The sequence below is a fragment of the Paramisgurnus dabryanus genome, chromosome 1, assembly GCF_030506205.2.
Source record: "Paramisgurnus dabryanus chromosome 1, PD_genome_1.1, whole genome shotgun sequence".
NCBI lineage: Eukaryota > Metazoa > Chordata > Actinopteri > Cypriniformes > Cobitidae > Paramisgurnus > Paramisgurnus dabryanus.
In genome coordinates, this window is record NC_133337.1 from 44,932,537 (window position 1) to 44,990,234 (window position 57,698).

The 57,698-nt window shown below is 38.4% G+C and overlaps 3 protein-coding genes across 3 annotated transcripts in view; 2 read left to right on the top strand and 1 right to left on the bottom strand.

Moving 5' to 3' along the window:
* The first annotated feature begins 1,175 nt into the window (after window positions 1-1,175).
* tekt3 (tektin 3) lies at window positions 1,176-11,061 on the top strand. Its single transcript, XM_065262772.2, has 7 exons — window positions 1,176-2,008; window positions 3,577-3,660; window positions 4,042-4,112; window positions 5,277-5,420; window positions 5,832-6,054; window positions 9,741-9,895; window positions 9,978-11,061. The coding sequence occupies exons 1-7, from the start codon at window positions 1,436-1,438 to the stop codon at window positions 10,192-10,194; spliced, it is 1,467 nt and encodes a 488-aa protein (XP_065118844.1). The 5' UTR covers window positions 1,176-1,435; the 3' UTR covers window positions 10,195-11,061.
* A 13,518-nt stretch (window positions 11,062-24,579) lies between these two features.
* On the top strand, window positions 24,580-37,474 carry pmp22b (peripheral myelin protein 22b). The gene is made up of 5 exons (XM_065262407.2): window positions 24,580-24,739; window positions 25,230-25,324; window positions 25,503-25,596; window positions 28,819-28,959; window positions 35,370-37,474. Exons 2-5 carry the CDS (start codon window positions 25,247-25,249, stop codon window positions 35,528-35,530), a joined length of 474 nt encoding a protein of 157 aa, XP_065118479.2. The 5' UTR covers window positions 24,580-24,739; window positions 25,230-25,246; the 3' UTR covers window positions 35,531-37,474.
* A 12,644-nt stretch (window positions 37,475-50,118) lies between these two features.
* LOC135745233 (PWWP domain-containing DNA repair factor 3A-like) overlaps window positions 50,119-57,698 on the bottom strand; it is a 13,880-nt gene continuing 6,300 nt past the window's right edge. Inside the window, exons 9-13 of the mRNA XM_073816224.1 lie at window positions 56,962-57,166; window positions 56,672-56,860; window positions 56,419-56,507; window positions 56,249-56,314; window positions 50,119-50,132 (exon numbers count right to left, since the gene is read on the bottom strand). Coding sequence (XP_073672325.1) covers window position 50,132; window positions 56,249-56,314; window positions 56,419-56,507; window positions 56,672-56,860; window positions 56,962-57,166 — 550 coding nt within the window. The 3' untranslated portion in view covers window positions 50,119-50,131. The remainder of the gene's footprint in view (window positions 50,133-56,248; window positions 56,315-56,418; window positions 56,508-56,671; window positions 56,861-56,961; window positions 57,167-57,698) is intronic.

Sequence of the window (57,698 nt, forward strand, 5' to 3'; positions counted from 1 at the left end):
AAACACACAGCCAGTCAAAAATTTGCGTCACTGGACTGAAGTGTTCTTCATGATCGTTAATAATTTCTTTACTATTAACCAAACCGGCCAAACTGATTTTTTTTAGTTTTAAAATGCATGATGTGAAAAATGAAAAAGCCCAGGATATTTAGAAACTCTTTAAATAATGATAAAAAACATCTCAAGGTAAGACCTCAAGTAGATAAGTAATTAAATGACAACCCTGAAAATCCAGCTAACACCAGCATAAGCTGGTAAGCTAGTTTAAGATGGTCTTCCAGCTTGGTTTTAGCTGCATTGCTGGTGTAGCAAGCTGGTCTAGCTGTGTTTGGAAGACCAGCGGACCCACCAGCTTGACCAGCTTTGCCAGGCTGGTAGGACCAGCTTAAACCAGCTGCATGCCACCTTAAACCAGCAAAAAACAGCTAGCAGTTAAGCTGGTCTTAGCTGGATTTTTCAGTAGGAAAATATCATTGTGCATTCCTTAAACCCGGGTTAACACTTACTTTTGCATATTTGCTATGTCAACAGTCATGATTGGATAAAAAGCAATGTCAAACTGACTGAATTAAAATAGCGCACTGTCACTTTAAATGACTGCTTGTCTCGCACTTACATGTCAGTGACAGAACAGGTTGGAACGTAAATCTCTCTTGAATATTGTAAGTCTCCTGGGATGTCATTTTTACCCCATTTCGGGTGTTTTCTGTACACAGATGGTGATATGAGGTACGTGTACTTCAGTGTCTGATTGGCTGTCTGTTGCTAAGCATCAAATCACAACATTTTAACCCTAAATTACATGTGTGAAACGCTCCTTAACCCAGGGTTTAAAGCAGGGTTTAGAACGAAGATAACCCAGGGTTAAGCACAGTGTAAAAAGCCCTTTTGTTTATTTGATAAGCATTAACCTTCAATTTGTTATTTTATAGTTTGGATTTAGCTACAGGGCCGTTTCTAGGCATAGGCAAAATAGGCGGTCGCCTAGGGCACCACCTGCTGCAGGGGGTGCCAAAGAGCGCATATACATTTTGACTGCTGCTTCACTTACTTGAATGCATGAAAAAATAGCACTACAGCAAAATTAAAGATAAACCCACATATTGATGCAAAACATACACACTGTTAGTTGCTATGGATAAAAGCGTAATACATTAAACATGCTGACAATTATATAATGTCACAATGAATAAACGGATTATACAGTGTTAATGTATGCTACATATTATAATAACTTGCTCTATTTTTATATGGCATCTGTTCAACATTCCCTCAGCTATATATTTAGATATTAAGGCCAGATTTTTTCCTGTCTGAGGAAGCCACACACATGCAGTCCAGATATGTACTTATGAACTACAGATGATAGCCATAGTACGCATTCCAAAGAAAACTCTTATTTTCTCTTCAAAGAGGTGGCCAATTTGATTGACACATGGAGCTAATTGGATCCACCCAGACGGCCACTTACGCTCGGCCCAAAACCAGCCACTTCCTGCCCGCCATTTCCACTACAGCATCCAGTTATAGAAGCCACCAACCAGCCCTGACCTTCAACCAGAACTCAAACATGCCCTGGAAGACTAATTCATACTTTAGGACCGGCAGTGCCATTCCCACTGTATCAGCCCTCCAAAGAGAAAACCTAGACCTGGTGCGGGCCAAAACCATGTTTTACCCGTCCAACAGGACGGCTCTCAGCGCACGGTACATGCCTGATGATTGGTACAAATCCAACCAGAGTAACTACAGGGAGTCAGAATCATCCCGGAACAGCGCGGAAAGGCTGCGGAGGGACACTGTACGCTTGATCCAGGATAAAGACCAGCAGACCCGCAGAAGTCAGGAGACCACCAGCAAAAATATTGGAGAAAGACTTAATGACATCAGCTTCTGGAGGTCCGAGCTCAACCATGAGATCGACAATATGGTGACAGAGATAACAGCGCTGACCGATGTTAAAAGGAGATTGGAACGAGCTCTCGCCGAGACAGAGAGCCCCCTGCAGGTGTGTATGTGAAGAAGTCTGGGTGATTCTCACGAAATCTATATTTAGAAGGTGTCCAGCATCAGAATTTTTAAAAAGCCCTTGAAGACAAATTTTTTTTGCACATATAAGATTAAGGGTCTGAACTTACTAACCATTATTTTTAGAGGATTTCCTATAGAATTATTTACATTTTTTAGATTATCATTATCAAAAATGATCATTACCGCAACATGAAATTACATTAAATATATGCATTTACAAACTCATGTTTCGGTAATGAGAACTAAAAAGTTGTCTAGGTACTATGAAAAACAAAATTTCTACTTTTATCTGGAGAGAAAAAATAAGAACTGGGTAGCCATCTTGAGTGTCACAGTCAATGATGTCCCTTCCAAATTTTTTTTTTTTTTTTGTAAATGTTAGTTCTTTGAGGGCTTAAACAATGATTGAAAATTGTTGGAGGATGAGAAAATTGGTCTTGGACACATTTATAATCCTTATTTTTGTTTCTACATTTACCAATGATCACCAAATATCACATTTTTCTTTACTGTAAATGTTTATAGTATAACATGCACTGAAGCTTTTCATTTTTTAGATTTTTTTATTATAAATATTTCCATGTCAAAGGACCCAAATCCAGTCATGAACACATTGCGGTAATGAAATCATACAAAATTGTTTTGTATGTTGTCATTTGAAATCATGGCAAAATAGTACATGAAGAGATATTTGTAATTGTATTCTTCTTATTTTGAAAGCATTAACTTTTTTTTCAAAATGTTTCATGACACCTCATAAGTCTAATTTCACGAGAATCACCCGTCTGTGTTTTTGTAAAGTCATGAGTTCGATCCCACACACATACTGATAAAAATATATACCTTAATGCACTGTAAGTTGTTTTTCTATAAAAGCGTCTGCCAAATGCATTTTTTTTTTTTTTTTTGGTAAGGTGACCTATTTGGGTCAAAGTGATCTAGCTAATAGACTAGTAACTAGAAAACCACATAGCAGAGTGTCAAGTGACCCATTGTTAGAAACCATTTGGTAATAGACTCTGGTGGGATGTAACAAATAGACTCACAGTCACACTGACCACAAAGCACACTAGATACTACCTGGTGACCTCAATGTTTCATCTTTGTCTTTATAAAGTTACACAACTGACTCACAGTAAGCCATTGTTTCCATAGAGAACACTGCAAAACATGGAGACTTGTAATATCTTGGATGAGATTAACACTAACCATAACCTTTCAGGAATGAATACAGGATATTTCCATAGTGATATGTCTGCTGCAGTACTGTTGTCGCATTGTTACAGTTCCTCATAAAAAGTCGCAATGATGTCATACACCATCCAGAGGTTGCCATAGACAATACAAGCTTTTATGGTTTTATGTTCCATTACATCTAAATTTATCATCATTAACATTTTTGTTGCTTTGCAGACAGTTTTACATTGTAAAATAAAACACATTATAAAAGGTTGTAAAGGTACACAAGTTTACTTTTTGTACCTATAGAAATGTATTCTCTATATATTGGTCCATTATTCGTTTCTATTTCTCTTCCCGTTTCAGGTGGCTCAGGAATGTTTGTTTCACAGGGAGAAACGGATGTCCATTGACCTGGTTCATGATGGTGTGGAAATAGATTTAATTAAAGTGAGATTATTTTTAATCTAAACACACAACACAGAAAAATTAAACTGCATGATTTACTCACCCTTATGTCATCCAGACCTGCATGACTAACTTTCCTATGTGAACTAGTTCTTTAAATGTATATGCATAAAGCCACAGAATAAACATGACTAAGTGAGTTTTGTCTACAGTGGACACTTGATAACAATGAGAAATCCAACTGCATATTTCTATAATGACTCTGATTTAACTGTTCCCATATTTACATAGCCGTGATAGTTTTATATCCATCCTATTACTCTCTGATAACGTTCTGTTAGTCACAAAGTAAGCAAGATAATGTACAGTCAGCTAGTCATTGGCAGAAGATCAAACATTTTTTTCTTTTGCTTTTTTGTGCAGGAGGTGGAGGTTATTAAGTCATGTCAGGAGAGAATGAGACGACATTTAGAGAGAGCCATTGCACAGTTAGCGTGAGTTTCGGAAAAGTATTTTGCAGAAAAACCTAAAATAACGTAAACTGTAAAAAATTAAAAGTTTGATCAACTTTGACATTTCTTCAATTGGTAACACCTAAAAAAAAGATTTTGTCAACTTAAAATTTTCACCTAAACATATTTTTAAATGTTACAAATTGAAGTAATTTTTTTAAGTTGATCCAACTTCTACTTGTACTTAAATACTCATACTTAAAGGCGGGGTGCATGATCTCTGAAAGCCAATGTTGATATTTGAAATCACCTAAACAAACACACCCCTACCCCAGTAGAATCCAGACCTTGTTTTAATAGACCCGCCCCACACATACGCAACCCTGGCAACAGTGTCAGTTAGTAGACACGCCCCTTAGTGCTGATTGGCTACAAGTGTGTTTTGGTAATCGTCAAAAATCATGCACCCCTCCTTTAACCTGATGTCACTGGATTTCGTACGCGTTTTACACGTTGGCTAATTCGTATAAATTCGTACAAAGTGAATTGTATGAAAACATATGATTATCCAGCTCATGACTGCTCATCCAAGGGGCGCTAATTCAAAATAAGTGTTCGGAGTGTCATGTGTGTGGTTCCTTTTTCCAAAATATGTGTTCTGCGCGTTGAGAGATCCTGTGTGCATCACGTGTTTTTTCAAAATAAGTGCTTACTGCACACACGTCAAAACGGTTTATGATAAAAGAGACGCTCGCGTTTGCCTTTAAACACGTCTGCAGCAGGCACTTATTTTGACAAGACACGTGATGCACACAGGATCTCTCAAAGCGCAGAACACATATTTTTTTTAAAAAAAGGAACCACACACACAACGGGCTACATACATTGTGATGAACTTCGCATTCAGCATCCTCGAAACAAGAAGTCACTGGCCGCCACTGTGATTATCCTAAAAAAAAAACAGCATCACAGGGGAAAAAGTAAATCATACAAAAATGTACGAATGTGGTTGCATGAATTAAACAAATTAGCCACCTTGTAAAATACATACGAATTGCCATGAGATCGCGTTTTCATACTGTATGGTTTACTTTGTGTTAATCTGGTTTATTTGAAAAGTCAGAGTAGGATGGCTTGCTTGCTACTGTATATTGATTCTGCTAATCAAGGTTTCTGTCCTGCCGTGTGTTATTCATACATTTACAGATCAAACCGTGCAGCCCAACATGAGCTGGAGAGAGATTTGAGTGATAAAGTCACGGCACAGAGAATTGATGACAGGTGTCATTATCTCAGAAACACTTCTGATGGAATCAGTTACTACAGAGGAATCGATCGCCTGGACCCATCGTGAGTTAAATACACTGTTGTTGTGTTTCCAAGACTTAATATACATGAAGGGTGTGGCTCTTCCTACCCAAACATGATAGTAGTTGTCTTTGGTTAACTGAGTCCACATGTAGGTCGGACAGTTCATTACTTGTTTTTTGTAGATCATTTAAAAGTTAAAATCTTTGGATTTGTGATGGAATGCTACATCACTGTACAGTGTAAATTGCAAATAATATTTTGCATATATCAGTCAATGGGAGGTGCAAAATTTACATAAAGCAGAAAAACCTAGCATGTCTAAAGCGGAGATTACTTACAAAACCAAGTTTGTTTAGTGCTTTAAAAAATGTCATGCCCAAATATCGTCATTTTAAGATCTATAAATGTTATAATTTAATCAAAACACTATTGTATTTCTTTCACTTACAGTGTAAGTCTTCCAGACACCTGGTCAAAGTTCACTGATGACAACGTCCTTCATTCTCAGAGTGAACGAGCAGCATCGCACAAACTTCGTGATGAGATTGAGATTCTGCTTAACACCACATCAAACGAAATGTGGAACCAGTTTAACACAGTAAATGTGTCCTTTACCAACCGCATCTCTGAGACAGCAGACGCCAAGAACAATTTGCAGACACACCTGGCCAGGGTAAATACAGGATCCTAAACACATTATCTCCCGGTTTCACAGACTAGTCGTAGACTAAAACACACGTATGGGGTGTCCAACTAAAAATAACTTGCACCTAACATATCTTAAAATAAGCCAGTGCCATTCATTTGTCTTAAGATACTTACCAGTAACATATTTTTCTAAGGCATGTCCTGGCTTTAGCTAAGCCTTTTCTGTGACACCAGGCCAAAATGTATTTACTTAAAATTCTTCATTCAGTCACATTTTAATCCCTGGAATGCCAAAACCAGTCAAAGAGTCAACTTACATAAACAATGTCGTGTCTATTATCTTATCGTAACCATAATGCACTATGCTAAATGTTAGTAGGATTTTGGACTTTTCAGTTTATCTGAAATTTCTGACCCTAGACCACAAAATGTCAATTTTTGGAAATTGAGATTTATACATCATCTGAAAGATAAATGAATACACTTTTTATTGTTGTATAGTTTGTTAGGATAAAACAATATTTGGCTGAGATACAATTTTTTTAAATCTGGAATTTAAGGGTGCAAAAAGTCCTTAAGAACTGCATTTACTCACAAAAAAATAGTTTTTGTATATTTATGGTAGGAAATTTACGAATTATCTTCATGGAACATGATCTTAACATAAAATCATATTATGTTAAAATTATAATTTTGATCTATACAATGTATTTTTGGCTTTTGCTACAAATATACCAGTGCTACTTATTAGTAGTTTTGGTCACAGATGAATCGACACTTTGCCAGTTTCATAATAAATCTGCATTTAAATGTGTCACAGAACTGACAAACTAAAATTATTGTTAAAACAGAGGAGGAATTTTGAGTTCTGTAAAATACAGTATCAGTGGCGGCTGAAAAAAACTAAATATGTGTGCGGGGTGTCATGTTTGTGGCTCATGTCAAAATATTGGTTTGGTGCACCATGGGAACCTATGTGCATCGTGTGTCAGGTAACATGCACTTAGGTTCATATGACGCACGGAACACATATTTTGACATGATGATCCACACATGACAACGTTTTGATGAGTTTCACATTCATGCCTCCTTGGAAAAGAAGTCACGTGATTCCACTGTACAGTATTTTGATTTTACACTACAAGTTGCTGGTTAGGTAACATATGGGCAAACCCAAATTTTGGTTTATATTAACATAGAATTTTTTTTAATATTTGACCTAGCATCAACCCATTATTTTTTAAGTGTGAACTTTTTTTAGGAAACTAAACCTTCTTCTGCTTTTAATTTATAAAATGAGACATTTTCTGACCTCTTAAACTCAAGTTCCATCTACTTTTCTTCATTCTCTTATATCATGACAGAGCTTAGATCAGGGGTTTTCAAACTTGTTGTGGGTGTGGACCACTATTTGTAATCAAGAATTTTCGTGGACCACCTCATGTCAAGAGATCAAGAAACTAACTGGAAATTAAAATATGTTTGTTTATATGAAATTTGATTCATATAAATTGACTATAAAGGCTATGAATGAATAAATTTATGAATTCTTTATTTCGAACAATTGAAAAATTACAATTTAATTAAAAAATTATATCAATATTCTTTATATAGATATTCTTAAAAATATATATTATTTTAAATTTCTTTTGCCTTTACACGGACCACCTGCAATACCCTCACAGACCACTAGTGGTCCGCGGACCACAGTTTGGGAATGGCCGGCTTAGATCATTCTAACTACTCCATTTAAACCCTTAGGCGTCACCCCACCCTATTGGGTTAAATCTACATTCTTGGAGCTTTTAAACGATATACACTTCGTCATGATTAGATAAGAATTCACGTGCAAAACACTGAAGTAAACGTAAGTGTCCTGCTGGCGAGACAGTGACATTTAGCAGTATATCAATTACTCAATCAATTACTCTCCCTACATAATTTATTTTATAAAAAAACTGTTGAAATTTATATTCTAGAGGCTTAGACCTTTCAAACGATATATAGTTTGTAGTGATAGATAAAAATGTACATCAACAATATTGATGTAAACTTAGGTGTCCCATATGCGGCACGCCGACGCCTAAAAACAAACGGTGCTATATAGCACCAAAAGTGGTTCTTTGCTCGTAATCATAGAAGAACCGTTTTTAGTGCCATATAGCACCGGTGAAGCACCGGTGAAGCACCTGTCTAGAACCATATAGTGCTATGTAGAACCAAATGTGGTGCTATATGGCCCCTATATGGTTCTACACAGGTGCTTCACCGGTTCTTCACCGGTGCTATATGGCACTAAAAACGGTTATTCTATGGTTACGATTCAAATCAACAGTTTTGGTGCTATATAGCACCGTTTGTTTTTTTAGAGTGTTTACCCAATAATGAAAATTCTTTCATAAATCATTCACTTTCATGTTGTTACAAACCTGTATAAATGTCTTTGTTGTGATGAACACAACTAAAGATATTTTGAGGAATGTTTTAAACCAAACCATGTGTGAGCCCCATTCACTTTCATAGAAGGATAAAAGAATACTACGAACGGTTTGCTTACAAACATTCCTTAAAATATAAATTTTCATTTTTGGGTGAACTATCCCTTTAAGTTTACTTCTAGTCTTACATTATGTGTATGCTGTAAAGATCTAGTCAGTAAAACACCTGGACACTTGTTGAGGAGTTAATGAAGTGCATAAAGAGGCTCTCTCTGTCCAGAAGGTTTAAGCCATTGACAGCTGTTATCAGAAGCACAAGGTAACCAATAAAGACCCATCATTGTTCAGCATGAGATTACATCTAAATGTGTTAGGGTCTTTTAGAGGCTGTTTACACTTGGCATTAACATGCGTTTTCGTCGATCGACGAAAGTGGACGACGTTAATGCCAGGTGTAAACGGTGTTCAAAACGTTTTGAACGCGTCCACTTTCGACCACTTTCAACCACATCCAGAGGTAGTCGAAACCACTTTCGATCGGATCGCTTTGGAGTTGCGGAACGCAAATGTGGTTGAATGTGTTCGAACAGCCACACGCGACCGCCTTCTCTCCGCCCATTTTTCTAATCTGAGGTATTAAACACAAGTTTTACGTCTTTTTTTTAGACTTCTGGCGTGAACATACGGTGAACAGCGCTATTTTTTAGCCTTTCATTGATAAAACTACCACGGGTGTTCTCCGTAGTTTCGTTTTGAAAGCGTGAAAGTTGCGCGATCCTATTTCATCAATTGCGCTGAAAATTCAGAGAAAGCTCCAACATACAAAACACTGTGCAGCATGTATACTTGCTAAACAAGCAGCTGACTCCGACATAATATTCGTTTGCATCCATATAAACTCATAATTACTCCCGCTCGCGTTTGAATGACAGCAGAGAGACTCGCCCACCGTCTCACGGACCGTCCCCTCACAGTATTCAGGACAAAGCGGTCGAAAGTGGACAAAAGAGACGGATTTAAATACCAGGTGTAAACGTAATCTCTCGTCCACTTGTGATCCGATCGATGAAAACACATCTTAATACCAAGTGTAAACAGCCCAATAGAGAGGATGCGAGGTTCATCTAACGTGGTTTTGAAAAAATCATATTAGTTTAATTCTAAAAATAAGATTGTCTTTTTCAACAGCTATACCATTTAAATTTGATATTGGAGTTAAACAGTCAGGCTCTATTGAAATATTCAAACAACTCTTTCTTGTTTTCAATTTAAGACTCTTCAGGAAATCTTCCAGACTGAAATGCTAATCGAAGCTCTGAAAAAGGCGATGAGAGACAAAGAGAACCCGCTTAAAGTGGCCCAGACACGTCTGGAAGAAAGATCTCGCAGACCCAACGTCGAACTGTGCAGGGACAACCCTCATCACAGGTACAGTCCCAAGAAAAAAAAAGGAATCGAATAACAACAGTTGTGTCATTTCATGTTGTTCCTGCCTCTTGTTGTCTTTCAGGTTGATATCTGAAGTGAGGGAAATTGAAGACACCATTCAGAAGTTAAGAGAAAGATTGATGGAGGCGGAAAACACTCTTCAGAACCTGGTGAAGACAAAGGTCAACCTGGAGCATGACCTGTCGGTGAAGGCCAATTCTCTATTCCTGGATCAAGAGAAGTGCATGAGTATGCGGAAGTGCTTTCCAAGCACCCCTCGCTTGGTCGGATATACCTAGATCTTTAAGGACCTCATCTTGAATTTGCTTAATCGTGTCAAGTTTGGCTTCCCAAATGTAAACCTTTAAGATACATCACAAGAATTGTGTAAAAACAGCTTTAGAGTTTCCTAACTCTTATTTGAAAAATAAAGGTGCTACAAAAAGGTTCTTCACAGCAATGTCATAGAAGAACCATTTTTGATTCCCAAAAGAACCTTTCAGTCAAAGTTTCTTTAAAGAACCACCTTTTTTCTTACATTTTATAATCTTAAGAGCTGTTTTTCACTACAAATAACTCTCTGAAGGTTCTTTGGCTGTTAAAGGTTCTTTGTGGAACCCTTAAGCCAACAATTGTTTATCTATGGCGCTGTGTAGCAACTGTATTTGCAACATAATCTCACAAAGTTTCATGATATAGTATTGGAATATTTTGCTCATTTATCAGTGTCATTGTCATGGATCTCCGCATTTTTCCTTGTCCGTACCACACAGAATTCTTTTCCGTGTTAGTTTCACGTATTGGTTACTCAATTGTTTTTCCTATTTTTAAACCATTTTCGCATGGGTTTGGGGAAAAGTAAGTCCGTGTAACAGACACGGAAAAATGCGGAGATCTGTGTCAATGACACGGATAAATTAGCTAAATATTCCGTGACTAAAACATGGAAATTCGTGATATCAGGTTGATATTTTTAAGAGTGCATCTAAGTAGAATAGGATAATTTATCCCCTCATTATTGTTTTTAGTGACATCTGTTTGTTAGAAGCAGCACACAGTAATGATTGTGATTCTGTTTTTACCTCACCTAGAATTTGAAATTAGGTTATGTACATGTAAATGATAATGTGATAATGTATTAATTTATCTATAAAATGATGTGGAACTTCTGAATGAATGTCATAAAATTAAAAACGAAAAAATGAGACCTCATGATATGCATACAGTATAAGTGTATTTAGCTTTTATCAAACTGTTAGCGATCCTTGTTAGGTAAAAATTTAAGCCCGGATAAAAAGTCTGTTTTTTATGTGTATGCCAACGTACGTGCACGATCGAACACACAGCCTTGCAAAGCATAATTTATTTGACCGTATGTGTACACAGACGTTTGACGCATGCGCATTGCGACAAAATGCAATGCATCTTCTGGGCTACTACTTACGTTCTCCTTTACGTGCATGCACGACTTTGGTGTACAAAGTATGAGCAGTTACAAAAATCCAGTGGTGCGCATACAGTGCACACGTACTATCCTGATGACAAAGTTACCATCACACACACACATTACGTGGACCCTTGCGCAAGCGTATAAACTGAACTTCTAGCGTTAGGGCACACTCACATTTGGCACAGTTGAACCCAAGTGCACGTGTTCACAATCCCCCACAGGTTATCATCAAACTTTTCAATCCAAGCATGCTTTCATATGATGCAACTTTTTTGAAGAAAACAGGAAGTACCCCGAGCCCACCTCTGCCAAGAGTGCTCAGACTAGGCAAACAAACCCGGCTTTCGGGGTCAGTTTAAACATCTTAACTCCTTCACACAGCTATTAAACTGAGACACTAAACCAGTTTGAACATTCACTCCAGGGTGTGACATGATTTTGACAGTTTGCAGAGATGGTGGATACAACAACTTGCTTTTGTTTGTTTAGTTTGATGGCCACTTCCGGGCAATCTTCACTCTCCCTTAGCCTTGAGTCTTCTAAAGAACAGCGGATCTGCGCTTCTTACGTTCTTCTGGAATACAAACATGCTCTTCAAAAACAGATGGAACGGGCAAGCAGGCTCCCGCTTAAGTATACACACAGCATCTGGGTTTGTTGATTCACATGGGATTGTGCTTGCTTTTACAAACAACACGCTGGTGTGCTCAAACTTGCACTACAAACTACTAAGATGAATGACTGTCTACTCCATAGCTTACAGTATACAATATGTTTTGTAAGATGCACTTGAGATAAAGTTGGGATCATGCACATGGTTTATTTTTTGCTTCTTTTTGAAAGAAACTATTTGGTTGCAAAATCTGGTATCTTGGCAGGCACAAAAGACATGTTTTATTATTGTTGTAGGAGAAAATTACACAAGCAGGAGATTCCATAGAGGAGTCATTATTTAATGTAATTTATATATATTTTTTGACGTCAATGAAATTAGAAATTTTGGATGATTTAATAACCTCAGTGGTTACCTTATCAGAAACCCGTTGAAGCATTAATCTGCACTGATTTTCAATTTTGTAACAAACAACGGTGGTTAACCAATAACTGGTACTTTCCTTAATGCAGTTTATGGGGTTGCATACAAGTCAAGTACAGTAGTAGCACTTGGCTCACCCTTTATAGAACTTGAACCCTTAATGTTTACATTGCTATTTAACTACTACACCGAACCACCACATATCAGTAAACTCTGAAGTACCCGGTTTCTCTTTCAAGTTGTTGTATAGTTCTCCTGCTTATCTTGAGTACACAGTGATCCTTAGAGTCTCAAGAGTTTGGTGCAGTAGTCAGACAGGAGGAGGATTGATTTCAACATGTCTGAGTATAACATTCAAGATCTCCATTCCAGTGCCCGGACTCATTACCACCTCTGCCCAACCCTGACCTTGAAGATATTGCAAGAATGTCTTGCTTAATACAAACTATGACTCTGTTTGACCAGATGTTAAAACTTTATAAACCTCATAATGTACATGATTCACTGCGGAAGGGATCGGCTATTGTCCCGTGGTTAATATTATTTGCATTTTGGGATTTATAGAACCTTTATTTTGAATTATGACGGCTCATAAAAACTGTTGGCCAATTTTCTCTGTCAACTTGGAACCATTAAATCTTTTTTTCACATCTGAAGTGTGGTTCTCATGGTTTCCAGTAAAGAAAACATACAGATAAACCTCAGAGTGGGTCGGTCAGCCCAGGAGAGTCATATTGTGGCCTGCTGTGCTTGAAATTGAAGTTGGATCCCACGGTAGTGTTCTCATTGAGTTTTACACATAAGTCAATACATTAGAGCATGCCAACAGTGCTAAAAATTACATGTATGTAACAGTTAAAGTTGCTGTGTGGTCCAGATCAATCTGAGACAACAATAAAACTGGGCAATCCTTCACTTTACACACAGTTACGAGCTTAATACAGGCCCATTTTATGCAAAATCCACTTTTACATGGCATTTGGACATGTGTTTCCAATGTGTGAATACAACAATCCTACAAAAAAAAAAAAATCCACTCACTCCTCTTTTTAAATCTCTATTAAACCAAAGCAGTCTCATTAGACAAATAAAGCTCCACCCACATCCACTGACTGAACGGTTAACTTTACCCAAAAGCTTATCTAAATGTATTTGTTGGCTGCAGGAGGCGCAATGATATTACGCAGCAGCTGAAAATAGTCCCCTTAGTTCAATAGCAGGGGACTATTTTCGGGCAGTGCGTAATATCACTACGCCTGCTGTCGCCATGTTACAGCAGCAAAGTCCTTGATTGTTACGCCAGAATGAGAGTATAGTTCATAGCCATATCTGCCTAGAAAATCGCAATTTTTAATTTTCTGTCGGTCTTAGTACACGATGTAACTACAGAAGAGTCAAGTTTTAAATAGGAAAAATTTCAAAACTGTTTGGTTATTTTTTAGCGTGATGCTAATCAGATTCAATGGATTGTGCTAAGCTATGCTAAAAGTGCTAGCGCCAGACCCAGAGATCAGCTGAATGGATTCCCAAACAGTAAAAATCAAATGTTTAACTATAGGGGAGCTGGAAAATGAGCATATTTTCAAATAAGGCGGAGTGTTCCTTCAAGTTATTTTAGTGCATTGAAAACCTTGAAAAAGTGACACATTAAATTCACAATTTGCACCCCCCAGCATTTCTGTCCTCCCTTCTCTCCATTCCCGGAGCAGTCCAGAGCCCACTCAATGCAAAACAGCATTCACCATTGTGCATTTCACATTACAGAGTTCTTAAATCTCTCACCATTACACAATTAGAGTTACTGACAGCAAAGCGTCTCTGGTACGTACCCCCTCCTTCTCACTCTTCACATATATGTTAGGACTGTATACATGAAACGTAAACTTCAGCTGGGGACGTGCATGCTTTCCCCGGCTAAACATATGATTGAGACACAAAAATAGCTGGCCTTAGCCCTTCACTCTTAACCCATGTCCTCAGAGAATGTACTCCAGAGTCTTCAACTACAGTCCTCACATAACCAAGCTTTATTTTTAACCATCAACCAGCCAGCCAACTCTTTTATCATCAGAGGACTTTCATTAGCATCTCACGTCATTCTCCAAAAACAAAAAGGATTCTGGTTTACAGCGTCCTACCTCAAACCTATTTTTCAATCAATACAGATCATACAGTCCATACATTCAAAAAAGTGCTGGGTTATTTCAACCCAGCGTTGGGTCAAAAATGGTCCCAACCCGTTCGGTTGTAATTTAACCTATGCTGGGTTGTTTTAACCCAAAATGCTGGGTTGTTTTAACCCATTGTTGGGTCAAATCTATTTTAACCCAAAGGCTGGGGTTGTCCCTTTCGGACAAATTTTTAGAGTGTAGTGATGAAAATCTTTGGATGTTTTCAATACGTGTGAAATGTACTTCTTATTTTTAGACAAAGGATTTGTCTCCAGGTTATTTTGTCAATCTGCTTACATACTAATATTGGACATGTACTATAGTAACTGAGCTACAGTTCATACTATTTATTGTATTCGCAACACAAATGCCATTTAATCCCATGGGAACACTGATCAAATGTTCCTGGAATGCACTGTACAGTAAGTCCTTTCAGATAAAAGCGTCTGTCAAATGGGTAAATGGTGTGATGGTATAGACCAATTTAGAGTAGACGTCACAGTTACGTCACTGAAAGCTGTGCGGGCAATGCGTTTGCAGAAAAACAGTGGAAATGAATTAGACACAAGTGAAAAGAGCAAGATAACTCACTAGAAAATGTCATGTTGTGCTGTTAAAGGGATACTTCACCGATTTAGCATTCAGCTTTGTATCTGTAGAAACCCGGCAGTATTACTGAATGACCATGTTTCCCTCCCTCATTTCCCCCTGAGAGGAGAGATATCTGCATTTTGGTTCTGCAAAAAAGTCCTCCGATGATGTAATATGACGATTTTTGCATCATCGGAGGACTTTCTTGCAGAACCAAAATGCAGATATCTCTCCTCTCAGGGGGAAATGATGGAGGGAAACATGGTCATTCAGTAATACTGCCGGGTTTCTACAGATACAAAGCTGAATGCTAAATCGGTGAAGTATCCCTTTAAGTGTCAGAATAGGAATGCCAAAAAAAGATGGCTTTCATTTTTATAGAATACCATCGTCGAAGACATCAATTGAAGATAAACGTAGGTGTTTATGATTACAATAAGCCCTTAAACGGACAGAATGGAGCAAGGAAATCATCTGGAAATCTTTTAATAATTAGAATAGAAAATAAGTAGAGAAGATGTCCGGTGTTCTGTCGAAGTCTGTTCCCTCCATGTGTTTCTTATAGCGTTTTTATCACGTTACAATTATAATTTATTCAGAATAAATGTTTTTTATACTGAAAAAGCAATAATATCAATTTTTTTTAAAAAATATTTCATAATTTTGCGTTTTCTATTATTTCGTTTTATTTCCTTATATCTTATGTCTTCATCCTGTTTGTTCTAAAATTATTATGTTTACATACTTAATTAATATATAAATATAGCACACACACATGATGTAAAGTGTTATTAATATATAAACAGGCCTTTTAATGTATGTTTAAACATAATACTTTTATAATAGTTTTAGAACAAACACATAAGATAAATATAAGGAAGAAATAATAGAAAACAGGAAAATGATTAAATATTTAATAAACGCTATTATATATATAATACATGATAGTATTGCTTTTATATGTACTTTAGCGATTCATACTGTAAAAATAATTGATTTAGCAAAAAAGAACAATACATATACATTACATACATGCATATCAGTAGCCAATCCATTTAAACTTTTTATCTATCTAAAAAATAAACGTAACGTGATTAAAACGCTATAAGAAACATTGCACTACAGGGAAACATAGGAGAATTAGACTTCAACAGAACACCAGATCCAAAAAATCACGGTTTAATGCTAAAACACTTCACAACCCTACTGCGGAGCAGTCACTTTCTGCGACCAGTTTGGCTCTGCCCACAAAAAAACGTCATCTCTGATTGCCAACACGAAATTGGTCTATAGTAAAGTTGTATCATTTAAATACCATGGCACATTAATATGAAAATTATTCAACACTATAATATGCATCAAATAAGGATGGTATTAGCCTACCACATGATTTCAAACAAAATGATTTTTGATAACACTAAATAAACTCAAATTTATACCATTAACTGTACCATGGGACAAGAAGTATACAATTTAAAGTATCTGTAAGGGCAAATCTGACGCAGTCTTTCAAAACAAATGAATTTGATTTTTTTCTAAATTATCATATTTATGAATTTATCTTGCTATCATAGCGACTCACTGGTCCCAGTGTTTGACAATACTATAAATTTCAGGTGGATTCAGAGAAAGAGAGAGAGAGAGCAAGAGAGAGAGAGAGAGCAAGAGAGAGAGAGAGAGAGAGAGAGAGAGAGAGAGAGAGAGAGAGAGAGAGAGAGAGAGATAGACTGCCTCAGATTTGCCCTGAGTAAATGGCAAATCGTTTTTCAACCAAAATATCGCATATCAGACCACTTATACACTCTACATACCCCGATTGACAATAAAATCAACTAAATACAGTAAAAAATCTTTTCACGCTTTGATTCAATCTGTCATGAGGGGCTTTTAATTCAGCTTATTTAATACAGAATCGGTGGGAAAACATGAGACAAATAATAAATCAATGTACTAACACAACTTTGCAATTAAAATCAGCAAAACAAACACCCTGTTTTTGGAGTCACTGAGTGAGACAGGGTTGTAGTCTAAGCCCTACACTATTCAACATATACATCTATGAATTAGCAAGAGCTCTACAAGAGTATCCAGCACCAGGTCCAACCCTACTAGACACTGAAGTGAAGTCTTCTGTTTGCAGATACTGTCAACCACAAAAGAGGGTCTACAGTAACATCTGGACCTCCTGCACACCTTCTGTCAAACATGGGCACTATCAGTTAACCCTAAAAATACTTTATGATAGCCCAAAAGAATACCCATTCACCAAAACCAACTTAAAAATTATAAATGACACAACATGCCCTTAGAACAGACTCAGAACTACACATACCACGGTATTACACCAGTAACACAAGAAACTTTAACAAGGCTGCGAATGACCTGAGAGACAAGGCATGAAGAGCTTTCTATGCCATTAAAGGTGACATTTCACAAGACGTTTTTAAGATGTCAAATAAATATTTGGTGTCCCCAGAGTACGTATGTGAAGTTCTAGCTCAAAATACCCCACAGATGATTTATTATAGCATGTTAAACTTGCCACTTTGTAGGTGTGAGCAAAAACTGAATGGCAGTGCTGAGGTTGGATGCAGATTAAGGGCCGGTATTACCCCCTTCTGACATTACAAGGAGAGCCAAATTTCAATGACCTATTTTTCACATAGAGAATAGTTTAGCAAAACTTTAAGTTACTGGGTTGACTTTTTCACATTTTATAGGCTGATAGAAGCACCGGGGGCCCAATTATAGCACTTAAACATGGAAATGTCTGATTTTCATGATATGTCCCCTTAAGGTTTTTTTTTTTTATTGACATCCCAATTGGAATCTGGCTAAAATAATCCAATTAATCATCTAACCAAATTGCATGGATGTGAGGTCTGTGGTCCACTCACAAATCAAAAGTTCACCAAATGGGACTTGCAGAGCAGAATAAGGACTGACCCACTATTAATTCAAATACGCAAGGAAAGGTGTGACTTCCATTTAAACTAAAAAAGTTACGCAAGTTACTTTTAATTAATTAGATAAAAAAATGTACTGAATTAAACTAAACGTAAATGTAAGCATTACTTTCCATTAAAAGTAACAAAATAACACAATTAGTTTCTTTTTTGTGAGTAACTTAATATCGTAATGCATTACTTTTAAAATTAACTTTTTTCCAACAATGATCGCAGGCGATACGTCTGCAATAATGAACGTGAAATTGCCCTGATTGTCAGTGAACTACGACTTTGTGTAAAAAAGGCGATTTACTACTAATCAAGGAACTGGCTTTACTGACAAGATGCGCATGACTATCATATTTTTAATGCCCTATATTTAATGTTTCTATGCTTTGGCAATGTAAAGATCCTTTTTTTACCATGCCAATAAAACCAACATGTGAATCTTGAGAGAGAGAGAGAGAGAGAGAGAGAGAGAGAGAGAGAGAGAGAGAGAGAGAGAGAGAGAGAGAGAGAGAGCATGTTAAATGTGCACGTGGTTTGCCCTCCAACCACAAGATGACTGGTGGAGCACTGAAAGTTTATAAAACAGGAAATCTGAGAGAGAAGATATCTGTCCTAACAGCAGTTAGACCTCAACGGTTAGCCAGGAACCCCTCAGTTATTTATTCGTATGTAGTAGTTTAACATTATCAGGTCTCTAACATTCACCAACACTCACAATCTAAAGCACTACAGCCCTTTGTAATGGGAAACTATCCATTTTCCAGTGTAGAATAATCATCGTTTTGGCAAAGGGACAGGACCGGCGGTGCCAGCAGTCTACACACCATTCTGATCTCACTGCTGGAGGTCTGAAGGCTCCACCTGATCGATCTGTTATTCCCTTTATTTGCTGTAACTACTGTGCTGTATTAGTCTCATATTGCACACAAAAAAAAGAGTACTGTAGGCACCAAAATCTGTACCTGTGTTTTTGAAAGGATGGGGAACCTTTGCCAATTCTCTTATCATTTTTTGATTATTGTAGTTTAAGTAATTCCAGATAAACCCTGGCACTAAATAACATGGTACAAACATGGTACACTTGTCTTTCCTGTAGCTCATTTGGTAGAAAGTTTATATCCCAGTAAACAAACAGACTGATAAAGAAATTGTATGCATTGTATTGTACTGTAAGCTTTGTATTAAAGGCGTCTGCCACATGCTTAAATGACATAAGTCACACCTTTCCTGTCTAAATGGGTGGTTCTTAGCTAGAACAAACTGCAAACTTAACTTCATGCTTTTATTCAAATGTCTGGTTATCTCATACTAATGATATACTGACGGAAGTCTAGCAGAAAGCAATATTTCCAGACGCTCACTTTCTCTCTCATCCTCTGTGTCTCGTGCTGAATCACGCTGTGGTATGATTCAAGAATCTGCACTCAGCTTTTATAGGAGCCGCTTGTATTTATTTATGGTTCATCTCCAGGGAAACCAGAGGATGTGTGACACACAGCATCTGAATGGGAACAACGGGAAGTGAGACCGAGAGACCAGATCAACAAATATGTGAATATCTGAATGTCTACATACGCTTGTTTGGGTGTGGATGATCAAGTTGTCCATCGAGCGGTAGTTGTGTGTGCTTAATGAAAACATGGTGACAGTAAGCAAACATCGGTCTTGTTTAAAATATATGTTTCAGTCGCTGACAAGCCTTTATGTACTCTCAGCCCTCTAGTCATAAAAGATCAGTAGGTTGTTTTGATATTGTCATCAAAGATAATGTCTTACTGTACAACGTTCTCTTTTAATACTTGACATACAGTAACTTGTTTAATAGACTTCACACCAACACAAACCGCACACACTTTCCCTCCAGTTCCATTATGAAGCATGTTGATCATTTAAAGCCTGACTCATTTTACTACAGAACTTACTCGGGGCGTGAATTTGAAAAAACCCAATGGGTTTCCTGCTCTTAGATTACGATAACAAAACCCTTGACAACTACAAGCACAAACTTCAATTCGTCACTCCGAACGCAATAAGCGGTCTCAACAGATAGGCGCTCTGTAATAACAAGCGTCATTTAGCGCATGCTTGATTTTACGTACAATGGAAAAGGCTTTTTTGTGTAAAGACTATTAATGTGTAAAGTCTCTAAATTGGTGAGAGGATAGAACGACTTGTATATTTTGTCATACTGCTCGACACCATCTAGGGGGAATGTCCACCAGGCATTAACGCCTGCGTACGTTTTCAATAGTTTCCAATGGAAGTGTCGTGCTTTTCAAAAATGCCAGCAGCTGGTGGGTTTTGTCAGAGTTTACACTTTTTTAACTTTGAATGAAACACTCAACTCGTCAAAGTCTCTTCTCACTATGGCCTCCAATCACAGTGGAGGATGGGTGGGACAAAAATATCACAACAACCAATCTGTGCTTGGGCGCACCATATAACACGTCAGCAGCGTTGTATGTCAATAGCGTCACTGCAGTGTGGTGAACACGGATTCGCAACAGACCCGGAAGAGAAGACAATGCTGAATAAAGTCGTATTTTTGGACCAAAATGTATTTTCGATGCTTCAACACATTCTAACTGACTCACTGATGTCACATGGACTACTTTGAAGATGTTTTTATTACCTTTCTGGACACCTTACATACATTTTCAATGGAAGGTCAGAAAGCTCTCAAACTAAATCTAAAACATCTTAAACTGTGTTTCCAAAGATGAACAGATGTCTTATTAGTTTTGAATGACATGAGGGTGGGTCATTAATGACATCATTTCATTTTTGGATGAACCCTTTAAGCTCAAGTTGCATTAAAAAAAAACACACTTTTCAAGGTTGCCTAAGGCAGTGGTTTTCAAACTGGGGGCCGCGAGATGGTGCCAGGGGGCCTCAGTTTTATGACATTTTATAAAATACATTAATTTATCATGAATTCTGTGTAATTAAACCTTAAAAATAAGGCTATTAACCAAAAGCACTACTTTTTTGTATAATTTAATGGTTTTATATTAAAATGTTGAGTTTTAGAACAGTTTTTTGTGACAAATTTTCTTTGGGGGGCCGCGAAGGAATGCACCGTATGCAAAGGGGGCCACATGCTGAAAAAGTTTGGGAACCACTGGCCTAAGCTACTACACTTGCGTACAGGTTGCATGTTTACCTTACTCGACGCTGTACAAAGCCCCTCCCCCTCCGTCTTTATAGATTGATGATTGGCTCTATTAACTGGAAGGCGGGACTTCCACAGTGCCCTTATTCAGTTTTGCATTGTCCCCTATGAAGTGCTGCAGGCATGATGGATTTTTGTATGCCAACTCCAGCTCTGTATAAGGTCTGTGTTTAGCAAAACTTTATGACACTTTTCCAACAAAATATTTTTTACAGATGAACACAACTTTAATGAATTTTGTTTTTGTTGAGTTTTTGTTTTTTTTATTCCTATAGGTAGTTAACGTATTTAGACTTAAAAAATCATAAGTGTTCATCTGTGAAGAGTAACTTGTTGGACAAAACGTGTAAGTGTTATAAACTTTTGTTAAATGTGATAATCCAAAAGTCTATGGGGAAAATGAAATTTTTTTTGGCAAAAGAATCAGTGTCCCACCATTTTCCGGGGTTTGCCTACAAAAACAATCCATGCCTGCGGCACTCTATTCATAGTAATGGAAAGCTTGTTAAGTCCAATATCTTTGATTGTGCAACATTTATCCTTTACTCAGCTAAAAACCATGTATCACGTGGTATCTTTTTGACTTATTGCTTCACTTGTTTCTATTATGATGTGTAAAAAGTATAATTTTTCAACTTGAGTTGGCGCAGAGCACTTCAGATGTCTCTAAACCATAATAAACAATTACGGCTATCAGTGGAACCGTCCTTCAGTTTGTATATTAAGTTTGTATACACAGTATCAGAGACATTTATCATGGACACATACAGTACTGTTGATGATCTTTCATCTCCCGACATTTCAAGTCAAGGAGTCAAAGCCACTATAAAACCCAAACAAGACTGATAAGCTTCAGAAAAATCTCTTATACTAACACTTAAACGCCTAGATACCCCAAAACACAGTCATTCTCTCCAAAGGGACACGCATCCGTCTTACTCTGCACTCGGGTATGGCCATGACTCATGAACATACTTACACTCCTAATAGCTATGGTGTGTTAAATTAAAGCCCGATCAGGTGCTGTGTGTGAGTATAACACTCTACTACTGTTGGATTGGATCCCATCTTTCCATTATTCGCTCATTCTTTCCACAAACATTGGCATATAAGGGGCTACCATGGCATTTAGTAAAATGGCTCCAATGAGATGGAAGCCTCAGTATCTGGAAACATTTCCCTTTGTAGATAACACACTTGCATAAAATGTTAAAACACTGCTGCATTGCTTTGTTTAAGCATTCTTAACATTATGTCTGTGTCATCCGTTGAAAGCGTTTGAGACACCTGATATTATTGTTTTTATTAGTTCTGGTTTTGGTAAAGAAGCACAAATTACAAACTTCCAATTGTAGAAAAACTGTTTGGTAGAGCTGAATTTTAAAATGACAATTCAATCAAATTTAAAATGGATGTGGAATTATTACATAATGCAGGTGCATCTGGTGTCTGCACTGATTTTCCGATCTCACTCTGCATATTGCATTTATATTTTAAAGTTCACATTTTCATCTGACATTCTTTGAATTTTTTTCCTGATAAAGAAAATAACTTAAGAAATGGCATTCCAATGAAGAAATGAATCTGGTAATAACTGACTAATGTCCACTTGGGGATCAATGAGGAATTCATTCCTCTCTATTTACAAAATAAAGTGGACATATTGGGTGTTGCTAGCTTGTCCAAGCACCTGAAAGCGTTTAAACAGTAAAGTTAAATTTCTTCACGTGACATCTTTAGTACATTAGGCAGACAATTTCATCCAAAGCAGATTTAGGAATTTAGGCTTTACATTATCAGTTGTCCCTTGGAATCAAACCCATGACCTCAGTGTTGCTAGCACCATGCCCTGCCAGTTGGACAACAGGAAAGTTTTGCTTTGATTAAGTAATGAAAAGTTTTATATAATAAAGGACACATTGACCTGTTTGCGCTCATTTCAAGCTTGCATTCCCAATATTATCTCTAACTTTGCGTAACTGGAACGCCAGAACATTCCATAATACCACAGGGATTATTGCTCTCTGCTTGAGTCAATGGGTGATAAGCAAGGGCAACAAGTTATGTGGATATCCAACTATGTAGCATTTGACATTTTTTTTATCCATTTCCATACATGTATAGTGCAAACTGATTTAATTGACATATAACCTTTCAAACTCAATTACAAATCAAAATTTATTGAATCTCTTTATATTTGCTATCCATCTGTAGACAAATCTCCACAGGAACACTAAATGTTTTCAATGACAAGTCAAATATTTAAAAGACATGTAAACTTTAAACTGGCAATGGTATTGACTTCATTCAAATGTAATCAACATCACAGAGAGAGAGAGAGAGAGAGAGAGAGAGAGAGAGAGAGAGAGAGAGAGAGAGAGAGAGAGAGAGAGAGAGAGAGAGAGAGAGAGAGAGAGAGAGAGAGAGAGAGAGAGAGAGAGAGAGAGAGAGAGAGAGAGAGAGAGAAAGAAGGATGATTCCAGGACATTCCTGGAGGGCTACAAAAGGCCAAAACACTCACACACACACTCATTTGCACAGTCATATGCATGCGCGTACACACACACATACACATAAAAGAGAACTGAGAGTAACCATCACTTATTGCCATAGCAACCACAAACGAAAAAGAAAGACCTCAGTGTTCCAAGTTGTGTTTGTAAATTTGTTTGTTTTTGCATCCTGTCTGAAAAAAATTTGTCATTATATATGTTAGAGATACACTGAATGAAATAGCTCATGACAGTCAGTTTCTTGACACCACATAATAAAGACATTACCTTAAAAAATATGCCTTTAATGTGCTTTATTAAATTAAATGATTTAAAGTCAAAAATATTTATTTTGACTGAATCAACCTACATTTGCATACCCTGCTGAAATACTGTAAACAGCAAACACCAACAGGGAAACTCTAATGGGTTTATTCGTTATAATGGGAATTGTTTTGGTTTTATTGAAAATCATCATGATCTATAGGTCTCTACACATCTATGATATCTAAAACACAAAACAAAGTTATTTTAATTGTATTGTTAAAAAGCTTATGGTTTATAATTGTATTTGTACATTTTTGTTTCAGCAGGGAACACCAACAAAAGTCAGATGAAGTTCACATAGATCTATATAAAGTGTACAAAAATAAAACCATTGGCGGTCTCCATGACAACCTAAAAACAGCTCTAGTAAGGTTTGTGTATGACTAAGTTCCTGGTGGTTTTCCTCCACTATTACGCACCGCGCGCTCTGGATATATTGGGAAGCGCTGTCAGAGGGGCGCGCCCTGACGCGTACACACGCATCAAAATGGGCGTTGCGTTTTCAATATGAGACTCTTTAAAACTGCTGCCGCAGACGCATTATTCAACTAGTCTCGGGATCTACGACTTTGGAAATAACGCGGTAACTTTGGCACGTATTTCGGCGTTTCCATCAGTTTTTGTGGATTTACTTTCACTTTCATCTCAGTAAGTTGATGCTACAGTTTACAGATTTACAAAAGTGTCTGCGAGTATTTCAAGAATCCAGAGTGGCTCAAAAAGGACATACTATTTTTCTGGATAATGAAGGCGCCTATATTGCTTTGTTTATTCATACAGTTGTGTTATATAACTTTGTAGAGACATGCGCAGGTCTGTTGTTGTAGCGTCTCTTAAGGACTCTGTTTTGCCTCTGCGCCAGAAGTGATGGTGGGTTAAAGGTGTACTGTATAAAAGGGCTGGTTTATAGATATAACAAAAGTCAGTGATTTACTTGAAATCTTCCTCAAGCAATTGTACAGTTCAGTGCTAGACTTCAGAAAAGTTTGAAAATGAAGTCATCTTTTATGTTGTGCAGGCTAAAACAGTTTGTCCTAATAAAATGTCTGGATGCATTATAAATAACATTGCATATTTTTAAATGGCTGTTTTAAAATAGCTGTACTGTGTCATTGATAGACTTTTTATGTTTGTACAGAACCGTGAGGAAACATCATGTTGCTCCTGTTAGTGGGAATCGTCTTCCTGCACATCGCAGCGCTCGTCCTGCTCTTCGTGTCCACTATAGTCAGCGTAAGTACATCCATCCATCTATCCATCTATTCAAACTGTATTTAAATTAATTTAAATACATTTTTACATGTATTTAAGACTTGAACCACACTGAAAGACACCGCAAAATAATAATAATATTAATAAAATTATGGGTCTATTTTCTTTGAAATAATCAATGTTATGTCTTCTCTAACAGGCATGGGTTGTCAACCCAGCCAGCAGCTCGGATCTCTGGATAAACTGCACCACAATAGATCAAGTGTCTAAATGCGACCCTGCAGATTCTGGAGGTACAGTAGGACCCCACTTCATAATTTTTTAAAAATGGGTTGCCTTTCTGTAAAGGGTTAAAACGGTACCCCTGGCATGTTACACATCACAGAGAGCCTTAGCATAGCTGTCAAAGCCCCTTTGCCTGTTTATTACACTTTCTAGTGGGTGTGCCTCACACCTCTATACTGCCATCTAGGGTTGAGAATGCACATGTGCGGTTTCAACCCACAACAGATCCCTCTACAACATCAGCTCATACGGACTGTATAAATAGTCTGGCTGCCAGGGCCAAACTCTGGCCCCTTGTTTGGGAGTGCAGAGTGCTGGGCTTGCGAACATATATAGGGTGGGGCAAAGGGCGAGCATTCAAAGCAGCTCAGATGTAGAGCGATCTGTGCATGTGACGGTGTAGCATCAGATCACGTTGAGCCGAACACTGTGTGATTTGAGTCACACCCATGAGTCACCATGCCAGTGACACTATTGTTAACCAAAACAAAAATGCAGCCAGTTTAACAGATGTGGAAAAGATATACTTCTCAGTGTACAATGCAAAGTAGTTTTGTTGCTATTTTTTTGAGTTGTTTGCCATGTGGTGCATGCTATAAAATGTATAGTTATATAAAATGCCGCTTTTCATTTAGGTGCACCATAATAATGCCTGTTCGTGAAGGGGGATGATGTCATAGTTTTAGAGCAAGAACGCCTCTCTGTGCAGTTTGGAAATTAAGCAGGACCAGAATGCTCTGCCGTGTTATTTCTCAATCCGTTGACGTAGCAGCTATGATGTGCCGTGTTTGTTTAGGGCGTGGTATGGTGCGAGGGTGGGCACAGAGGGCTTTTCTGTCCTGATCCCGTGTGCTTGCTTGGACTCTCTGTTGCATTGCTGGATAAAGGGTGGTTTCTCTTGACATGTTTCCAGTTGTTGCATAGTGCATTTTTGACAGACATCGAAGCTGTAAAGGGGGCCTTAAAATTTAGAGATTTGCCTGTAAAGTGAATGGAATTTGTAACAGCTTGACATTTTAAAAGAATCTTGTACTGAGATGCCAAAACCACACTGCAGTCTTGGTGATCACAATTGGTATAAAAAGTTTCCCAACTCTTTTTTGATGATGTCCGTTCATATCACCAAGTAATATATTCTACACCAGGAATGATTAAGCACATGCTGGCAGCTAAAGCATACATGAAATGTTCTTCATTCAGATCAGAAAGATCATGAATGAACCTCAGGACTTCACACCCAGACCACTAAAATGAAACCACCCTGAAATATACCATGGTTTTTGATATCACCCTGCCTTGCGTAGGACGTGTGACCGCAGACACAAATACACAGCGTGTTGCCAAGCTCGAAAAGCTTATATAGCCACGCCTCATATTCGGAAACTACCAATTTCCTGGGAAAGAGTATGGGAAGGAAAAGACAGTTTGTTTACGTCATGTGTTGATAGATTAATCGAGAGTGTATTTTTGGGTTGTTTGTATTTTTACTTCATTGTTGAGTGATAAGAACTACTCGTGTCATTTGTACTCTGGGTGTGGCAGGCCACAGATAGCGGCGAAACGTAGTATTTATGGCTGCATGCTAGAATATTTTCCTAACATGATGTGTGGTGTTCGGATGCCATCCAGCACTGTTGCCATTCTGAGAGGTTTACAAGCGCAAAACTTTTATAAGGGTTTTTGTTCCCCTTTTAGGGCATTTTTTTTTTGTTTTACAGTTTAACTAGTAATGAAATCCATGTTAGGAACATTTACAATATATTGTCAATGTTTCCATATCAAACTGCACATGAAGTCTTTATTTGCCAGCCAGCTTAGAGTATTCGGATGATTTCAGAGTTGGTCCCTATGTCCTATATTGTATGTTTGTACAAGCTAATGCACATCTCAAAAAATGTCCTATAGGTCTGATTCTGCTTGACGGTGACTACATTACATTTTTTGCATTTGGTGATGCTTTTATCCAAAGCCACTTGCAGTGCATTCAAGCCTAATCTGTATGTATGTGTGTGTTCTGGGATTCAAACCCATGACCTTTGCGCTGCTAATGCAATGCTCCACCAATGGAGGTAAAGAGACACCTATATGAGTACAGGGTCTGATTCTGCATTAGATGGCGTAAGATTATTCATACGTAAAATTTTGCGTCAGACTGGAACAGAGACTCTGGTTTTGTTGTCCGGAGTAGACCACCAGATTTTGCTGGAGTGGTTTGATAGTTTTAGTGGCTATAAGGAGAGCGGCAGACACAGCTGAACATGAGATGAAAGAGAGAGAGAGGTAGAAACCTGATGCTGTGGTATGACACTCGAATAAGAAATAGACACGCTGGACGATCCATGCATTCCACTTGTTTCTGCATGGGGACATTGAATAGGGAGAGACTATAAGGCCAGCTTAGCGTAATCACAGTAAAACGGTCTCGTGTTTTGGACGGATAGCAAAAAATGCATCATTCTCTATTGTAGATTTATGCTAAAATCAAATTATTTGACAGCAGTGTGTTGTCAATTATGCTATATAGTATAGAGATGGCATATAATACATGCACAATGCATGCTACACATTAAACATCTGCCCATCTGACACGCCTTTCCTCATCTATCCCGAGCTCCAACAAAACAGTCCCACAGTTATGACTCAAGTGATAGAAAACAGTTATGGGAAGGTAGTATAATTTTGTCCAGGGAATCAATGTACAAAACAAGTGAAATGCTTCCAGGAGGACATGCAAACAGGGTCTGTTCACACATGTAAAAGGTTTGAATAGCTGTAAATCAGTAAGCCATCAGATGCAGGTAGCATCGAGTTAATGGAACTCTCATACTCAGCTTTGTTTTGGTCTTGGGACAACAAGACTAAATCAATATCAGGTACCCTGCTAAGAGCTTTTAGGAACTGAATCCTCATTATGTTATTGCACAATGCATTAAGAGTTCCTGGCAGGCTAATAGCCTGTGGATCCTCCTGTGACTTGTAATCCATAAACTACTATCAAACTTTGAAATGCAAAAGTGATATACTTTGTTCAATTTTGGCTGACATCAATAATAGATATCCAAGTTATGTGCCCAGGTGCAGTCAGAAGTTGTACATGATAGAGCAGATTGGTTGTATACTACAAGACATTACGCATTGCACTACATTGTTGTTTACATGAAACTCCCCTAAGTGGTTTCAGGAACAAGTAAGTGCACTAATGTGTGTTGTTTTCTGTCTCTTTATTGCAGTATGGATTCAGGCGGTCCAAGCGCTCATGATCCTGTCCATCATCTTCAGTATTCTGTCTCTCTTGCTGTTTTTCTGCCAGCTTTTCACGCTTCAGAAGGGCGGACGCTTCTTCCTCACTGGAGCTTTTCAGATCTTTGCTAGTGAGTATCAGATCATTTGCAAATTGTAATGTTGTTGACATAAAACGCTGACATGATCGGTGCTCATATTAGAAATTAAACAATATTTACATTACAAATACTTTCTTATAGAGTAAATGGCACTAAAACGCTAATATGTGACTATAATAAAGTAACCTTAGTAAAACAATAAAAATCCTTTAGCGTTAAATACACAATATATTTTTAAGGTAATTATAACAAATCAGTGTTCTTCAACCCCGGTCCTCCATCAGCCTTCTTCCAGAATGTCTCCCTAACAAGCTAATGAGTCAAATCAGGTGTTTTAATTAAAGGATTAGTAAATTTTCTTAAAAAATCCAGATAATTTATTCACCATCATGTCATCCAAAATGTTGATGTCTTTCTTTGTTCAGTCGAGAGGAAATTATGTTTTATGAGGAAAACATTCCAGGATTTTTCTAATTTTAATGGACTTTTATGGACACCAACACGTAACACTTAACTCAACACTTTTTTCAACGGAGTTTCAAAGGACTCTAAATGATCCCAAACGAGGCATAAGGGTCTTATCTAGCCAAACGATTGTCATTTTTGACACAAAAAAGCACTTTAAACCACAACTTATCTTCTATATGCGGTCCTGTAATGCGCCAGTGCGACCTCATGCAAAACATCACCACATCAAGAGGTCACTGATGATGTATGCGAAACTACGCCCCAGCGTTTACAAGTGTTGAGAACGAGGGCCGTTCCGACATTGTTGTATGTCGAATGATACTAATTAATGTCTTTGTGTCAGTTTATTGTTAAAAATGGTCCACAAATGTGCGTTTCATACAGGGCCGGAGTGGGGCCACTTTTCAGCCCGGGAGTTTTAGGCCCAAGACCGGCCCACTTTTTCCATAGTCTTATTCCAAATTAGCACTTTTTTCAAATTGAACAAATAAAGCAACAGTTCAGCTCTTACTATAGTTTTTATTAATATCATGGTTAAACAAATAAGGTAAAAGTTAAATAATATTTCACTTAAGATGAGAAGTTAACAAAAATATTCCTCTACACTCTAAAAAAAGGCTGTGTTATTTTAGACCCATAATGGGTAAATATTGGACAGAACACGCTGCTGGGTTAAAAATAACCCAATGTTGGGTTGTTGTTATGCAACCATGGATTATAATAACCCAACAGTTGGGTTAAAACAACCCAGCATTGGGTCAATTTTAACCCAGTAGCGTGTTCTGTCCAATATTTACCCATTATGGGTCAAAAATAATCCAGCCCTTTTTGGAGTCTATTCCACAAGGAAAGGTTGATAAATTATTAGCATTGCTATGAGGCCTATGATTAATCAGATGCAAATAGAAATATATAACCCAGTCTTAATTAAAAAAAGAAAACAATTTGACAAAAAAATTGAATCCAATATTGGGTAAATATATAGCATAACAAGTGATTTATAAGCTTTTTTCGGCTGGTCATTTTTGACTGGGAACACAAAAGGTGTTATAGGGTTCTGAACACAACCTGAGGGTTAAATAACTTTAATTCATATTGTTTTCTCATGGCCTCCTCATTTTCAGCGGGGGACTGGCTTATCTACTGCTCAGAAGCTGCTTGCATAATATTTGCAAAGTCTATGAATCGTCATGTATACACAAAAGGCTAATATTTTAACTAAAAAAAATGTTGGCTTGTAAATAGTTTGACAACCGTATTAGCCGAATAATTACGTTGCTAATGCCAATCATTACTAGGCTTATTCTCTTTAAGTTACCTGTTGTCACTTTTGTTTGTCCTCTTGAAAATAAATCTGTAAGTTTGGCACATTTGGCAGCATCCTCCTCCAATGGATTTTTTTCTTCAACCTGTTTTTACGCCCTCCTCCTCTCAGACGCGTATTGTTACGGTAGGGCCGGCCCAGCCTACCGGAGAAAAGTTTTCTGGGACGTGCTATGGATCGAACCAACTCTATGGGAGGGGAGGGGAAAACTCCCTCACATGGTACAACCTATGCAGAGGCTGCGCGCTGTCAATGCGAAACGTGTGAAGTGTCATTTAAGAGAAGGTAGACTCACTAACGTGACAAATGTAAAAAATAAAAAAACTCGACCGGCCCAAAAGTGAAGCGGCCCACCGGGAATTCTCCCGATTACCCACCCCGGGCCTGGTTTCATATATGTAACACGTGACCTTTCTACGTCACTATGCAATTACGTGAGATCACGCTGGTGCGTCACACAGCCGGAGGAAGAAGAGAAGTTGTGGTTTAAAAGTGCATATTTTTTATTTTTCTTGTCAAAAAGACAATCGTTTTGCTAGATAAGACCCTTATGCCTCGTTTGGGATCGTTTAGAGTCATTTGAAACTCTGTTGAAAAAATCTGTTAAGTGTTGAGTTAAGTGTTAAGTGTTGGGGTCCATTAAAGTCCATTAAAATGAGAAAAATCCTGGAATGTTTTCCTCAAAAAACATAATTTTCTTCACGACTGAACAAAGAAAGACATAAACATTTTGGATGACATGGTGGTGAGTGAATTATCTGGATTTTTTAAGAAAATTGACTAATCCTTTAAGGAGACATCTAAAACATTCTGGAAGGGGTTCCTCAAACGGGGTTGAAGAACAGTGATATAAATTATAATATACATATAAAGTATCATAAATCTTACAATCTATCATTAAACAAAAATAGCTTGAAATTTTGAGAAATGTAATGCTTTAAACATAATTAATATTAACATGTTAATTTTGGCACCTTAAAGGGGTCATATGATGCAATTTTGATGTCACAAAGATTAAAGTTTAAAAACCCTTCTAAAAGTGAAATCCACAACTTCCTAAAACAACTCATTGAAATACGGCCCCACATATCTACGTCACAGTGTGGGAAAATTTAATTAACACGAATAAATATGCAAAAAAATCCGTCAATTTTATTCTCGCTGTAGAATTGTTACCGCCGCCGCCATGTTGTGGAGTCACTGCTTTCAGAGCTGATATTCCAAATATGGTAAGAGGCGTAACGTTTCCGTCATATACTTGAGGTATTCGGCCAATCACAATGCACTGGACTGTTGGCCAGAGCACACCGCGCCTTTCAGAACGATAAGCTTTGTAAAAATCAACGTGTTTTAAAAGGCGGGGCATATAGAAGCAACATTAATGTACAGTAATGATGTGTTTTTTAAACTGCGAAAATATATTGCACCACATCAAATACACAAAATGTTTTTTTTTGCAGCATTTAAAACTAATTTAAACGAAAACTGCATTTAAATTATTTTGTTTCATTTAAATTTCTGAACTGTAAAAATAAAATTCCAACACACTTTGTGTTGTTTTAAGACATCTTGTGTTGTACCTTTTATTTATTTGAACACAAAATTAACAAGTAATGTTTGCATGTGTTAAAATAATACATAATGTCTTAAATATGATAACAATGTGTAAGAAATTAACACATCATTTCTCAAAGTGAAACAGTAATATCTGTAAACATGACTCAGGTTATCAGAGACCAATTACTATTAATTAATAAAATATTAAAACAGGGGTCTATAAGATATCTACACTGTCGGACAAAATGTCCAAAATATGTACCCCAGCGGCATATATTGGAACCAAAGAGTGCATATTAGTATCTCAAAGATACAAATTGGTTTCAAATGTATACATATTTGCACCTAAAAGCAGGGTAGCGCCCAGTGACAGCTGGGGTACATATTTTGACTAGTTTTTCTAACAGTGTACTTAACTTTTCTGTTTCTATGGTGATGCATTAGCCTTTATTGTGGCAGATAAATAAACCTCTGGCCTTTGTTGTTGTTGGTTTATAAGTGCCGTCAACTCTCATTTAACAAGAGACAGTGAGAAAACCCTTTAATCCACTCAGCCTCGGTCACAGACAGACTTCCTGAAGATAATTTAGTTACAATTTTGAGATTAAATGACGCACCATGCAGTTATAAATAGACACTGTAACCAAGATGAGCAACGTCTTTCCTCTATTTTGCAAAAATAGTTAAGAAATGAAATGCAGAAATATGAGTTTAACAGTCATTTACTGTAACTGGAAATGAAAAAATGTAGCTCTCAAAAGAAATAAACCAAATGCAATTTTCAGGATGTAATAAAGGTGGACCATTAATATAGATTTGCATTGTTTGAGCATCATAAATAGTTTTGTGGGCACCGTGAAGACTTGATCTTTCAGCAGATATCGAGGGCTTTTAGAGTTCAATAAAACGCATTAATAGGAGACGGACGGTCTAATTGAAAGTTAAATGTCAAATGAAAGCTGAGGGTGTAATAGCACAAAGCCAGACAGTCACAGGTGCCCACTGGTTTGGCACTGGACACACGGTCACCGCCACAAGATGAAATGTCAAGACTGGCACTCAGGGGGTGGCCTGCGGTCCGCCTGACCGAAAAGAGGCTTTTGAAAGTGCCTTGTCATGTTTCTGCCCTCTCACACAGAAATAATAGTTACAGACTAGGTCAAAAGCAGCATTAGATAAGTGGCTGTTAAACTCACTGAGAGAGATTTACTGTAGTCTTGGATAATGTGTGTTGGAATGGAGAAACTTATGTTATTTCAAAAATGTGGAAAACAAATATTAGAGATAAAATTGTATGAACATTTTACATCACGGTTATAATGACCAAAATCAGCACGATTATCAATATTATCATGGTTTTGTGAACAATTTTTAGAAATGTAAAAAAAGTACAGATGCAAACCAAATAAAAAATTTGTTTACATGTCAGTGCACTTTTGTTTCTAATAAACATCAAATAAATATTAACATTAATCCTGGAATCGCAGAAGAAACAGACTACAGAGAAGAAAGGAACTTTAAACTCATCTGATCGCATAATTTAATGGAAAATTAATAGAAAAGATTAAGTTGTCTAAAGAAAAATTAAGTAAAGATGTCAGTGCATCTTGATTTCCCTAAATCTGAAAGTTTTTTGGATTTAAATTCAGTCAGTGAAGCACTCTCATCACAAACACATGGGACACACAAAAATGAAAGTGTTTGTGTCACGTTATTGCTTAAATTTGTTGATGCTGGATAAGGGTTTTCAAGCTGTGATACTGGCACAGCTAAACAGTTGTTAAAAAAAAAAGACGTTGTTAGACATTTTTATTGCGGAAAAACAATAAAACCAATAATTGTTACATCTTTAACAAATATAAAGTGCCTGGCTGTACCTTATAAGTAAATAGTTAGTGTTCCTGTAGTTCAATTGGTAGATGATTGTGTTTAAAAGGGTTATAGGTTGGAATCCCAAAGGACACATACTGATAAAAATGTCAATTTTAAGTCACTGTAAATTGGTAAGCTTTAGAAATGCATTTACCTATCTGCAATCCAAATTTAAATATTTTATTTAATGCATTAAAAGTAAGTCACGAAAGTGTGGACACACCTACTTATTCTTAATATTAATATGCGTGATGTATAAAATTACACAAACTATTCGATTTTTCAATTCACCCTTTGCGGATTACAGCTTTGCAAAATCTCAAACATCTTTACCAGTTGGCACCATTTGTAATGTATAAAATTACATAAAAAAATAAAATAAAGGAGTTCCCATCTGTACTGAGTTTTCATTGGTTGATTTTCCTTCATCTGATCTAACTAATCTATAAAAAAGCAAGTATGGTAAAGTACCCAACTCTTAATTCCTGGTTTTTAGGAGCTTTAGGAGCTACACTGCAAAAAATGATTTTCATGAAAATATAATCTTTGATATCTTTAATATTGACTGAGTAAGGACATGTCAAATACATTGCAAAAAATAATTTTCAAGAATTTTTTTTTTAGTATTTTTGTCTTGTTTTCAGTTAAAATATAAAAAAAATCCTTAAATTAAGATGCTTTTTCTTGATGAGCAAAACTACCCAAGAAAATAAGTCTAGTTTTAGAGCAAAAATATCAAATGTAAGTAATTTTGTGCATAAAACAAGCAAAAAATCTGCCAATGGGGTAAGCAAATTTTTCTTGAATTTTGTGTTTAAGAAAAATTGTCAAAAATTTTTGCTTACCCCATTGGCACATTCATCTGCTTGTTTAATGCACAAAATCACCTAAATTTTATATTTTTGGTCTAAAAACTAGAATTATTTTCTTGGGTCGTTTTGCTCATCAAGAAAAGCATCTTACTTTAAGAATTTTTTTTTATATTTTAACTGAAAACAAGACAAAAAACTAAGAAAATATTTTCTTGAAAATATTTTTTTTGCAATGTATTTGACATTTCCTTACTCAGTCAATATTAAAGATATCAAAGATTATATTTTCACTGAATGTTCCTTACATTATGTAGGATGATTTAGATAGAAAACATAATATATACGATCAAATAAAGCTTGCATTTACATTCTCAACAGCTAATGATCTTGTCTCTCTACTCCTCCAGGTCTTTTCGTCATGTGCGGGGCTATCATTTATACGGTTATGAACATCGAGTGGGTCCATCCATCATTGTCTTACGGCTTTTCCTATATCCTGGCCTGGGTGGGCTTCCCTCTGGCACTCATAAGCGGTTTAATCTACGTCATTTTGAGAAAACGGGAGTGAGGTGGTGTCCCCCGGTGGCCGCCGCCAGGAAATACAGCTTTGAAGCCAAAGTATCGCAAATCTTCAGTATCTTCATCTGGGGTGTCAGTCGAAATCTACACCACTGCCACCCCACAAAGACATGTTCAATACTGTCATCATCTAAGGATGTATATAGTATCTATGGTTTAAAACCTATTTATAACACTTTTTACATGTATGTAAATAGTATTTTGTGTTTGCTTGTTTGACAATGAACCTCCGAAGAGCTTTTATTTTAGCTAATTAAGTGCCTCGACCGAGTGTTTGTCCGAGAAACGTGCATTATTAGTTAGTCATGTGTGTGTTTGTGTCATTTTCTTTCCTTAAACGGCCAAAATACATATATAAACTAAAGTTTGAGGTATTTTAACCAAAGCGCATGTATTCAATTTTAAGGAAAGCGAAAGGACGTGATTTCAATGAAGCTGAAAATTCATAGGTAAAGAATGAATTAACATTTTAACCTTGTTTATAAAAGCCGTTTTTCTCCCAAATAATTTCATCGCTTTTTGTTTAGTTTTTCATGTTTTCCAACAAAAATGGTGCTATGTATTTACCATTCCTTTAACTAATAGCCATTTAGCCTTGATTTAGAAGATAACATGACTGAATGTCAAAAATGAAAAGATTATATTGTGCTTGTTCCTATTTGATGCTGTATATACAGTACTTACCAAAAGCTTTTATTTTATAATAAAACAAACATGTTTTGCATAACACATTTGGTTATTAGTTTAGTTTTGGTAGAAGAAACAGCGTACAGGAGCTGTTGTGGAGAGGATTGAACTGATTTTAAGAGCAGTATTAGCAGCAGGATATGAGAAAGGCAGTGATTTATTCAGTCAGTTGCTTGTGTGTCGCTTTTTAGAAGTGTAAATGTGAAGCGTATGGTGAATCTGATCATTTGTTAGCCGTCTGCAGGGCATTATGTCATTTAAATCTTGAGGCGAAGACTCTGGATATTACAGCAGACTTTAGCAAAAAAATATCAAATTAAAATGAAGTAGTTGTATAGTACCCTTTTTCAATACTTGAAATGTAACTTGCTTTAATATCTACCATCCTAAGATGCTCTGCTTCCATTTTCCAACTTATAGTAATTTACAACGTACTGTATACAATGTGATTGTATTAAAAATCTAATAATTATGTCAAATTGTAACAAAGGCCCTGACATGAGGACCATGTATTAGAAGTTTATTATAGCATTAGACGGCTTCACCTGCAACACTGAAAATAATAAACTGTTTTGTTATGATGAATTGAAAATGGTGCCTGTTTTCATAGCTGAAAAACATACGTGGTAATGATACCATCTGAACATGACCCAAACAGTCCCCTGTTATTATTAAATAAACACTGTCAGAAAAGAAATTGGAACCTTAAGTTGTTCCCATTTTGGGTCAAAAAAAAAAAAAAAGGTACTGTCCCAGCATCAAGCCAAATGTTCATTTTTATTAATTTCGTTTCTGACAGTGCAGAATTATTTATTTTTGTGTATGTTTGTTTATTAAAAAGTGTTTTATAATCCCTTTAAATATCCCTATGCCATCTTCATCCGGGATATTCCGAAATGGGACCAGAACTTGGAAAATGTTGCATGTGTTCTAAAACGAAAGTATACTGCAAAACTGCAATCATTACTTGATATTATACGACTAAAACCCTTTAAAGTTACATTTGAACAGTGTTGTATTGGTTTGACAACTAAACAGATTTAAACATTGTAATATTTGTATTTGCTCCTTCGAAAAATATCTGTGAAGGAAACTCGTACTGTACCGTGTATGGAGTCTGAAGGAGTGTGACCTCTGATGAAGACTGTTTTGTGTAATATGTGCCTTGTGATTTACTTCTATTATACAAGCTTGTGTTTGTGTGTTCATTAAAAACTATTAAAAAGACATAATGCTTGCCAGAAAAGTGTCTGCCTATTTTATTCTCTGCCTTTAAACTTAAGTAAATACGAGAAAAAAACTAAAGGATGGCTGTGGTACTCACCTGATGGGTCATGACCCAGAATGGGTTCCAGCTATTTTCCTACAGGGTCAATAATTTGGGATGTGTCCATGTTTCATGTAAAATCTGGTAAAGAGGAATTTAAGAAATTGGTGCCACCTTTGGGTGGTTTTTTATCAGTGCAGCTTAATAAAAAGAAGCTAGTATGGTGAAACGCTGCCATCTAGTGTTAGAAATCTAGTGTTACCTTTCATGTCTCTTGGGTGGTACCTTAAGGTGCAGTTTTGTACTGTATTATCCAAAACATAATACAATGTTGTACCTTTTTGGGTACATTACTGTATCTAAATGTCCTCTTTTGTACCTGTAAAAGGTACAGTTAAATGTTTGTACCCCTAACATGGAGTAGGCCCATTCAAAGTCCTTGGTAACCACCAGGTCCTCAGGTATAATATTGTACCCAAAAAAGGTACAAAATTTTAATGTGTAACATACCCATAAAGGTACAAAAAGGAACCTTTTAGGGTACCACTCCAGCGACAGAAAAGGTACAGTTTTGTATTTTTTTACTACTTTTTGTACTACTTTTTTCGACAATGTACACATCCGGAATAATTTTTTCGGAGGACATTCAGTGCACTGTAAAAATTGGTTGGGTCAAATATGGACACTTTCTTAACCTCAGCATTTGGCTATTCATGCCAAATGCTAAGTCATATGAACAATAAATGTGTATTGTAAATATATGAAGTATTTGTGTAAACTCAGTGGTTCTCAAACCATTTCGACGTGCCACCCCCCACCTCTTGTGTACTGCCCATTCCTTCGTGCCTTCACCCCAAAATTATGTAACATAAAACATATAATTTTAATTAAACCAAACATATTAAATCTAGGGCTGTTGGTTAGTAGCAGTATTTTTCTGAAGTTTAAATTTATGATCAATTTATGTATTTTATGAAAAGAAATCATAAGACTGGTGCCCCTCTGGCACCATCTCGCGGCCCCCAGTTTAAGAACCACTGAGTGTTTTGGACCAAAGCGCCAAATGCGCCCTCTTGTGGCAGACATTGTGACTTTCTACTCAAACTGGTAAAACATTTTAAACTTTAGTGACAGATAACCCCGTCACAAAGGACACAAAGAGTTTCGAAAGAACAGATTAAAGAAAATAGAGAATGAGTAAAATCGTCACAGACCATTTCCCAAGACGTCACAGCCCATTTAATCTAATGACACCGTTCATGAAATCATCAGCAGAGGAATTATTAGTCTTCATTTAGCTGGACTTCATTTATTCCAAGCATTCAGGCGCATTTTAGAAACAAAATCTAAACTAAAAGTTACAACAAAATTCCATGCATATTAAAACGTAATCTATTTATATTTATACCCATTCATTATCCAAACCTGCTCGTCTTCCCCAGGGCTATGGGAGCCACGCACGCACGCACGCACGCATTATTTCCTCTAATAAACATAATTTTGGAATTTTGTATTGTAGGGATACCGGAATATCCAGAGGAAAACAACACTGACACAAAAGAAAATCCACTAGTCTGGTTCAGCCCAGACTCAAGCCAAAAGCCTCCCACTCATTCACATCTATATAGGCTACTCTGTAAAAATATTTATTTTATTACAACATTAAATATTTGCATGTGTGGTATTTACAGAAAATAGGTCTTTATGTACTAAACACACACACAACGTCATAAATTACAGATAAAAACACTCATAATGACTATTTAAGGATGTCAGCTGATGTTGAGCTCTCTTGGGAACGTCTGTGTAAGGCAGACAAATTAATTTTACTCATGTGTTTTATAATGACGGTAATTAATGTGCGTTACCACGAAACCGCGTGCAACTCAAGCCTGTCACTGTGATTTACAGCAACCACTGCGAGAAACCCGGACTGTAAGTGAAACGTAAAATTTCAATTGGTTGAAAGGCCCCAAAAGATCTCACTAACTCTAAACACAAACAAACTTTTTAAAGTGTTATAAGGTCATACACAACCTAAAAACTGGGTGTCAAACATATCACACCAGCATGCATGCTCAATGTAGTTGTTTATGTCCTCCAAAGACTACAAAATAATGACATTATCAATTGTGTCCCCTCCACCCCCATCACACCCCATCCATGTCTCAACCGTTTAATTTTATACCCTCAATGTCATTACCGCCTACGCTATCCATTCCCGCAGTCTTCAGGGAGATAATATTCCTTAATTTCTGAAACACAATGGAAGAGGCACAAACAGAAGGTCCGCATTAATCTATCAAGCCTCCTTCAGTGGCTCTGAAGCTCTTTCTGACAGCCATAGCATCGCTGGACCATGGACCCGGCGACAAGCGACACAATTAAACCTCATGAAATGCAAATGGGGTATTTTTAGGAAGGAGGAAGGGTTCGTTTCAGACCGAAACCACCATCTGCTGGCTATCACTTGCACAAAGCATCATGAACTAGGGAAAATTTGTAGCTTTAATATTTTTCCTGTTAATAAAAAATACTGGGGGTTTGGTGCTGGTGAAAGTTTACGAGTACACAGCTGGGTTATATCTAAGAGGAAACCTACAACATTTAAACATACTTGTGTATACACGCATATTATTCACTCCAAATTCACAGCACCTGATATGGTTATACAAATTTATTTCTGAATCTGCAAGGGATAATCTGTATCCTCATTGGAGTTTGGGAGAAAAATATTTAAACTTTATGCATCACAGAATGTTCCTCTGAGGTATTTGTTTTAAATGCCAACTAGAGAATAACCATTACTTGCCAAAGCCATTTTTTACTTTTTACGCATGTTGAGTGTAAAATCAGATCAAAGACACAAACACACATTAAACAAACACTCCAGTGCATAAACACATTTATATGCCTACAAACAATCTGGACATGCGGTCCCTTGACCCCATGCAAAAAAAATCCCCTTTTACTCACACACCACCTTCCATCAAAGGTGACCCTCCCACCATCGCCCCGGTCCCCAAGAGGCTTCATAAATCCCCATCGATGCATGTGCTGGTTTATAACCTGATCTCTTTTTGCCCGGAGGTCAGTGTCCCAAAAACACGTCTGGACTCAAGCCTTCCCCTAAGGCACCGTTGCACCAGGGTCAAAATGGACCTGCTGTTTTATTTTCTCCTCTCCTAGGCCTGCTGGTGCGAAACCTTCATTCTTCATATTCACAAAAGGCCTTTCGCTACAGAGGCCCCAGATTTGCCCCCGCGTGGCCCGAAACACAGAGGTTTCAAGGTCAAAAGCAGGGTGAAGGTCATCAAAGCCAGATCTGCCCTCTGCACCGGAGTCTGTCCATCATGGTGTCCGAATGAAGTAACTACACAGCGCTCAGACTAAATCAAACCCATTCAATCCCATCTATCACACTCAATCACGCTAATGCATGAGAACAGAGGATCTGGTCATAATAATGACACTGAATGGAAATCATTTAGAAAGGGGTGATGGGACAGACAATATATTTCCTCTGTTTAACACTCAGACCGTGATGAATCGCCTAAAGTATAAGACTCGCAGACTGTTTCATTGTGCAAGAACTGATTCGCACCAAGCATGTTAGCGGCACTGCAGCGTAACTCTGACGCTTGTGCACAAAGTTGTGCCTTAAAGGGATAATTCGGCCAAAAATGATATTAAACCCATGATTTACTCACCCCCAAGCTGTCCGAGTTGCATATGTCCATCGCTTTTCAGACAAACACATTTTCGGATATTTTAGAAAATGTTTTAGATCTTTCAGTTGATTAAATGTAATGTTACGGGGTCCACGACCTTCAAGTCCAAAAAAAGTGCGTCCATCCTTCACAAATTAAATCCAAACGGCTCCAGGATGATAATCAAAGGTCTTCTGAGGGTAATCCGCACGGTGTTGTTGTAGAAATATCCATATTTAAAACTTTATTAACGGAAATAAATACCTTCCGATAGCGCCGCCACCTTAGACTCCTCTGTATTCAGGAGAGAGTATTAGCGTAGTGTACGCACTTTTCTTAGTGATGTATGACAAATTCGGAGGGCGGGGGCACAGAGCAGCAGCAGAGTAGCCTCCGTAAACTGCGTAAGCTCTCATCCTGAATGCGGACGCGACTAAGATGGCGGCGCTAACGGAAGGCATTTATTTTCGTTAATAAAGTTTTAAATATGGATATTTCTACAACAACACCGCGCGGATTACCCTCAGAAGACCTTTGTTTATCATCCTGGAGCCATTTGGATTTATTTTGTGAAGGATGGATGCACTTTTTTGGACTTGAAGGTCGTGGACTATGGGTGGACCCCGTAACATTACATTTAATCAACTGAAAGATCTAAAACATTTTCTAAAATATTCGAAAATGTGTTTGTCTGAAAAACGATGGACATATGCAACTCGGACAGCTTGAGGGTGAGTAAATCATGGGTTTAATATCATTTTTGGCCGAACTATCCCTTTAATGTAAAAATAACTGTGCAATCATGCTTTGATTTGTGTAAGAAAAAATAAATCTCAAAGATTTATGCACACATATTCACTTATACCAAATATTGACACCAGCATACATTTTAAAGCACCGAAAGTTTTTTGGAAGGTGAGGGATCGTGGGAATCTCCAGCATTACAGGTTGGTTTCTGAGGTGTAAATAACATCAGGCCAAACACACATACTGTAGGCAGATGCCACAAAATCAAGGATAAAACATTCCTCCAGTGCTCCTTTTGGATTTCAAGGCGTTGAACTGGGAGAGATAGGAATCTCGCACTTCCACACGGAGCAAAAATGCTGGAGCCTCGCCAATGCAATTACGGCCTGCCGGAGACAAAACGGGGGGTATCATGACGACAATTGAATTAATGTAGTCACACGAGAGACTCTCTCTATATCTGCCCTGGGTTTTGGTAACCTGCCCATGGTAAATGTAACTGTAAAAGCATTTGCAAATATGCTGTTTGAATGCATGTCGCCATGCAGAGCCACAGTGTTTACACATAACAAGTGAAACAACCTGTGAATGGCTACATTCTTTACATAGATAGAAGAAAGTATTTAAACTTTAAAGTCTGTGTAAAGTCACTTCAGATAACTATTTCTAAAAACTTTATAAATGTTACATATGCATTGCTAAACCATGTAGCAAAGACTGTGAACTATGAAAAAACTGTACTTTTGTATTATGGAAAACTTTAGTAATGTATTGTGCCCATTATTTTACTGTATTTTCCGGCACCCCTAATTTTTTATAGTGAAGCACTGAATTGTGAAGTTACACAGTTTAACAGTTTTTCCGCATTTCTGTGTTCAGTATTAATTGGGCGAGGCTAAAATGTTGGTTCAGTGACGCACTGGAGCCACCAAGCCCATAACACAATTGCGAGCATCCATTCAGGTTGAAACGAGAGACGGGTTTCCAAGGAGTGCATGGTCATGTGAACCAACCAATCAGCGCAAAGAGGTGCCTATAAATAGCCACCCCTCATCTCTGTCCCGTGACAGTTTTTGCAGCATCCCTTCTCCACCCCATCACCTCACTCTCAGCTATTATCTATCCCAGTTAGGGGGGGGGGTACTCTTGGTTTAAGCAAAAATTCCGGGCTTGTAGCGCTCCCCTCGAACAGCACACCAAATATGCTTTCTCATTCCCTATCAATTACATGGTAATACGAACTCGTGAATTCAAATAAAGCTTTTTGAATATGCCAGCCTGATCTCACGAGAAATCGTACATATTTTACGAGTTGTCTAATTCGTATCAATTCATACGAAGTTAATCTTGCAAATTAGTTACATTTTTATGAAAAAAAAAAAAAAAAACGAAACCGAACCCTAAACCCACACCTAACCCCATCGTCACAGGGGTCACGGCAAATCGTTCCAAAACTTACGAATGTGGGTATGAATTAATACGAATTAGCCAACTTGTAAAATATGTACAAATTCTTGTGAAATAGCGTTGAATATGCTGGTGCATAATTTAGAAAATGCCATCTTTTGTGTCGGAAACAAGTAGAGTTTAAGCACAAGGGACATATATATCATTACACTTGAAAAGAGCGACCCGGCTCACAGTTTTTCTGTTATTTTAAGGTATTGACTTTTTTAATTTGGCAGGGCATTAGATGTCCATCCAATCCAGTTCAAATTTGTATAGCGCTTTTTACAATGCATATTGTTTCAAAGCTGCTTTACAGAAAATTGCATACTTATGTCAGAAAATAAAGTTGCTTTATGGTTATTATAGATAGCCATGCAATTATGTGTGTATCATAGCATCAAATCAAATGCATGGCGAGAAATCTCAGCAGCAGTACACTGTAAAAAAGTTAATATTGGATCTACTTTTTTTAAAATTATGATTTTCCAAATTCAATTTTCTCACGTTAAATGAAAAACTTAGTTAAAAAAAATACTTCAATTGTTATCACAAAAATGTAAGCTTTTTGAACCTAAATATATATTTTTACCAATTGAAATAATTTTTTAAGTTAATCCAGCTTTCAGTTTTTGCATTGTACCGAATCTGGATATTCATGCTGTTTTTGCATACTGAGGCTTCGGACGTAATGTTTATTACACCCCTTATGAAAATTAACCATGGTTTTACTGTGGTAAAAGTGTAGTAACCATGTTATTTGGTGAATTGATTACTATCAGCTTAACCATGGTTTTACTACAGTAACCATGTTTGTTAACTGTAGTAAAACCATGGTTAATTTTTCTAAGGAACATACTGTACAGATTTTTGCCTCCTAATGGCATTAAAGTAGGTGATTTTGGAAGCATGCACAGCCTTCTAAATTTATTCATGACATTAAATGCCCATATGTGCAAATAATTATTTTACTATATTCATTTGAAAAACAGTACTGAGTGCCTAGATAAGGAAAATGACAGCCTTGGAGTCAATGGCAAGATAATGTGAGAGAAACAGAGAGATAAGACACACAGAGAGAGCGAGAGAGAGAGAAAGAGTGAGAGAGAAAGAAAGATAGATAAGGTTAAGGTTCAGGGCTAATGAAAGCATGATTATTAAACCTAATTATCAGAACTCTAAGTTCTCGAATGGCCCTGAAAGAAGCCAATAATCATTAATCTACAGACTGCAGAGAGCAACCACAACAGCAAAAAAGATTAATGCAGTAATCTGACCACAATAACATTTATTCATAACATCCATCACAGCTCCACTGATACAACCATCACTGGCTTTGAGTGGAGTAATCATCACATACTCAAATACAAAAACACAATTGAGCTGCATTGATGTTTGGTACAGCTCAGCGGTAGTGCATTGCATTAGCATACCTAGTAATTTACTGCAAATGGTTTAGGATTAAAGCATCTCCCAAACGGACATAAATGCTTGGTGGACATTAAATGCCTGCATCTTATGCAAACACGTTACATTGTACTGTCAGGTATAGCCTCATAAACATTAATTTAAAGTGGGACTGAACCCTAAAGGTCAATGTAAATGCCAACATTCACACACCTTTACTTTTACACCTGTGTCTGGATAATGTCCATACCGCAAATTTCCTCACACTTCAGGGCGGTACTGGGGAAAATCTGGGTGTCCTTATTTGACCTCTGACCTTAGCTTAATGTTTTTCTTTAACAATCAAAGGCCATATGGCAAACATATTTTCCTGCGTCATTGGTTTTTACGGCACTTGCTTCAAGAGCGAAGAAGATCGTGTCAGGTTCATGAGGGTAAACGATACAATTGGCCATTAAACGGCTTTTATTTCTGTTAGTTGAAGCAGGCGGCTCTCTGGGACTATTCAAATCCATCCGTCAAATTACAGAGAGACAACACCATCACTAAGCAGTTCAACTGCAGTCCAGTAAAAGTGAAGTTTTAGGCCAGAGAAAGCGGTTGACTGTATTTTGGACCTGGATGTTTGGAAATTAAAAGGCTGTTCATGTTTGTGTTATTCATAAACATCAGGATACCTTTTTTTCTCCAAAGTCTGGCACACAGAAGAAAAAGTGGGCGAGACATCAAATTATCATTATGCATTTGGTAAACACCATTAAAGCTTAATTATATTTATTTAAGAGCTGATAATGCTTTAAATAATCTCCTTCTTATCTCTTTTCGCTTTGGATACTATGGGCCCTATTTTAACGATCTGAAACGCAAGTGCGAAGCGCAACGCGCAAGTGAGTTTGTGGGCGGATCTTGGGCGCTGTTGCTATTTTCCCGGCGTGAGAAATAACTCTTGCGCCGGGCGCAAATCAATAAGGGGTTGGTCTGAAGTAGGTTCATTATTCATAGGTGTGGTTTGGGCGTAACGTCAAATAAACCAATCAGAACGCTATCCAACATTCCCTTTAAACGCAAGGGCGCAAGTTCCGTGGCGGGTTGCTATTATTATGACGGATTTACCAGGCGCACGCCAGGAGCGGTTCACAGCCGAGGAGACCGACGTCCTTGTACGGGGGAATCCCACGCTTGCCAGCATAAATCGGGCACGCCGTGTAACGGGAGGTGGATCTGCCTCAGGACTTGACGCCAGCAGAGGACATCGCTGCGTCCACCCTCACCGCTGAAAGGGTTTGGGGGCTTTGAAATCGGACCCAAGAAACGCAAGGTCCAACCCCAAAATAGACTAACAAATCAAGTTCATATACATTAAGGTTTCTTATGAAAACATTTAAATTATTATTTACATAAAATAAACGTAATACAGCCACACAACAAACTTATGAAAATATTTTAATCGTTATTTGCATGAGAATTTTTTAACGCAGCCACACAATAAATAAAAACTATCACCACAATGCTCACCACTATGATTCCCCTTATCTCGTGTATTAATATTTTTTAGTGTAACAATTTATGATTTGCAAAAATAACTGTTGCATCTTTGTAGATTAGATGCAAAGTGTATGCGCGTTGTGCACGCTATACATTATGGTCAAGCATGCGCCCTTAAAATAGCATAATGAACAACGCGCAACGCGCCACTGACTTTAAACTTTTTTTTTCTGGTCAGTGGCGCAATTGTTTTTTGAAACTGCAAAATAGCATCAGGGATGGTTTGCGCCAGAACACGCCTCTTTTTTTGCGCTGAAACGCCCAGGGAGCGCAAGTTCATTCCCTAGTTTGTCGACGTGCGTCTGTGGAGGGAAAAACCCGCTGTGCGCCGTTGCAAAATACGAATGATACATGCGTCACTGACAAAGTCAATTGCGCTGGGTGCAAGATAGGGCCCTATATATCCTTTAACTTTAAATAGGAAAACTAACATTTCTTTCAAAGCGACTGACAAAGTCGAGAGCATTTTAAGATTAAATAACTTGCAACTGAATCCTTTGGCAACGTAATGCAATTAAAGTTGGGTATAGTCGTGGTTTGAAGCTTTGCACTGCAGGCCACGATGATGTGCTGTAACTCACATGAACAGACTACTGAACCCTAACAACTGACCCACATCTGGATAGCATCTGGGGTCAGAGGTCAACACAACAAGTGCTGAACCATCTGCTGGTTCCCTATCACCCTCTAAATATTAAGTGTATAGTAAATATGACAACAAAAAAGAGACGAGATTGATAAATACTGCATACACCAATGGACCCAAGCCATCACGGGGGCAGTACCCTTTAAAAACGTTCAAATACGTGTTTTCACAATGTACTATGAGGTTAAGGCACTGTGAGTAGCCTCCACAGCTATTCTTATTATTATTACACAGCCACCATTAACACCAAGCACGATCCCAATGCCGGCATTAAATGTATATATGGATCTGTGTAGTGTTTTGTGCATCTGTGTATAATGTTAACATTTTATGTTGTTTATCACTGTTTGTTACTTTCCACACAAAACTACATTTCATCTGCCATAAAACATTGAAATAGCCACACGCATATTCTTTATCTACTATAATTTTTTTGTGCAATAAAAATGCATACAAAGATTACAAACACTCACCAGTTTCCAATTTCCAGCACCAAACCTGTGCAATGTAGAACCTTGGACTTTTATACACTTACCATGCTGGCAGCCATTTTGGTTGTGACATCATATGGGTCACCAGTTCATGCCTATATAAAAGTATTTTGCATTTCTGTTTAAATTCTTAATAGTTGTTTGTGGAATTTTGTGTTTGTACTTATTTATTTTTATTAATGCATATTTTGTTGCCCATGTATGTTTTTTATAGTCAGAGAAGAAGCCCCCACTAATTTCAAAATGGTTTGGTGGTACTGTCATTGCATCTGATAGTTTTTCAGCACTTGAAAGTATAAGATCTTGCAGGTCCTCAATTAGGATGGACATTGTTTACGAAATATTCTGTAAGCTGTATAACATGAAAGTTAAAGGCATGTCTACACAATTTGTTTGGGTCCCTGCTCATTCTGGTGTGGAAGGAAATGAGATGGTGGATATTCTGGCTAAACAAACTTTAAGAATAGAACAAATAGACCTTCATATTCCATTAAGTAGAGCAGAAGCAAAATTATACATTAGAATATATACACAAGCAGCTTGGCAGAGATACTGGAATGAACATGATACAGGAAGACACTTATATAATATACAAGAAACAGTTGATGCTGGGAGAGAGGAGAATAGGAAACGAAGGGAGGGGAATATCATTACTCGCCTTAGACTTGGACATTCTGGACTCAACGGTACACTATATAGAATTGGAAAGCACCCAACTGGAGAATGTATACACTGCAACCAGCAAGAGACAGTTGAGCATGTTTTATTTCAATGTGTAAAATACAATGAGGAGAGGAATTGCCTTATTCAGTCATTGCAGAAAGTTAAACACTTTGATTTTACATTATCAGGAATATTAGGGAAAACAGCAAACAATATATATGATTATGTTATTAAGTTTATTAAAGAATGTGAATTAAATAAGAGAATATAGAGTTTTTTTTTTTTTTTTTTTTTTTTTTTTAGTATGTATATCTTGATCCACACTCCAGTCCAGTCGGTGGCGGTAATGCTCCTATAAGTTGGTTGCCAACCGCCAGTTAAACTCTATAGAAGAAGAAGAAATGGTTTGGTCCAGAGGCAGAGCTAAGAATACAAAATGGCTCCCATACAGTCAGTCAGAGTGGACTGTTGTAGGAGTTTGTGTTTGTGTACAAGGTTAATTGCTGATGTAGTGATGGGAGAAATTAAGCTTTTCGAAGCTTCGAATCAATTGAACCAATTGCTTCGAAAATTGCTTCAGTTTTTCGAAGCAGTTCGAAACACCACACACGCTTGCGACCCCTGCTGGTCAAAACAGATATGTCCAAACATTTTACACTTTTTTAACAAAATAATAGCAAGATTTGTATAAAAATATGTTTAAAAAAATATTTAACTTAATTAAGACAGTTAAAAGCCTATTATGTGTTTTAAGTTTTATTTAGGGCAAACAAATCATTAAAACTAACTACCCTTTTAATTATGCAAATTTTTGTCATTAAATCTGTCTATAAACAAAAAGTAGACAAAATGGCAGTATTATTTGTCAGAAGGATAAATGTTTTATGAACTTGCATAATAAAACTGACCCGAGATCACCTAAACATATTAGACACTGGTCATGTGATCAACTCCCCCTAGTGGTGAACCATCGGATTTTCGAAACGTTTCGAAACAGTTATGACGTAATGAAGCCTCGTTTGCTAAAATCACGTGACTTGGGCCAGTTTGAAACAAGCTCCAAACCAATGATTCGAAACAAAAGATTCGTAAATGTTTCAAAGCCTCATGAAGCAATAGTATATTCCTGCACAACCGGAGGCTGCAGTTTTATGACCGCAGTTTTATAACCGCAGTTCTATGACCCTACGTTTTTGTGACAGCGCCACCTACCGAACTGGATGATATAGCGCAGTTCTGGGCCCCTGATGGTTTAGTTTGTAAAAACGTTTGTACATAATTATATCAATATAGTAATCTCAGTACTATTTCTTCATAAATGTAATTTTAAATGTAAGGTTAATTACCAAATGTGCTTTAAGTGACAATTTTCAGTGTAAACAAATTTACACAAACTATAAATGAAAAATGTATACTTTAAAATGTATTAGTCTTAATTTCTTGAATTATAACCCTAAACCTAAGTTTAGCTCTATAAGCTTAACTAATTAGCTAATTATCAGGTAAAATAAAAATGTCACTATGTCACAGTCACTAAATTACAGCCAATTTTTTAAGGTTGTAGAGAGGCAAGACAAGACTCAAGAATCATTCAAGAATGTATATTTATATATTTACATGTGATTACCAATAACATTAATAATAATAAGAATTGCTGCAGGCTTGAACTGTAGAGAGAGAGAGAGGGGGGGGAGGGAGAATTTTAAATAAGGAACATTTGTTTAAAATGCTCAACTGAAACATATATCTCTGATTTAACACTTATGTACTTGTTGGGGAGAGAGAGAGAGAGAGAGAGAGAGAGAGAGAGAGAGAGAGAGAGAGAGAGAGAGAGAGAGAGAATTTGTTTAATTTTAGAATGCCTATTTATTATAGGCCTCATATTATTTTACACTTACTTCAACACATTACCAATGACATTGCATAACATATCACAAAAGAGAAAAGCAAAACTAACCAAAGAATGGCTGCAGGCTTGAACTCTAGAGAGAGAGAGAGAGAGAGAGAGAGACAGAGAGAGAATGTTAAATAAGAAACATTTGTTTAACATGCTCAACTAAAATATATATCTCTGATTTAACACTTATGTACTTGTTGGGGAGAGAGAGAGAGAGAGAGAGAGAGAGAGAGAGAGAGAGAGAGAGAGAGAGCGAGAGAGAGAGAGAGAGAGAGAGAGAGAGAAAATTGAATTTAAAAGTCCATTTAATGACAAAAAAGGTTACTTCTAATACATCTCTTCAAAAAACATATAACATTTACATACATGTAATACAACCTCTTCCTAATACAATGCAAAACCTCACTGCAAAAAAGATGCCAAGACTAACATCCCTTAACACACACAACACAACGCCTCATTACAACACCATTTCATTTCAAAGGACAACAGGTCATTCATGGCCTTAAAATAATTAAAATCTGTAACTACCCTTGACTTAATCAAATTGGTAAGAACCATCAGAACATCTTGTCCAGATATGTTTTCAACCTTATTTTGTCTGCTCACATAAATTGCCATTTTTGACTGACCCAGAACAAAATTCAACAATTGACACTCAAAAGACCTTTTTCTTACATATTTAAAACCACAAATAAACATTTGAATAGAAAAAACCTCACCGAAAGATGTTAAAAAAAATTCTAAAACACAGAATAAAGGTCTCAATCTACAACAATGCATAAATGCGTGAAAAACAGTTTCCCTTTCAATACGGTTCACTTCGCATTGCGTCAGTTAGCTGACGCTATGGGGGAAACTCCTGTTTACTCTGTGACTGAAGCCTATTGGTTAACGTCTGTACAAAGTACAGACCAATGACGTTTGAACCCGCGCGCGGGAGGAACGCGTCCCTATATAAGCGCGGTTCAATCGTCAGGAGCTCATTATTTTCTCCTTCAGCGCGAACCTCTCGCTGCTCCGAAGAAAAAGAAGAAGCCTTACCTCGCCGTTGACAAAAGCCCTGCAGCGGAGTCCAGGCCTAGCGTCTTCCCCTGCCGTTTTCCGGCTGAGGACCGAAGATAGCAGAGTCCAGGTCTAGCGTCTTCCCCTGCCGCTTTCCGGCCGAGAACCGAAGATAGCCTTCGCTTGCCGTGGTACGAGCCCTGTGCAGCGGTCACACGCCTGACGAGGTCTCCCCTGCGGCCGCCCGGTAAGATCAATATTTTTAATATAAAGCTATAAGCTAAAAGAGCAGGCGCTGTTGTAATAGCGTCCAGCACAGCGGCTCGGTGAGCCTCTCTGCTATGAATTTCCTCCGAGCGCGTTACCGGTCTGGCACCTCCCACGCCGGGACCGCGCTTATGCTTTGGTTGTCTTATCCATGTTTCGTGCTCCCCCTGCTGTTCCTCTCTCGCCGGGATGAACACACGGCGAGCCATGAGACTAGATGGATGCATAGACAAGCACACACGGACTAACCCCCCCTGTGTTCTGTCACACCGCAACCGTTCATGCTTACAGAGTCCCTTCGCTCCTCTCAAATTCAGTGGCGAGATCTCTGGCACATATATTAATCCCCCGAGTGCATCGGGTGATACCGTCACGACGCATGGCTGTTCTGTCTGTGTTGCTGCTCCCCTCTGCCGTTCCTCTCTTGTTGAGATGAACACGCGGGGAACCGTAGACCTGGATAGATGCATACGACAAGCAAACACGGGCGGTCTGCCCCTGTCTCTGTCATAGCACAGCCACTCGTGCTCCACGCTCGCGGAGTCCCTCGCTCCTTTCCCCACAGTGGTGAGGTCTCTTAACGGCTTAGCTAGCACGCGGTATTACGGCTCGCTGCCTCTAAATGCAGCTGTCCAGTGTTCAACGATTACAGAGCTTCATGCCCCTCCCCTCTGGAGCGGCGCGATCTCATTCGTCTGCTCGATAGGGCCGATTCGCCGCTATTGGAGCACCAAGAACACTCATTATAAGAGAGCTTCATGCCCCTCCCCTCCTGGAGCGGCACGATCTCATTCGTCTGCTCGATAAGGCGGACACGCCTCTATTGGAGCGCTAAAACACTTATTATAGAGCTTTACTGGCCTGAGCCGATCTCACTTCAGATAGCTCATTTTTCGTCTGCCTGGTAATTTCTCTCTGGTTTAGACGGAATCAGAGGCAGAACGATTTTGTTTATAATATACTGAGGCCCGAATACCTCCCTTTATTCAGTCCCGTCCTATATCAGTGCGCTGAATATTGGTACATTCTTATATATATACCCGGTTTTTCTGCCCTTTTAATAAACGGCAAAACCGCGGGCCTCACGGCAGACTTCCTCTCTGCGATGGGTTCAGTCTGACATTAAACCACCTAGACATACTACCCTGCTCCGTGAGCCGTTCGGTCACCGTCACTACTGAGGCTTGTGCACCTAAACGGCTGAGCTCTGGTCTCCGCAGCACAGCTGCATCAACAGAGAACGAAACTGTCTGGGAGAAAAGGGGTTATGTCGCGCCTCGGCTGGACTGCCCTGAAATGTTTTCTGTGTGCTGTTTATCCAAACATACTGTGTAATACTGTCGGCTATGCGACCTCACTATAGTGGCGAACGGTATTTAATTCCTCTAAAAAGAGTAATTTCCGTGCTTACTATACTGTGTTTTGACACCCACGGTTGTACGGTGTCTCTAAACACTTTATCGCCTTACTGACAAGCAATCAGTAATACGCACACACGGCCCGCTGTCCATAATTCTATCGACGCTAGCCGAAAAAACCCCGGTTTGGCCATATACTGTGTATTGACACCCCACGACTGTACGGTGTCTCTAACACCTTTCTGCCAAATTCGCTCGCAGCCCACCTCAGTTTCTCCGCTACGATGCTGATGGCGCAAACGAGCACGGTCTTACGGCTGTTATTCTCTCTTCCTAGAGGAAGGACAGCCTCAGACTTTTGCATGGCTCCAAGCGTTTGAATCGCGCCCTCTCCGGACGGCCACTCAAAGGCTTACAGCCAAGCGGTTTATGACGTTTTTCGGCCATATAGCTGATTTATATTAGCGGATCCGAAGACGCTCACACCTCCGCTCCAATACTCGGAGATATTAAGGGTAATATCAACCTCAAGTGAGCTTGCTACCCGCCACAATAAGTTTCAAAGCTTAAAGCGCGCGCACAGTCAGACGCGCGCGGCATCTCGTTTAAGACGGGCACACGTACCCCTCTAACGAGCCTCAGAAAGCTGAATATCGTGGCATTCTGTTCATAAGTCCACTTCAGTTTGACTAAGCAAAGGTCCCGCCCCGAGCTGACGGCCGGGAAGCTTGCTTAAGTTACACACGGCTGCATGAAGTGCTGTCATTACGAGCTAGCCCAGCATTTGCTGTGGGTTGAACACGCTTTACGACGGCAATCAGCCTTCGGCGCGTGGAACGCCGTTTGTCTCATATAAATCACCTTGTACTGTGAATACGGTACATTAAGAGGATGATTTAGCACTGCAGCACTCTCGACCGTGTTATTGTGATAATGCGGTCGGGCAATCTACGGTGGTTTCATTATTTACCGAACCAGACTGAGATCTCGCCCCCTGAACAAGCTGACGAGTCATCTCCTTTATAAACTCATTGCATCGCTTTATAAGCTATGTTCAATCAGAGTGATACGCATCTCATGCTTAAACTACCAATATTAACCCATTACGATGGGCGTGCGGAGATGGCATCCGTGGGACACGACCTACATTACGTGCCTTATGACACATTGACACAAGCTGCTAGGACCCCTTTCACGAGGCGTCCTTATGCAAAGTCTGATCCATTCTGTCTAGTGACATTTGAAAGTCAAAACCCCCCGCGAATCGCCGGTGGAACACTTTTCTCCTCACTACAGAGGCACGGCGGCTCTCTCCCCTACCTATATCTATGTGGCCGTGATAACAGCGAACCACGCTTTTACGACCGACCATTCATTTAATTCACAAGCCTGTCATCTCTCAGATGCGGACGGCGGCGGTAACAGCGAACCATGCTTTTACGGCTGGCCATTCACTTTATTCATAAGCCTGTCATTTCTCAGATACGGACGGTGCCCGAGGCACAGCGCTCTGGAACTGTCCAAGGTCCTGTATGACACATACGTCTGACGTACATCAGACGATCAGCTGTTTATCTGCGTCACAGATCACTCACTAGAGCACCTGTCAATACAGGCTATTTATGGATCGTTGACGTTATCACCTCCCGTGACAATTATGCTCACTTGTCTTAGAGCATGGGCATGGTCTTAGAGGTTTCTCATTAGACAATTGTGACACGGCCGGCTGGTCCCCGCCGTCCACGTTGTCAGTTTACAGCTTCGACATCCCTGCTTCGCGCACTACTGAGGTTTGTTGCATTAAAGGTGCGCCCATTAGCTCACCTGTATGCACGATATGGTTTTTAATTATATGCGTCCACCGTGCGCTTAGAGAAGCTCACATGTACACGCTATAACATTTTGGTATACAATAAGATGCGCTTGGGAAAGCTCACCTGTATACACAGCTGTGTTATGCTTTGTGACACATACATTGTTGTTCATCTTTGTACGTTCACGGTGCGTTGGGTGCCCACCGTTACGTTCATCAATCATATCTGTACACATTCACGGCGCGTTGTGTGCACTGATTTATCTATACGCATTCACGGTGCACTGAAGAGTTCACCCGTGTGCGCACAATTTATTATCAGAACACATGACGGCGCGCTCGAGAATCTTGCCGGCCTGTGCATTATAACACTCTGATTCATCTATATGCATTCACGATGTATTCAAGTGTTCACCTGTGCCCGTGCAATTTATAGTCAATACACATTTACGGCGCGCTTGGAAAGCTCACCGATCTGTGCACTATAATACTACCTATATGCATCCCGATGCGCTCGAGGGTGCACCGGGGTTCACACTATTGTGGTATCTGTATAATCCCACGCTACGAACCGTTCTGCCGCATATTATAGTCAGATCGGCCGTTCGTGAGCTTCGCAGATCACTCACTACGTATGTCTGTTGCTAACAGTGGTTATTTAGATGGATCGTTGAAACCATCGCACTGGCTCACGCCCCTCTATGAGCTATGTCCTATATAGAGCCCACTCTGTGCGAGTTTGGCTTCTTCATGAACTTGGTCTACAGGGGTATCTATATCTATATTTAATATCTGCTACGCGGCCGGCTGGTCTTCGCCGTCTACGTTGTCAGATTGTACAGCTTAGACGTCCCTGCCCTACGAGCGCAGGTTCTCTCGGCTCAATCATGCACGCTCATGCGTTTTATGTGTACACCACGGTGCGCTCAGCGAGCTCACCAACGTGACTCTGAATTTACTTATCTCGCACAGCCGCGGCGCGTACCTCGCCGTCTTGTGCTATGTTATGTGCCCCCGGTGCGTTTAAAACCCCACCGTGTGCGCGTCAACAATTTATATGGTGCTTACACATTTGCTTTTAAAGCTGTGAATATGCCGGATATAGGGCCACACGCAGTGTCTCTCCGGTAAGGCACTTCAGTACGTTGTGTATGCACGGCGTGATGGGATTACGTTCCCCCATAGCGTCAGCTAACTGACGCAATGCGAAGTGAACCGTATTGAAAGGGAACGCTTAGGTTACTCACGTAACCCCGGTTCCCTGAAATAACGGGAACGAAGCATTGCGTCTCTTGCCGTGCTACAAACGTCTACGCAGCGAGTGTTATTCGGCTGCGCGCTTCAGTCGAATAATAATGAGCTCCTGACGATTGAACCGCGCTTATATAGGGACGCGTTCCTCCCGCGCGCGGGTTCAAACGTCATTGGTCTGTACTTTGTACAGACGTTAACCAATAGGCTTCAGTCACGGAGTAAACAGGAGTTTCCCCCATAGCGTCAGCTAACTGACGCAATGCTTCGTTCCCGTTATTTCAGGGAACCGGGGTTACGTGAGTAACCTAAGCGTTCTCTTTGACCACAAAAAGGGCAATCAGGACTTATTTCCGGATTCAACACTGAAATAAGAGCATTTACAGCTATAACCCCATGTAAAATCCTCCATTGAATATCACCCCCCCTCTTGGGTAACGGTGGGAGAGAGAGAGAGAGAGACAGACAGAGACAGAATATTTGTAAGTACATGACAGCAATACCCACCAATTGAATGATCTCCCTTCTTTCCTCAATTGTTTTTCAATCTTACGATTAAATTCTTCCCGTTCACTAAAAAAGTTATCAGAGGAAGTTATCACTGTTGTGTTGACAAATATTGGTAGCAAAAGGGTGCACTGGGCACTGTGTAAAAATAGTTCATATTTTACTCTGACCTGTAATCATATTGTGGACCAGAAAGGAAGACCCGCTCAGCCTCCTGTAGCGATAAATTCCGGAGGACAGACAGGGCATATATGATGGCCTATAAAAAATGTTAAAAATATATATTTATTGTTAAAGCACTACTGAACAGCAAGCCATTACACATGGGTCCATACAAGTAACACTAGCATGCATTTTATACAGTAGATTTTGTATGTGCAGGAGCAGGACACACACACAAACACATTTCACGGTAAGGCTTACCTCTGGAACAAGAACATTACAGATAAACTGCACTTCATCAGTGAAGCTCAATTGTGTTGGTGTCCCATCCAGCACTCCTCTCAGATAAGAAAACAAGATGTCTTGCTGTTCCTCACTGTCGAGGTACACAGGCACCCGGGAAGAGGTTACATTATGCAACCACTTCGAGGGCTTCCCGTTGAGTACACCCTATGGGCAAACCATGTTACAAAACAGTCATCTATAAGAAATCGATACATTTAAGATAAAGAGACAATAATTTGCAGCATAGTTAACAAATACAATAGTACCAGCAAATGCTCCTCAGATCCCTGTAACTTTACTATAAAGTCTACCAGTCTCTTTTCTTCTGTGGTGCGGTCACTGACAGCCTTAATGTGGACTGGGACATTCTTAGATACAGCTTTCGATCTTGGCACTCTGTAGACAGGCTGAAGAGTTCCTTGGACCAAGCTTCTGGCCTCATCAGTCCAGAAGGCAAACCGCTGACCATGCCTTTCAAGAATTAAAAAGAATAATCTAAACTACTGCATAGGCAAAAGCTATGGGATTTGGTGCACAAGGGACATACACAGACTGGAAGACTGGAAGGTGTGGTTTAAAGCACAGGCAGTTCCAGTTTGTTTGTTAAAGGGACTGTAAGTATGATTTTAAGTGTTTTATTAATCAAATTCAATATCTTTATTCATAAATATGTCCTCATTGGTGTCAAATTACCTCTGCCAATGAACTGACTTTTCTTTATAAGCTTATAATTTCTAATCTTTATTTACATTGAACAGGTAAGTCCAAGGCTTCAATGTCCTTCTGCCGTACGGATAATGGTGCTTTTTTCATACATGAAGCCTTAAGGAGCTATCAAAGACGAAAATAACCGACGTTGAGTGGATATACTCGTTAATATCCTAAACCTAAGTAAAAGAAACTTAATTAACTTTTTTTTTATACTTTATAGCTTTTGACAACGGGATTTTCTTCTCACATACATTCAGATATTAGATTAAAAAAGAACATAACTCAAATAATA

Bases quoted from the DNA above. Each gene is read 5' to 3' on its own strand.
- tekt3 (XM_065262772.2), top strand. From the start codon at position 1,436: ATGGAGCTAATTGGATCCACCCAGACGGCCACTTACGCTCGGCCCAAA. The intron at 5,421-5,831 runs GTGAGTTAAATA...TTTCACTTACAG, and splicing joins ATCGATCGCCTGGACCCATC to TGTAAGTCTTCCAGACACCT. The intron at 6,055-9,740 runs GTAAATACAGGA...TTTCAATTTAAG, and splicing joins TGCAGACACACCTGGCCAGG to ACTCTTCAGGAAATCTTCCA.
- pmp22b (XM_065262407.2), top strand. From the start codon at position 25,247: ATGTTGCTCCTGTTAGTGGGAATCGTCTTCCTGCACATCGCAGCGCTC. The intron at 25,597-28,818 runs GTACAGTAGGAC...TCTTTATTGCAG, and splicing joins CGACCCTGCAGATTCTGGAG to TATGGATTCAGGCGGTCCAA. The intron at 28,960-35,369 runs GTGAGTATCAGA...CTACTCCTCCAG, and splicing joins AGCTTTTCAGATCTTTGCTA to GTCTTTTCGTCATGTGCGGG.